The 72089-nt window shown below is 32.3% G+C and overlaps 1 protein-coding gene across 1 annotated transcript; it reads left to right on the top strand.

The window, feature by feature from the left end:
* The first annotated feature begins 19301 nt into the window (after positions 1-19301).
* LOC139898671 (bZIP transcription factor TGA10-like) lies at positions 19302-30765 on the top strand. The gene is made up of 11 exons (XM_071881426.1): positions 19302-19624; positions 19856-19983; positions 20596-20687; positions 20872-20991; positions 21144-21215; positions 21312-21371; positions 21484-21561; positions 21824-21902; positions 22015-22286; positions 25197-25436; positions 30616-30765. The coding sequence occupies exons 1-11, from the start codon at positions 19302-19304 to the stop codon at positions 30763-30765; spliced, it is 1614 nt and encodes a 537-aa protein (XP_071737527.1).
* Positions 30766-72089: the final 41324 nt, after the last annotated feature.

Here is a 72089-nt window from a genome sequence, read left to right on the forward strand (position 1 = left end):
AAACAAAAAGATGGTACTCCATAATATAAAGGAAATGAAGAGGGTAGATTTATAGTGAAATATCCGACAGAGCAATCAAAACAGATTATCGCATTTAATCAAAGAGGATCCTAATTTCTTTAATTATCGAAGAATCAAATCTTATAGATTTCGAAGATTTTCTTTTAAATTCCTTGAATTCCGGAATTCAATCGAGACAACGTCAAAAGTTAAGACGAACATTATTTTCCTGAATTCAACCATGACTAGTCAAAAGTTATGATGAAACTTGTCTTCTTCATTTCACTATTAAGTGATAGCTTCACTCGTACGCTTCGAGTACTTGAATTATTTTATCAATATTACTCAATGTTCATAAAACTCTATTTATCAACTCATAACCATCATAAAAACATTTTTATCGTTAGCCATGACGACCTCGATCAAATTTCGGGACGAAATTTCTTTAACGGGTAGGTACTGTGACGACCCGGAAAATTTCGACTAATTTTAAACCAAACTCTCGATACGATTTCATAATTCTGACATGATAAGCAAAGTCCATTATGTTGCGTTTCAAAATTTTTTTAACTATTTTCGTACATTCATTTGACTTCGACCAGTTTTGACTATTCACGAACAATTAATTATAAATAGATATGTGTATGTGTGTGTGTGTATATATATATATATATATATATATATATATATATATATATATATATATATATATAAATGAAGTCGAACTTAACCAGTTAACGGTTGTAATACTCGATTGACATTTCGTTAGTAATCATATAAAGTTAATAACGAATATACATATATTAACAATTGTAGGTAAATATATTTAAATTATATACATAATTGTATATATGAATATTGTAAAGTAAGTAAATATTATATATAGAAATATGTAATATCTCATTTTATGTAAATAATTATGTATTAATATTAATTTGTTATATTAGTGTTAATAACATTATTATTAATATTAAGTATTGTTAATATTCTCGCAACTCAATACATGTCATTGTCTTCTATAACAGCTAAAACTCATATTAATATGACTCACATCATGGATAAACCTTTAAGTATGATATTTTCTATCCTAGTCAAATACGGGGCAAAGCAAATTGTGATTCTTATCCACATGGACCATATCCCTACCCAAAAGCCGGATCTCCAACCCGAGAGAGATGCAAATTGCTGAATTTGCCAAACACAAAATACAAATAATTTGTTAACTATCAACTTCAACTCTTATTTTCCTGATTACTGTAGTCTGGGATTCCATGTCAATTAACTAGAAGTTAAATGGAAAAAGGAAGTGTCAGGAAGTTGAATACAAAAGTTAATCACAGAATGAGATTTAGTCGTGTGCCATTGGGGTGGGGCTCGATTGATATAAATTTTTAACTTTTCTGCACGATAAAATATACCCATAAATATGATAATATGCAGTTCACAACCCACCATCTCTTATATATATATATATATATATATATATATATATATATATATATATATATATATATATATATATATATATACACACACATATACATATATACATATATATATATATACATATATATATATATACATATATATAGATATACATATATATATATACATATATATATATATATATATATATATATATATATATATATATATATATACATATGGTTTTGCATCTAAATTAGATATATAGATAGAAAGTTAAAGCATTCAAATAAGTCATAAACACCACTTAACATGATCACTACAAACTACCACCATCAAATAAACTACTTCATCACCTTTCTTTCTTCCATTCTTTTATTTTGATTTCCGTCTCCATCGAACAACTCCTGCAACTAAATTTGTTTATGTTTTCGCTGTTTTTCTATTCGAAGACCACCTCACCATTAACCGTCGAGCACTACCACTTAACACACCATCGTGAACCATCAATACAAACCATCACCATCTTTATTCTTTTCTTTCTTTCTAAAACACTCAAACACAAACCAATTTATTAGACTTCTACTACTATTGTTATTTGAAGATCACCACCGGAGCACCATAACTCATCACCACCTTCTTCGGCTTCCACCTCATAACCTCTATCTCCACCACCACGACCCACTTTTTTTTTACTGCTACAACCTTATTACTTTTGTTAACAGTCGGCTACAACCACGAACACCATGACCACCATTTGATTACCTTTCTTCTTCTACAACCACCATGAACACTCTCATAAATCACCTACAAGTTATTTTAGACTATATATCGGTTGCTGTTATATTGCCAAGACAAAAGCTAAAGTAAATTAATTATTAAAGTTAACAGCTAATACCGAAATTCTTTGGAACAAAAGCATGCCAATAAAGTTCCTACTTTTATGCATATATATATATATATATATATATATATATATATATATATATATATATATATATATATATATATTTGTTATCGACAAGTTTTATGCAAGGAGTACCCCACTCACTAATTGATTCATTAGTGGGTTCATTAAAGAAATGGGTTGGTACAGAAAATCATAAGGTCGGGTCCGATAGGAAACAAATTTTGTTAAACTATCGAGCCGGGTTTGATATTCATTTCCGAACCAAACAAAAACCGAACTTTTCAGTTTAGTTGATGTTTCCGTCTTAAACACAATACCAACACCATGGCTTGAATTTTATTCATTCTTCCATTTTTATTCTTGTACAAAACTATCACAGTTATTACGATTGGGCCGTTAATTTCTACATGGACTTATGAGGCAACATGGGCCTGTTCTATTTTTCTGTGGGCCAAACCATTTACCAACTGTTGGAATGTTTCCCATATTTTTTATATATACAAACATGATGATGATCATGAAGGAGAATGATGATATGATGATGAAAGGAAGAGATGAACCAGAATGGACGTTATATATATTTATGGAATGGGATTAATATCAGATAAACTGAATTAGCATAATGGTTAAGGATGTTAGTAGGGTAGCGTGAGGTTGCGGGTTCAAGGCAATTTTTTTTAGAAAAGCGTTGGAAGGGAAACATAATAAAAAAAAATGAGTTAAATAAACTGAATCAGGAAATGAAACAAAAATGTATCACGCAGTCCATTGGTTTGGGTGGGTGTTTGTTGAGTGAGAGATCACGGGTTCGAGTCTTGTCTCGGGCAGTTTAACTCTTTTTAATGCTACAAAGGTATAATTAATATTATTATTATTTCTATTATTATTATTACTATTATTATTATTATTATTATTATCATTATAATTATTTTTATTATGATAGTTGTTACTAGTATTATTATTATCAAAAGTATTATTAGTAATACTAGTATTATCATTATAATTATAATTATTAAGTATTATCCTTAAAATTATCATTTTAAAAATTATTATTATTAACAAAAGTATTTTTATTAAAATTGTCATTTTCATTAACATTATAAGTATTATTATCTTTATTATCATTACTAATATTATAATTATTATTATTATTATTATTATTATTATTATTATTATTATTATTATTATTATTATTATTATTATTATTAATATTATTATTATTATTATTATTACTATTATTTTGTCACTTTTCTTATTATTATTATTATCATTATTAACATATAACGTTTTTATTAGTATTATCATTATTATTAAAAGTATTATCATTTTTATTAATATCATTACTATTATTATTTCTATAATTATTATTTTTAACAAACAAATGTTATCCATACAAAAATACATTACAAGTCAACTAATATTACATACTAATATGTCATTAACTAATATATTACTATTTATATTGATAAAACTTTAATTAAATTATATATTTATAATTATATTTAAAAATACTAATGTTAATATATTATAAAATATAAGTAAACTTAATTGATTAAATGAGATATGTGTTAATATATATACTTGATATAGGTTCGTGAATCCGAGGTCAACCCTACACTTGTTAAATGACGTCATATGTATTTTTACTACAAAATACAGTATGGTGAGTTTCATTTACTCCCTTTCTAATTGCTTTTGCAATATATATTTTTGGGCTGAGAATACATGCGCTGCTTTTATAAATGCTTTACGAAATAGAGACAAGTGATTAAAAATGATATTCTGCGGATTTATGTGCTAGGTAATTTAGTTACATGTTATAAGAGCATGTAAGCGCGAATCTTAAAGATAGATCTATCGGGCTTAACACCCCCATCCTGTAGGCTGCGCTAGACATAAGAGCTAGTGGGCGGATGTTTAGTACTTCGAGGATTATTTATACACTTGCGAGTGTACATATCCATCTTTGCGAAGATGACTTATTATATTATTGTTAAGGTTGGTTACTGAGGCCTCAACATAAGCAGCACGGTTTTATACACTTGCGAGTGTACATATATTTATAAACGGAAATCTTGTGGTCTATATATATATTGAAATGATTGTTATGATAAACCTATGAACTCACCAACCTTTTTGGTTGACACTTTTAAGCATGTTTATTCTCAGGTGTGAAAGAAATCTTCCGCTGTGCATTTGCTCATTTTAAAGATATTACTTGGAGTCATTCATGGCATATTTAGTTCAGTACCTCGCAATGGGACCAGATGTTGATGACTTTGTCCAGGTGGATTAGGATGGGTCTTCACAGAGAAGAACGAACACCAATTTAAAAACCAACAAGCTGCAATTCAGAATCTGGAGAAGTAAATGAGTGGTTTAGCTAGTTTACTTAGTGAAAGAAAACCAGGGAGTTTACCAGGCGATACTAATAAGAACCCCCGAAATGAACACACCAATTTTATCACCACACGAAGTGGTCTAGTATACGAAGCTCCAAAAATGCCCGAAGATTCTAATTTCAGTGTTCCATTGAACAAAAATGACGAACCGGTTAAGGAGCCGGAACAAGTGGTTGCGAAGGAAGAACGGGAGAAACCCATAGTGAAGCCATATCAACCACCGCTCTGATACCCAAGAAAGCAACAACAAGAAAGGCTCGAAGCCGAAAGGTTAAAATTTCTAGATATGTTTAAACAAATTAACATAAATATGCCTTTTATTGATGTGATTTCAGGTATGCCCAAGTATGCTAAGTTCTTAAAAGTCTTACTTACTAACTGCAAGAAGATGGCAAGCGTTTCATCGGTCACTTTAAATGCTAGATGTTCAGCGCTGGTGTCCAACACACTTCCTGAAAAACTTTGGGATCCAGGTTGTTTTACTATTCCATGTCTAATGGGTGACCTCGACTGTATGAGGGCATTGGCCGATTTGGGGGCTAGTATCAATTTAACGCCCTATTCGATTTACCTTAAATTAGCCCCTGGGGAACTCAAGACCACACGAATGGCTATTCAACTAGCTGATCGCTCTATAAAATTCCCTTGAGGAATAATAGAGAATTTGTTAGTTAAGACCGGAAATCTGATTTTTCTGGCAGACTTTGTGGTTTTAGACATGGAAGTTGATGAAAGAATACCAATTATTTTGGGTCGACCATTTTTGAATACTGCTAGATGTGTCATTGATGTTTATGACCAGCAGTTGACCCTTAGAATTGGTGAAGCTAGTGCGACTTTTGCAATTGACAAGTCATTAAAATATCCTGAATCTTCAGATGATACTTGTTATTTTATGCAAAGCATAGATTCGCATTATGAGTTCTTGCAGGAATTTCCCGAATAGGATGAAACAGGTGTATACGATTTGGCGAGTGGAGATGAAGAATTTTCCGTTGAAGAAATGGATGTGATGACCATTTTGATGGCAAATGGGTATGAACCAACTGAGGAGGAGATAGAACAACTGAACAAGGATAGCGAGTACCGGAGTAAACCCTCAATTGAGGAACCTCCAATTTTGGAGCTTAAGCCGCTCCCTGATCATCTTGAGTACGCTTTCCTTCAGGAAGATTCGAAGCTTCCGGTAATTATTTCCTCACTTCTTTCTAAACATGAAAAAGAACGTCTTGTTTCCTTGTTACAGACCCACAAACCGGCCATTGCATGAAAAATCCATGATATAAAAGGAATTAGTCCTTCTTATTGCACGCACAAGATCTTGATGGAAGAAAATTCCAAACCAGTGGTGCAACGTCAAAGGAGACTAAATTCTCATATGCAAGATGTTGTCAAGAAGGAAATCATTAAATTGCTAGATGCAGGTCTAATCTACCCAATCTCAGACAGTCCGTGAATAAGCCCGGTCCATTGTGTTCCTAAAAAGGGTGGTATAACTGTTATCACCAATGATAAAGACGAGCTTATCACAACACGAACTGTCACGGGGTGGCGAGTTTGTATAGATTATCGTAAGCTAAACGATGCCACGAGAAAAGACCATTTTCCGCTACCATTCATTGATCAAATGTTAGAGAGACTAGCAGGAAATAGCTTTTATTGTTTCCTAGATGGTTTTTCGAGGTACTTTCAAATTCCCATCTCCCCTGAGGATCAAGAAAAGACTACCTTCACGTGTCCCTATGGCACCTTTTCATACCGCCGAATGCCCTTTGGTCTATGTAATGCTCCCGCAACATTTCAAAGGTGCATGATGGCCATTTTCCACGATATGATTGAAGAATGCATGGAAGTGTTCATGGATGACTTTTCAGTCTTCGGTGACACGTTCAATTCATGCCTTCTAAATTTGGAGAAAATGCAAATCAGGTGTGAGAAATCAAACTTAGTGCTAAATTGGGAGAAATGCCACTTTATGGTTAAAGAAGGCATTGTCTTGGGGCACAAAATTTCAAATGTTGGTATTCAGGTGGATCCAGCAAAGGTCGACGTCATTGCCAACCTTCCACCTCCTTCAAATGTGAAGGGTGTGAGAAGTTTTTTTGGGCATGCCGGGTTTTACCGGCGATTTATTAAAGATTTTTCAAAAATTGCAACGCCATTGAATAAACTTCTCGAAAAAGATGCACCCTTTGTTTTCACAAGTGAATGCACTAAGGCATTCAATGTTTTAAAACAAAAACTTGTCAACGCACCAATAATCATAGCTCCAAATTGGTCACTACCATTCGAGCTAATGTGCGATGCATCGGATTTTGCAGTTTGTTCAGTTTTGGGCCAACGGGTTGAGAAAAATTTTCAACCCATTTATTATGCAAGTAAGACTTTACAAGGAGCTCAATTGAACTACACAACCACGGAAAAAGAGCTCCTTGCTATCGTCTTTTTTTTGACAAATTCCGATCATATCTTGTCCTATCGAAGACAATTGTCTTCACCAATCATTCGGCATTGAAATACCTTTTCTCTAAGCCTGATGCAAAACCTCGATTGCTAAGATGGGTCTTGCTTTTGCAAGAATTTGATATCGAGATTAAGGACAAGAAAGGTGCCGAAAATCTAGCGGCTGACCATCTTTCTAGACTTAAAAATCCCAATCTTGAAGTACTCCATGAATCGAGTATTAAAGATGATTTTCCCGGTGAATACCTCATGCGAGTAGAGAAGGTGGAAGACCCGTGGTATGTTGACTTCGCCAATTTCATTGTTGGGGGGTACCTAGAAACCGGTTGGTCACATCAGAAAAGAAAGAAATTCTTTAGTGAACTAAAATACTATTTTTGGGAAGACCCTTATCTATTTAGGCGATGTGCGGATGGAGTTATTCGCAAGTGTGTTTCGGGGAAGGAATGCACCGAAATTCTGCTTGATTGTCACCTTGGTCCAACAGGTGGGCACTTTGGTCCCCAAATCACGGGGAGGAAAGTTTATGAGGCCGGTTTCTTTTGGCTTACAATATTCAAAGATGCCTACACTGTTTGTAAGGCTTGTGACGCGTGCCAACGGGCCGGTCAAATCGCTAAACGGGATGAAATGCCTCAACAAAGCATCCAAGTATGCGAGGTGTTCGATGTTTGGGGAATTGACTTTATGGGGCCCTTTTCAAAGTCTCATTCTTACCTCTGCATACTTGTTGCCATAGACTATGTTTCCAAATGGGCGGAGGCAAAACCTCTACCAACAAATGATGGCCGAGTTGTAATAACCTTTTTGATGGAACTTTTCTCAAGGTTTGGCACACCAAAAGCCCTTATCAGTGACCGGGGCACCCACTTTTGCAATAAGCAATTAGAAAAGGTGTTGAAAAGATATGGAGTGATCCATAAAATTTCAACATCCTATCATCCCCAAACAAGTGGGAAAGTGGAGAATACCAATCGGTCGTTAAAACGCATACTTGAAAAGACCGTTGGTGCGAATCCAAAAGAGTGGTCATTTAAGTTAAACGATGCATTGTGGGCCTTTCGCACGGCCTACAAAACACCTATTGGAACTACTCCTTTCCGTATGGTATACGGAAAAACATGCCATCTCCCTTTGGAGATTGAACACAAAGCGCATTGGGCGCTAAGGGCATGTAATTTGGATTACCAAGAGGCGGGTCGGTTACGTTTGACCCAATTAAATGAATTAGACTAGTTGAGGCTTGAAGCCTATGACAACTCTCTAATTTATAAAGAAAAAACCAAACAATGGCACGACAAGAGATTGAAAATCCAAAGGAATTCATGGAAGGAGATCGTGTCCTTGTTTACAATGTCCGTTTCAAGTTATCACCAGGAAAGCTTAAGTCCTGATGGTCGGGACCATTTGTTGTTAGAAAGGTGTACCCTTATGGTACAATTGAAGTGGTGAACTGGAAGGGCGATATTTTTAAAGTGAATGGCCACCGGGTCAAACACTATGTCGATGGTCCCCTGGAAATCGAAGACGAGGTTAGCCTCAACTTCGAGAACAAAGCCTAAATCAAAATGGGGACGAGTTGGGTGAACGACTCGTTAAAGAAAGTTCGCGCGTGTAAATAGTGTGAATTGAGTATTTTATGATCAGTTTGATTGTTTTTAATGTACAAAATGATCTATGATGATGATATGAGCTTTTGTGTGTTGAAAATGGGAATTTTTATGAGTTTTATGCAAATTTTGAGCCACCAGAACAGTGGGACGCCGTCCAAAATCCCTTGGACGCCGTCCAATTTCAAAGAGTTTTCTCAAATAATGGTCAGTACTTTTTAGTGTAATTGGACGCCGTCCAAAATCACTGGACGCCGTCCCACCCTTCTTTACTGGACGCCTTCCAGATTTCTGGACGCCGTCCAGATCTTCTTTACTGGACGCCGTCCAGAATTTTGGACGCCGTCCAGACGCCTGACCCAGAAAAATAAAACGCATTTTAAAGGTTTATCCAACCCATTTTTCAACCACACACACTTTTAACTCAGCTTTTCTCTCCCAAATACGAGCCAACACTCACAAAACCCTAAAATCTACTTCAAATTCGCGATTTCTTCCTTCAAATCCAAGCTTGAATCATGTTTTCTAGGGTATTGCTACTCCCTTTTCACACTTTTCTTTCTTAATTACTTGATTTGTATGTCTATATGTATAATTTGGTGAAAGATAAGTATGGGGTGTTTGATTTGCATGATTCTTGTTTAGATTAACATGCCTTAGTTGTTTAATTACCCATTATGTCTTGATTTTGCAATAATTATATGTTTAATGGGTATGTTCATGATTCTAGGGTTTGTAGTGAATAAATCCGAAATTAGGGTGATTAATTCAAGATATTGAGTTTGTTTGTGTTGTTTATGAAGCTTGTGAAGTGTTTAATTGTTGTTGATGATATAGATGTTAATTTGGCCGGGTCATACATTGAATTTTAATGAATTTCTAGCATACTTTGAATTGTAATGTTCTTATGAAAGATGTATGCTAGTTTCTCACCTGTTTAAGCCTATTAAAGTGGATTGATGGTATGGAATGCTATAATGTAGTTGCGTTATGTGAAGATTATGGTCATTTTAAACTAAATTGTGATACTTGTGCTATGATTGTAATGAATATCATTAGAATGCAAGTTTAAATGTCATGACCTATGAATGCAACATGCTTTAGTCCTAAGTTGATGCCTAATTATGAATTTTGTGATCCACATTTTTGTGAGAGTGTATTTGCTAGTTTATGTTGACTTTGGTTGACTGTGATCAATTATTCTGAACATACACTTTTGCATATATGAATCACAATGCTTATGAACTTTGAATGGAATGACTAATTCCCCTTGCTACTCGGTTATGTTTTTAGCTAACATTAACACAACGGTTTCTATGTTCTTTTGGTTTGGTGTTATTATGTTTTGCAGGGAAAATCTAGCAGAGGTGGACAACCGAAAAGAGGCAGGACCTCAAGAAATGTTCCACCACCACCACCACCGGTTCAACAACGACATTCATCATCATCATCTGGCGAAGAAGAAGAGGATCCAAATAATCCAATAGTATGGTTAGAACATCTTCGGGACAATGATGATTACGGGGAAACTTTTGCTCGAATTACCCGTAGACCAATTAATGCTACATGGTATTTCGACTGGCCTCCTTTGATTGAGGCGGGTATGCACGCCCATGTCACTCGTTTGTTAGCTATACCATATAATAACATAGTGACCTATGCATGGGAACACATTTTCAGTCTACACGATCAAGTGTTTCCCGTGCTATGTAAAGAATTCTACTCAACTTTCTGATTCAATAATGTTCGCGATCCACTATCGGATGCTTTCTTTAGATTCCAACTAGGGGGTGAGGAAAGAAGTTTGAGTAGTTTTGAGATATGCAGAGTTTTGGGTATTTTTAACTTTTGAGATATGCAGAGTTTTGGGTATTTTTAACGAGCTTACTGACGCACAATTAAGGACATATTTGGTAAGCTCAGATTATCATGGAAGAGTAGGTTTCAATGAACAATCCTTTTGGAGAAGGATTAGCAGTCCGAATGCATCTAGCCCGTTCAAATCAAGCAGACACAGGTATATCGAAATAGCAACCCCGGATGATAAGCTTCTCCATCGACTTATCGCATGTACTTTTAATGCGAGAGTCGAAGGACATGAAAGGGTAAAATCTCTGGATCTATGGATAATGGATCAAATAAAGCGGGGTTGTCACACCGATATACCGGGGTTAATTGGGAACTATTTGCTGGGTATCGCTACAAATGCACGAAGAGACAAACCGCTTCTAGGGGGCCACTACATTACGCGGATTGCTAGTCACTTTAATATTGATCTTAATCGCTTGATTGAATGTGTCCATGCAATGAAAGCCTTGAAAAAGGTTTCTTATGTTAACGCTGGGATTTTGATGTACGATGGAAATAGGCATTTGGTACCTTTTGTGGCAGGTGGCGCGAGTGGTAATGGAGCGAATGTTCAACAGGAACAACAAGAAGAAGAGGAAGCAGAAATGGAAGCCCAAACTAATGTTCAGGATCAAGGGCCTTGAAATCCGTCCCAAACTAGTTGGGATAATTTGGTTAATAGTGTGAACAACATGAGGTTGAGTCAGCAAGGAATGGAGCAACACCAGATTGCTCAAGTACATAATCAGGGATGGAACAGTTATGGTATTGATTGGAATAACCATAACACCGAGTTATTTTATTCCAACCGATTAGTACTATGGGACAACACGTCTGACACCCCAATACTACACTGATCCTCAAAATCCACCTCCACCTTACCCAATTTATAATACTAACGCTTCGATGCATGATGCCATGAACCGATTTGAGCAGGAATACCCGCAGGGACGCCCAGGCAGAGATGGCTCAGGAAATTACTTTTGGTCGTACGATAATTGAAGGCATGCGTGCCTATTATCATTTTGTTACATTACTTTGAGACTATTTATTTATTTCTTGTGGTGTGTTTTTAAACAATGTTTGGTTTGTAATATTAACTAATTTGAAAATGGTTGTGGTTGTAGAAACACCATTATTTTTAGTATAATTTGTTTGGTTTGCTATTTTGTGCAGTGTGATTGAACTTCAAAGACTGGCATTAAGTTCAGCAACATTTGATATTATGATGTATGTTTGATGCTAATCGCGGAGTGGACGATGCTCTTATGCTGGCAGTAAGTTCAGCGGCATCCGTCTACATGTTCCACGATTTACAGGTTAAAATTTTTAAGATTTCTACAATCACCCTATCACTTTGCCCTCTAAATTTAATCCTTTTTTCTGATTTCATGCAATGAGGGCCTTGCATGATCTCAAGTGTGGGGTGGGAGATAGAAATTTATCGGGAATTCGTTTTACAAAAATTAAGGCGTTTATGATTAAATTTTTCAATTTTTCAGGTAGCCTAAGAAACGAAAATTGTCCAAAAACCATGTTACATACATTGTGTTCTAAAAACTAGAAAAGAAATGTTGAGTTATGTTTTAAATTATTAATAGTCTTTGAAGTTGCACTATCATTCAATTATTTGGATGAAAATCCTACTAGTTTAGTAAAGCTAACTTGTAGGTCACTTGTACCAAAATGAGTGTAAACTGTGAGAGAGCGGTGATTGCATAGCTTGGTCGGAAACCGGACCTCGTGCCAGATCAAAAAACACCTAAGGGCGGTCTTCATTGTTCAGAACCAGGGCAATGCATGCGCTCGACCACTTTGTATAACCCATAGGAGTAAAGTCTCCCAATCGACACACTTGCTGATTTATTTCAGAAGTTGTAGTCCAGACCAGTTGTAGGGTGACGAAAAATCTTGAAAAGTCATTGCTAACATCGACTGGAAATCTACCAGGCCTCAACATCAAATAGGGAAACTGGTAGTCAGACTTATCTCGATGAGGGAGATCTGTCTTGTCAAATGGGGAGCGCACCATGATACACAAAATATCTGTGATTGATCAGATCCTCAGTGGATAACCTCCGGAAAGGTAAAATATCAGCTTTTAAGACTGATGAACCTCAATCTTCATGATTGATTTAACAGATTAGATGATTACCTCATGATTATCAATGATATCTGGACGTAATGTGTATCCTCCTAAGCACATTATTTTCTTTCCAACATCTCGTGATGTTAGGTACTGTGGGAGGGATTGGCTTGACCAATAGCGGGAAACCCGCACTCATTTTTTTTCAAAATTCAGAAAATCCGAAAAAATCGGAAAACGTGCCTAGTGTAAAAACTAGCACAAAATTTTCAAAAACATAAAACGTTTTCATAAGATCCTGATTTTTCGTAGGATCAAATTTTTCGGATACTTGGCTCTAATCTCCTAAAAATGTGTGCGTTTGTTCTCATTGTGTATATAGCGTGAGTGTGATTCCAATATAGGTGTGGTGAAATTATAGCGTGTGTTTCATATAGTGTGAGTTGCGTTTCAAATAAATGTGTGTATTTCGTGTGCTTTGCATGATTGGTGTGATGTGTGTACGCTATGTTGTGTAAGTGTGTTTGATATTGTTCTACTTTGTAAGAAAGATTTGCTTGAGGACAAGCAAGGTTTAAGTGTGGGGTGTTTTGATATTGCTAAATTACATCATATATATCTCTCGCAAAATCGTGAGAAATACTCTCGAATGAAGGATAGTTAAGGCAGTTTCTACAAGTAATGCACGAAGGTATGCAAATTTGTATCAGAAAGTGATTTGTGAAGAGTTTTAGTGAATTATGACCGTTCTATAAGTTGTGATTTCATCATAGTTGATTCCGATACAAGTTATGGTCAAATTAGCGCTCTAAAATGATAAAACAAGGCTTCAGATATGTTGGACGTCGTCCAAAATGATTGGGACTCCGTCCAAATAAAGGGAGATTATGAAAAAACGAGAGAGTGAAATTCAGCACAACTGGACGCCGTCCAGAAATCTGGACGCCGTCCAGCCCTTTACAACTGGACGACGTCCAGTATTCTGGACGTCGTCCAGTCCTTCTTTACTGGACGCCGTCCAGTTCCTTGGACGCCGTCCAAAAGTAAGTTTCAGCCTACTTTTGACTTTTGGGCCACTTTAACTACTTTAAAACCAGATGATTGAGAGAGATACGATCAGATACGAACCATAGGAGTTAGAAGACGATTTTAGGAGCTATTTTGGAGAACTCCAAGCTCTTTGAAGAGGCTTAAACATCCAAGAATCAAGATTCAACACCTTCTCCATTCAAGATTCATTCTCAATTAGGTTGATTTCTTGTTCTTAACAATGAATTCTACTTATCATTTGATTGTTATTTTGCTTGTTATCATGATTGTTGGCTAAAATCTATAATGTTTGTCTAGATTAATAACCAAAGTATTGGATGTAAACTTATTGATTGAATGTATTATGTGTGATAGATTAAAACTTGAATTAAAGAACCATGCTTATTGATGTTAAATCATTTGTATCTAGTTAATTGATATGTTGTTGATAAAGAGAACTCTTGTTGATGTATCATATTGATTTACAATCAACTTGTCTTAGATTGATTGTTTACTAAACCGGACCAAGGGGGTAAATTAGATCAAAATGATTAGACGATATAGGGATGAATTATGTAGAGCGAACGCAAAAGACAATTGGTATTCAAGTCTTTGTTTTAGCTAATCAACTAGTCACAAACGAAAAAGTCTAGGTGATAGGGAACCCTCCACTTAGTAATTCTAGTTTGAGTACCTGCTAAAGAGAACTCTTGGCAAGTCGATTTGGGTGATTAGCATATATATCATAGTTATTTGGTTACAAATACGAGAACTATAGAGAAAAGTGAACCCTTGATCTTGTAATCGAGTTTGCGTGTTTACTAAAGAGAACTCTAGGTAAATCTATTAGGAAACTTACACACATATTCATTCAATCGGGTCTTAACAATATAATTTACATCTAATACCGAGGGTAAAATATCTAGATGAATATTTCGTCTCTTTGATCTACATCAAACTATCTTATTTGTTTTCTTTGCACTTGTTTTCATTATATGAACTTAAAAGGCCAAAAATATTGTTTTTACTTTTAATCTTCTCTGATTTGGCTAAATCGTTAAATAGCCACAAAAACATAATATCTTGTACCTTTAAGTTTCATTTACTTAGTTAATTATAATATAGTTTCTAATTCTAGTTTGACTAATACAACTGTCTTTGGAACGATACACGGAACTAAACCATTATTTATACTACTACACGATCGGGTACACTGCCCGTTAGTGTGTAACAATCTTTAATCGGTATTTTTCCATACTATTTCATATAACAATTCATATACCACGTTTTGCACATCAATACACTTGAACAGGTGTATACTAAGATAGGGTAAAGGAAATCGCGTAGTGTTATACTATTCGTGGTGCTAAGCTTTGTATTCAAATGCTCATATGAAATGTATATGTTATACAACTGAGTTGTACGAAATCTCGTAGTCTAATACTTTACGTTTGGTTACTTAAACTTGTGGTTTACAAACAGTTAAAACTTGACCTTGTTGTTTACACACAGTTGAATCATGACATTTGCTGTCTACAAACTTTTGATACTAAACCTTTATGGTCAAATACTCATAAACATTTACTGATTTTTAAATAAACCATTTCTGAAACATACTGGTATTGATTACTAAACTTGTAGATTCAATCAACATTATTTGTTGACCCGTTTTGCATGTTTTATCTCAGGTATTTATTGATTCCGCTGTAGAACGTTGCTGTAACATAGAAGTCAAGCCATGCTCTGCGACCAGAGTTAACATCACCGTTAATGGAATTTGACGGGGTGTTAAAGCATGTAATACATAGTGTAGTTGAATTTACTATAACCTTTATGCCTCAGTCCATCGCACTATGTATCGATAGAATTTAGTCAGCCATTTTTTTGACACAGATAATTAACTTCGTATCAAGGTTCACGACGTCTCAATATCAAAGTTAAGATAACATTGTAATTGTTGAAAATCGATTATGTTTAAAACGTAAGCGGAAAACATCACAAAAACATCATATTTCATGGTTACATCCCGTATTCGTAACTAACTACATCGTAACATACACTTAAAGATAACTAATCACTAATCATAACAATAACTATATCTAGCATCATAAAGGAAGACATTATGAAGAAAGATAATGGAGGAAATAACCGTAGATTAAACGAGTTCTGAAATACAAAAATGAAGGCTTCGGTTTACATGCTAACTCCGGGCGGTTATCGCTAATGATAACCTAATTATAATACTAGAGAGAGAAAGCTAGTCAGACAATGAGTAAGGAAAGTGTTAGATGAAGTGATCTATTTATAGCCAAAAATAATCAAGTTGCGCCGTTCCATGAGGCTGTTGCTGGGCCAGTTATAGGCTTGGGTCGTTCGGGACACCAAGATTGGATGTTGATCTGGGTCGTTCCTGGGCCTTTTGTTTCGCTTGGACCGTTCCTTATGGTCGTTCCTAGTTGAAAAGCTTGAATCTTGATTTCAGTTGTTCTCCAAGGTCGTTCCTTAGGTATTCAGCTATTTTTCTGGTCCGTTCCAGGCAATGGTTGAATAGCAGCTTGGTCATCGGGATTGTAATTTTATTTTCACCGTTTTTACTATACATTTTTCATTTTAAGTCCGTGTTCTTCGATTTTTCTTGCAAATTTTTTTATAATCACCTGATCTACATTATAAAGCAATAAATGGTTAAATCTTTGATATAGTTAATTATTTCATTATATATGGGGTTAATATCAGGGGATAAAACGTGACTTTTTAGTTGATATCACGTTTAAGGGTCTAACGTACTTTTACATATATGATCAACCAAACGTTTGATAATGTTTGTTATGTTTGGTATAACATGGTTGTTTTTAAATTGATTATTTTTAAAGTTTTCATAAAATTTATCATATTTTACTATATTAAACACTAATTCTTTTTAGGATATCCAAAATTAATTATTACCATCATGTTATAAAACATTTAATAGTATTTGTTATATTTGGTGTAAGTTGAGTGTTTTAAAATTGCTTATTTTGTGTAAAGTTTATTAATTTAACATATTTGATATTATATACATTATTCATTTATAGATGTCTCGTATCATATCTTGGTAGAAATTGTCTGGCATTGCTTTTTATGTTCGGTGTAATAGTGTTGTAGCTCATGTAGTAGTAGCATGCCTCTCTTAACGAGAGGTCAGGAGTTTAAATCCCGTGAAGTGCAACATTGCACACAAGGTTGCCCATTTATCCTTGAATTACACCCAAGTGTGCCTTTCGCATAACGCATTGCGGGGGCAGTGGGGGAAGGGAGGTTTTACCGCCAATGCCCTCGAATTGGGCCGAATTTTCCTCATGGGCAGCAGTTGGGAGCAAGTTATGCAACTGTGAGAGATAATCGCGTAGGTGGTTAAGTTCCCCCTAGGTGATCCTGTACTGCCGTTAAAAAAAAACTATGCTTGTTTTAAGAAACATAAGATAAATACACCTTTTAAGCTATTATTTTAGTTTTGACTTTTTCACATCTCTTTTTGTATCTGATTGCGTACGTACCACACACAAGAGCAATATGCAACTCTCAAAAAACTTGATTATATTTTGATTGTGACCTAAATTTCTCAAATATGGTCGATAACCGTGAACGCGACCTACATTTATTAGTCATATGACCGAGTTATTGATGCATCACCGCACATCTCACAATGTATACCTAGTCCCCGTGTACAATGTGCGAATGGATCATGACCCGTTATAGTTCATGTCCTAGTCATGACCTTCATTTCTCATTCATTAGTTTACCGCGACTTAAATTTCTCAGTCATGATCACTAAATGAGAGTGGAGGCCAACAATTTCTCAAGCATGAACTGATCATGATTGGAAATTAACATGTGATCAGATTTTTTTTCGCTGATCAATTTTGACTTTGATTAACTATTGTTGACTTAATTAACATAGCTTGAATTTGTTGACTGAATTTGACTTTTGTTGAATGATTTTGACTTTTTGTCGAATTATTTTCTAACTTTCATTATTTTGACTATTGTTTATCAATTTTGATAAATAAAAAAAATGTTCTCGATAATGATTGTGAAAACTTATGTCAATTAGGTCTATAACAATCAACCAAAATCTAAATTAGTCGATAATAGTTACACAAAGACAAATTAGTAAATATAATCAATATTCTGTCGCGACTCACAAATTGTGGTCACGATTTGATTCTCACGATCATGACCGAAAATAAAGGTAACAACTAGTTCATGATTGAGAATTTAAGATTTCGACTAGAGCAAGAACGATTCATACATAGGCACACATCGACCATCACACATTGAGTACGTAACCAAGTAGCAATGTGTGATGTGAGATGACCTAGTCATGACGTGGTCGCGTCCTAAACATGAATGAGAAATGTTGATAGCAAGCACATAATAACTAGTACACGTTCACGACAGAGCCGTCTCAACAATTTAAAGGTCCTAGACGAAATAAAAATGGGCTCACATATACGTGTAAATTTTTTACTACGCATAAAAAAGTAATACTCCAATTTATCTATTTATTTACTTACATTGTATTTAACTATTAAAAACAAATTATTTTAACTTTAATTGGCAATTTTTTATTTAATTTAACTAAATATATTGAGAAAAATCTTTACATATTCAAAATTTTGGGCCTTTTTAAATTTTTGAGCCTTAGGCGGTTGCCTATTTTGCCTATACTCGAAGACACTTCTGGTTCCCGAGATGTAAGTCACAACCAAATCGTGATCTATCTATTCGACCGTCGCACATCGTTCACATGTGAAATGTGCGAACGAATATGACAATAATGCAAAAGTTATTTGTAAATTGTGTTAATATCTTAAAAGTATGTATTTTTTTTCTTATCCCCCGTATTTAGCTGTTAAACTTATATTTTTCAATAATAAACTTATATTTTTCAATTTTAATGAAATTAACTAAGGAATTTATATAATATGATTGGTATAACTTCAATTTGCTTGCTTGTCAACTTCTTCCTAAATACTCCTACGTTTACTTTCACGAGTTGTTAATTAACTAATATTATGAAAATGGTCGTTAACTACTTTTATTATTCTCATATCACCCTTGAAGTTGACCAAATAAAACATGTTTAATATGAAAAAGACTAGTTGAATAAGCAAAATAGAAGACTAAACAGGGGCATTATAGTAAATTCCGATCCACAAGTTTAAGATGGTCGGACAAGCAAGCCATAAAGTGTTCTCTCTCCTCTCTATCTCCATCCAGGTCTTCGGTTGTTTAATTTATGTCGACTGAAATATTTCTAGAGAGAGAGAGAATTATAAGGTTGGTTTGTTCAAGATTGCTATTCAGATTGTATAAGAAAAGATAAGAAAGAGATGTGAAGTGCTAAATATAGCTTAAAAAGTTTGTTTTTAGCATTGAATTCATGCTCTTATTTTCTTACTTTCAACCCACCTTTTCTCTCTCTAAATACTTAACTCTACATGTATATAGATGAAAAAGAGAGATATATATGATTATATATACATATGAATTTTGAGAGAGGTGATCAAAATCATCATCATCAAAACCACCCTTCTTCACCACCACTTCAAGAAGACACCAAAAATTCACCTTTTTTGACAAATAATATCATGGCTACAACCAACAAAGGTTATTCTAATACATCAACAAATACTTTTTTAGACCCACAACAACATCATCAACATCATCATCAACTACAATTCATTCAACATCAAGAGCATCATCAGCAACATGACAACAATCAAATATCGTTTGCTATGATGAATCATTCGATGACGCCTTCGTCATCTATTCGTCCATCCTCCAATCACATCAACAACAATATCATGTAGTTCTTTAAAAACCCTATTTTATTTCATCTTTTAATCATTATTTAATTAACTTAGTCATACATATATCGAGTGATCGAGCTCAAAGTCTAGCAAAAACCAGTCAGCGTTACTGGTTATTATTATCAACGGTTTTTGATGAAAAAAAAAATAATTAGAACAACTAAAGAGTAATTTTTGTTGTTGTTTTGTATATGTTGTAATATTTGATTTGATTTTGTATTATGCAGGAGAAATGACGGAGGTGGGCCATATGATTTGGCTGATTTAGATCAAGCACTTTTTCTTTATGGTGAAGGCCAAACTGCAACGGCTTCTGATCCATCTGCAGTTTCTAATATTCAAGATCAACAAAGACGTGAGAAACTTTTAATTTTATGTGAATATAAATATAAATGTAAATATAAATAATAATTAATCAAACAGTTAAAAATATGAATCATAAATAAAGCATGTTGTTCAGGGAATATGATCTGATAGTACTTGCTTTGACCGGATCCTTTGTTTGAAGAACAAAAAGATCATAAAAACAACTTCTCTTTACATAATTCCTCACTAATATTCTTTTTTCAAACCTTATTCTGTCTTTCTGTTTACAAGGTTTCTTGTGTTTCATGTTTTGGACCACAAACATGCAAAACAACAATCATTCTTATAATTATTATTATTATTTTTTTTTCTTCTTCATGAAATTATATATATTATTTCTCTGCCGTACATGGACATTTTTCAGAATTTTATCATAAATTTTATGTTTAATATTGTTTAAAGTCATTAATTTTAGAAACTAACTTGCAATTTTTTATTTTTTGTTTTCGAACACACCTTGTCAAATTCAAGATTAACTCTTGTTTTTTTAAACCAGTTTAGGATCACTAGGGGAGGCTAAATATGAAGAATTTACATTTGTAATTATAAATTAATTATGTCTATTAGCTAGTGATTATTTATAATTGTTCGATTATTGCAGAGGGTTCGGCATCAACGGGGATGAGACCTCCAACCCTAAACATATTTCCTTCACAACCGATGCACGTAGACCCTTCAACGACTACTACGAAGGTATGTAACTTTTGAATCAAAAATCCTAGTTATTAAAATTTTAATCATTACTAAACAAATAACAACAACAACAACAACAACAACAACAAAACCCAATACCACATAAGTGGTGTATGGGGGAGGTGAGATGTAGACAATCTTTCTCCATCATAATGGATTTAAGTTATATTTGTGTATTTGGTAGGCAACTACTGGATTAGTTTCTCCATCAAGCAGTGGTTCAAGGAGACCATCTGAGTCCTCAATGGACAACCCTCAAAAGGATGCTCCTCCAACTGTCCCTCAATCCTCTAAAGTTATCAAGGTACATATAATAATAATAATAATTAATAATTAATTATAATTAAAATAAAATAAAATATTTCACAACTAGATATTAAATTATTTAACAACTCTTACTGGGATATTGTTTTCACTCTAATATATTATTTGATTTGATTTTCATGGTTGGTGTAGCGTGAGGGAAATAATAAGAAAGGACCGACGACTAGTTCAGATCAAGGTCGCCCCAAAACACCCGACCCAAAGGTTCGCGATCGCATATTTAAGATTTTGCTATGTTACAAAATTAATTCAACATGAAAAATGTATGAAATGAATATGTCTACCATGCTATAAAAACAGACTTTGAGAAGGCTTGCTCAGAATAGAGAAGCAGCAAGAAAAAGCAGGTTGAGAAAAAAGGTAAGGAATTTATTAAAAATAGAATAATTTGCATAAATTTCATAAATTTCATAAATACTTTTTTGATAAAAATTCCATAATTTTCCGTGCATTGCTGTTTGTTTATTTACAGGCTTATGTTCAGCAGCTAGAATCAAGCAGAATTAAGCTTACTCAATTGGAACAAGAGTTGCAAAGAGCTAGATCTCAGGTGATCATTTTCTTGTTTAATTGAAAATGGCATTATATATAATGTAATTGTAATAATAATTACTTTATCTAAACTTATATTAAGTCAAGTTTTGACTTTAAGATGTATTCTCTTTCCAACTTTGACTTTGAATTATTATTTTTGTGTTACAGTATGTAATATTTGATAAACGTTATACCGGTAAAACTAGGACTATAAATATGAGACGGAGGGAGTATTTGTTAATCATTAATTTTTCTTATTTTCTTTGTCCTTTTATTAGGGGGTTTATCTTGGTGGTGGTAGTGGTGTTCTTGGAGGTGATCAAAGTGTCCCTATGGGTATGAACAACATAAGTTCAGGTACGAAAACAAGATTCCTAAAGATGCCATAAACGCATTTGATTAATTAAAAAGATGGTTTTTTGAAATAGTATTGTTGACTGCTTGTTGGTTGATACAAAAAAACATGTAGATGCTGCAGTTTTTGACATGGAGTATACGAGGTGGCTTGAGGATTACCACCGTCAAATGTGTGAGCTTCAAAATGCAGTTCAAGAACACTTGCCAGAAAATGAGCTACGAATATACGTTGATAATTGTATAGCGCGTATCGATGATGTGATGAATCTTAAGAGCATTGTTGCTAAATCTGATGTTTTTCACATCATTTCGGGTACTTGGAAGACTCCTGCTGAAAGATGTTTTATGTGGATTGGAGGATTTCGACCATCTTTGATCATCAAGGTCTACACTTAATCTTATAGTTAATATCCACGTGCATACATGCATATAGAATCAAATAAGAGCCCCTAAATATAATTTACTGAAATGAGATAAAATAATAGGTTTGAAACATATACAGTTTTTGTTGGGAAGTTATCCCACATCGGCCATGTGACAAAACAAATGTGTACTTATAAGTCTAAGGGGAAGTCCTTCTATCACCAATTGGTTTTAGAAAAGGATGGACTCTTGGACTTATATATTGTACATGTTATTGGCTATACGATTTATCAATTTTGTCATGGTATCAGAGCTCAGGTAAGCGGTTTTACAAAGCGAGTCCGAGTCAGGCCCCCATGTGTGTGCCGCCGTCGCTACAAAGAGATCGAGTTAGGCCATTATCATGCCGCCATCTCTACAACCGTTCCACGCCTCGATGTGAGGGGGTGTGTTGGGAAGCTATTCCACATCGGCCATGTGACAAAACAAATGTGTACTTATAAGTCTAAGGGGAAGTCCTATCACCAATTGGTTTTAGAAAAGGATGGACTCTTGGACTTATATGTTGTACATGTTGTTGGCTATATGATTTATCAATTCTGTTAGTTTTTCTTGTTCACTTCACTCGGGGAAGTGGATTATTTTTTACAAGACTATAGTATTAAAGTATTAGATAGCCCAACCTAAATTATATACGGGCTCGGTCCATTCGGATTTATTAGGATTGTTGGATGCATGTTTGTAATTTATAAATAGTTGATGAATAATACATACATGCATACGGGCTCAGCCTAACTAGGTTATCATGTGAAAGTTTTCGAGCCTAACCGGGTTATTATGACTTTTTTCGAGCTTAACCGGGGTTATATATCCTATGATCGTTCAGTTCCGAATCTTTCTCTGACCACTTTCTCTGCTTACCTCAAGATATATTTATATAGAAATTTGAACGTAAGACATCTTAGAAGGATATAATATTGACCCTAACAACTATATCATCTTGGAATGTTTAGATAAAAATATGGTACATGTATAACCTCAAAATGCAATAAGAATAGTCAAAAGCATGAAGTTTTGCAGGGAACCCTTCTAAAAAGGGACATTTTGTTCCCAATGAAGTTCAACCACACTATTTGTCGTGTATGTGTTTGAGATCTTTTAGCTTCTATTTATTTATTTTTTTGTTTACGTTACAAATTGGATAATTTCAAAGATTTAAAAAATGTTTCCAAAAATACACTAATTTATCATTTTTATTTCAAAGTTCATAAATATCGTCAATATTTGATTATTATCTTGATTTGTAGTCATCACCATTTTTTTTTCTCTTTATATGTTTTCACTAAAGATTAGATTTATCATAGGCATTTAGTAGAGCATGTTCTAGATCTGTGGAACATAATTTATTCCACAAGGCGTGAAGGTGGCCCTGCATAATAAAAAGAAAGTACAAAATAATTTATGAAAACTAAGTCTAAAATTGAATAATGTGCAATAGGTATACCACAAGTAGAAATATGTCAATAAATAATAAGAGGAAGAGAAATGATGAGATACTTGAGCAATATAGGAAGCAGTTATTTTGCAAGAGTTGTGCAAGCTGTTGTTTTGTCGTACAAAATACACACTATGTGTGTGTGTATGTGTTTTTATATGTGTGACACAGAGTGAATAATTACATTGATGACGAAAGGGTTTTTTTGCCATTGTTGGATGAGTTTGGTATTATTCCAAACTGTACTAAAAAGCCTTTGTCTCTCACTACAATTTTTGTGGTTTTTATGAGTCTTTATATATAATTTTCCATACAAAATGTTAGGAGAAAATAATTATTCACCATTTTCACTAAGGTTAGTTTGTGGAACTTTAGGTTAAGTTATTTAATTATTATTTTGTGAGATTTATACTAATTACTAAATTAGTAAAAGGATGTTCTGAGTCAATGTTATTTATATGGCATTTAGTTGTATAAAGTTGATGCAACAAATATATATAGGCATGGGTGATCAATTAATAAAATGGGACATGAACAACCATCACTAGGCTAGATTATCTCTAAGATAGACTAGTGACTAGTCGTAATTTTTATAAAGAAGTATTATATGAAAATCTCATTAGCCGTAGTGGTGATCAATATTCGGTTTCAAACCCTTTAATCCGAAAATCAAACCGAATGAAAATCAAAGAAAATCAAACTGAATGAAAATCGAATAAAATCAAATAGAATTAAATTAGGTTTAACTTCCGTTTCTAATTTGAATTTGATTTTCGGTTCGAATTTCAGTTTTACTTTTTAAATTCAATTAAAACAAAAATCGAATTCAACTAATAATGTACTAAATATTAAATTTAGAATCGACTTTTATGATTTTTATGATTAATTGGTTAAAGTATATTTTTCAAATTTTTAATCGAAACCTTATCAAAATCAATTTGGATTTATGGTTAGGTTTCGGTTTTGAATTTGAATTCGATTTTCAGTTGGATTCTCGGGTTTGTCCAAAAATTTCAAATTAAACAAACCGAACCGATAAACACCCCTCACCAGCGACATATCTTGGGAGTTGGCAGATGGTTAGAAACGGTCACGGTATAATCTGGTTAATCCACATACATCATAGTATAATATGTTTTCTTTTTCCTAATAGCTTGTACAAAGAAAACCTTATTTGTTTAAAATGAGAATTAAACCATAGTGATGTATTCTTATATGGTAGAAGACATAACATTGTCCCCATTAGAGTCTATGGCCACGAGGCTTATGTAAACCATTTGATAGGGACATAGTTTTGGTTTGTCTTGTCCCTGTTCATCAAATTCGTGTACTTAATGCAATATTCTAATTATCCACATTGACGTAACTTACGTAGTACTGTTTTTCTCAATTTACACAAATGATACTTATTTGGTTTATGAAATTTTGTTTTGCAGATTGTTCTTGGTCAAATTGAGCCATTAACCGAGCAACAACTTATGGCGATATGTGAGGTGCAACAAGCAACACAAGAAGCCGAAGAAGCACTCACGCAGGGTCTCGATGCATTGAACCAATCTTTATCCGACACTATTGCTTCCGATGCTTTAAGCTCGCCTACAAATATGGCTAATTACATGGGTCAGATGGCTGCAGCCATGAACAAACTGTCAACCCTCGAAAACTTCGTTGTACAGGTACCATTCTTATATTCTTTTCCCGATTAACTTGGTTATTCATTCCCCACTAAACATAGGTCGACCATGCATCTAGGATTCGAACCTGAAACTTCTGGTTGAAAGTCTTTATCACTAGGTCGAACCGGATAATATATATTCTTAAACTTAGTTAAATAACATATCATATAATAGTAACATTATGGTTCAAAGTTAAAATATGTGTGATATTTGTCATAGGCATAGTGGGTCCAAAATGTTGAGAATATATTGCTTGCAATCTTTGGTTAGGGAACCTACTCCAACAGATTATTAACCTGCTCCTTCTTTAGTCCATCAATTATATATGACTTAAAAATGTGCATAGATTGAAATGGAAACTCCAAGTTTACAGTTGGCACATGTATTGATTCATTTGGTCATATTCATATATCTCCCACGTTGACTTAATTAAAATATCCAAATCACTAATCATTCATCGAATAATAATTGTATATCTTAAATTTGCATGTTTATTTATTGAGAACTTCTCATTTTTAATTGATTATATGCCGTTTTCGCAAAATAGGTGTGACAAAAATATTACTCCGTATACTGTAAAAACTGTTGACTGGTTATTGGACAGTACAAACCATAAAACTTTTGACTGGTTATTGAACTGTACAAACCAAAAAGGAATATAGTAATTAACCAATTTTTTCCTCATTTATAACTTATGGGAATTTTTTTTTTTTTTTTTTTTTTTTTTTTTTTTTTTGTACTTATCATTAATAACCATGTTTTTGCTTATTGTTTTAATGAATTCAAAAAAATTGGCAGTTTCTTTATGTGAAAGGGCATTCACATGTATGCTTTAAATATATAAAATATAAATTTAAGATACATTACAAAAAAAAAAAAAAAAAAAAAAAAAAATAACAAAAAAAAAAAAAAAATAGCTTCAGTGACGAGGAAGATTGATTATTAACAAAAACACACATAACACATCATAAGAAATGAAATACTTGAATTTAAGATAAAGAAGAATTTTGCTTGACCTAGTTTTAGAAATGAAATTGGTAAAGATGTCTTTTAGAATACATGGTGGACCCGATAAACATCCCCATCGTTGAGATCCAAAAACTCATAATTTCATGATGTCATTTTCAATATCCTTTGATTTTAACCAACAAATTAATTAGACTTATCCCCACACTAAAACCTAAAAAAATAGTACAACTACTACAATTACATCAAAACTAGCTTCCATATATATGTGTCTGTAGTTTATAAACGATTCACCATGTTCTTTTTTTATATATAGAGTAAAAGTAAATAGCATGAACGGTACATGTGGTTTACATATATTTTCATCGTTGGTCTATGTTTTGTTAGTTGCATTGACAATTTAAAAACATAAAGGTTGTTAATTTATCTATTAGTGTCGTTACTATAGTTAGTAGTGGTGGTGGGTTTTGCTATTCGTTTTTCTTAACGGTATTATAATCAATTAATTATAATTTGGTCACTAAATTGATCGAGTTATTTCACATATGATATTATAATCAATTAATTATTCCATCTTGGAGCTAGCTTGATAATTATTGCTATAATGCTATATGTTACGTATATGCGCTAACGGTGAAAGATGATTGTAAGTATGGTCAGTTTTGGTCAAGGGCTAAAATTTTCATTTTAAGGTATTTTATAATTTAATTTAATATTTAATATACTAGTAATAATAAATAATAAAAAATAACGAGGGACGTACTGCTGATACAAAATGTGAAGTACATATCTAGTTTGTCTACATGTGTAACTGCTTGTAAATCACGAGGACCAACACGCAAATAACTCATAGCATTTGCTAATCTTTGAGCTACATATACGATTTATAACTAGATATACTAGATACGATGTTTGCATATGTAGCAATTGTTCCAAAATTTTCATATATATCCTCTGTCTCGCTTAGTTCAAACTAGTTTTCGAACCCTCGGTTCGCGTCGGGGGTTCGGTTTTCAATGTATTTTATTGCGTTTAGTTTGTAAAATTATTTTGTGGCTAACGATGATGTCGATGAAGCACAATTCGAGTCGAACTAGAAGGTATAACCCACGAAAGATTTAAAAGTTATTTTAAATTAACAATATATGTGCATCTCCGCGTTTCGCTATGGAATTTTTGACTTTTAAAAATTTAACGCAAAAAATCAACATGTATGAAAAGTACTTCAAATATTTAGCGTTTTAAAAAAAAAAAGCGTCCGTTTTGCGAATAGTTAGTGACATCGTGTTCCTAAAATTATTTCGAGTTTAACGATGGTGTCGGAAAAATTTAACTCGTTGCGAGCGAGAAGATATGACCCGTTGAATATTTAGGTGGAGTTTATTTAAAATTTTTTATGAGAATGGTTTTTTGACAGTCCCTATTTGGGGGTCGTTTTGAATTTTTTTAAAAAGTGTAGGGGGCTTTATTGGTGTAATGAAAGTTAGTTAAAATTAAAAAAAAATTGTGAAATGACGAAAATACTCATAGTTACTATTCACCAATTTCGTCTGTTAGATAATATAGTAATTTTTCTTAGAATTTTAATTTAGACGAAATTTTGTCTAAGCAACATAACTTTTTTTTTCGGCGAAAATAATATATATATATATATATATATATATATATATATATATATATATATATATATATATATATATATATATATATATATATATATATATATATATGGCAGGATCAATGGGGAAGTAACCAATCGGGGGGAAGCAAAAAAATTTTTTTTTTTTTTCGTTTTTTGAAAAAACTTTGTTCACGAACATTATAGATTGGATGAAAATAAGAACATTTAGAAAAGACACTTCGTGATGAATGTTATTATTTTGGCATGAAAACGATCAACAAAAATAACATTCAAGATAATATTGTTCGTGAAGAATGTTAACGTTTTTTTTCCCATGTTTTGTGAAGTAAAATTTAGCCCGATTTAGAGTTTAGGGTTTAGAGTTTGGTGTTTTGGGTTTATGGACCCAAAACACCAAACCCTAAACCCTAAACCCTAAACTCTAAACTGTTCGTGTTAAAAACTCAATCTAAACCCTAAACCCTAAATTTCTAAACCCTAATATCTAAACCCTATAAACCCTAATATCTAAACCCTAATGTCTAAAACCTCAACATACGCTCGAAAAACACGATAATTGTTATATTTTACTTTTCGAGCGTTTTTCCGCCAAAATAATAACATTCATCACGAAGTGTCTTTTCTAAATGTTCTTATTTTCATCCAATCTATAATATTCGTGAACAAAGTTTTTTCAAAAAACGAAAGAAAAAAAATTTTGTTTCCCCCCGCTTCCCCCGATTGGTTACTTCCCTCTTGATCCTACCACTATATATATATATATATATATATATATATATATATATATATATATATATATATATATATATAAGGTCGTAAAGATCCGGTGGAGTACACAAACGATTACAATTGGAAGGTCTCGCTCTTATCGTCCTACACATTGGACGTTAACATTGAAAGAGAGCGAGCACATTGAAAATAATTGAAAACGAAATTGAAAGATACAATACATCGTATAAGCCACCAAACCTAAATCTAAACATAACCTAAAACCGGGCTCGTATCTAACGCCGAAATTACTACAACTCAAAAGCCGTGTACTAAAATGAACGCTGGCACTCCAGCAGCACCTAACCCGAGGCCTGCAAATCAAAGTAACCTCTCGTACCCGAAAAACCTCTAAGAACTCCGAAACTAGAGAACCACAAGCCCGTCGAATAAGATCAAACCCCCGTTCGAGCGGAAAAAAGGACCCCGAGAGAACTACTTCAAAATACATCAATTTTCCGAGGTCAACTAAATCAACACACGTCGGCAACGACATCGAGTCTAACCGAATAGACTCGACTACGGGAAAAGTATGAACACTATAGCGAAACAACAACCGAACAGAGCAAAACACGAAATCAAACCAAAAGAGACCAGGCCATCAATGCCGAATTTTCAGAGGACATTTACAAACCCGCAACCACCAGAAGCCAGAAACTAGTAGCCGGCTCCCACCGGCGAGCGCCAGCAGCCACCAGCAGAAACCAACTGCCAAATGGCTCCAGACAACTACGAAAGGCTGCCAACCACATCAACTGTCGTCGGCAGCCTCTCACAACCGTCTAACAGCCACCACATCCACCCACAGCTACCTAAAAGTAGACGCCAGCCGAAAGTAACAAACCACAGCCACTAACAGCCGCCATCCGCCAATGGTGGTTACTGGCGGAGTCCGGCCACCGGAAGTTGCCTGGTTTCAACACACAAAAAAACACCTACCACAAACCCACCAAATCAGTCCAAAACCTCAAAACAAAACCGGAACTTACCATGATGAGAGTAGAATTCCGGTGGAATTCGCCGCCTACCACCACCGTAGGAGAGAAACCGGTAATGAACATCGGAGATGAGAAAAGGCGAGCAACCCATAAGACTCAACCGACGCCGGAAGCACCGTAACCAACCCAAAAACTACCCAACACCCAGATCCCGAGGAGAACCGCACGGAATCGCCGCCTGGAAGTCAGAGAGGAGACCGGAGAAGATGAAAAGGCACAGGACGTCACCGGAGAAAAACGGAGCGTGGTAGTGATTATTCGAAAAATAACAAAAAATCCGAACCACCGGCGAGATGCCGGTGGTCGGAGAGAGGATCCACACCGGAGCTACAAAATGGTGAAGAACGATGAACGAGAAAAAGAGATTCGTCTGAGTAACATAACTGATGACACGTATCAATATTGGTTAACACATTTTAGAAGATGAAAACTTAAACCAACTTTCAATTATTAACGTATGTTTGACTTTACGAAGGCGATCTATATGTTTAATTTCTCTAAATAACATAAATAGTTATCATTATTCTATATCTAGTTAATTATATAATTATATTGTCAACTTTCATTGTCAAAAAAAAAAAAAAAAAAAAAAAAAAAAAAAAAAAAAAAGGATTTTAAAGGTTGAATATATGGCCAAAATGTTCCACCCATCTACCAAATAGACGACAAACTGACATTAGCTAGTCGAATGTCGTAATATAAAATTTAATTCATGCATGTATTCTCACATTTAATACTGCTGAACATTTTTTTATTATTTTTATAAATGATAAATGATAATATAATATTAATATACTTGTTACAGGCAGATAATTTGCGACGTCAAACGATTCATCATGTTCTTCAGCTCCTGACAACTCGTCAAGCAGCAAGAAGTTTGTTAGCGGTTGCGGAGCACTTTCACCGTCTTCGGACTCTCAGCTCTCTTTGGTTGGCTCGCCCTCGACAAGATTAGGACAAAAACAGAACTCATCAATGCTTTCTCTAAGTCGGATTTAATTAGTTTTTCTTACTTTTAAACTGCTTTAATAATTTATGGTGTTTTTCGTTTTGTAACTTTGCATCCTGAATTTAGAGAGATGTATAGATAGATAAAAAGTTTCGTAACTAGATTTAACAGTATCAAGTATATGTTGTAGATCTCTCTCTCCAATATTTCGTGATATATTGCATTATACTTGTTTTCTTATAACTTGTAAAATCTAATCACTTTTGAATTGAATAGATTTTTTTTTTTTAAAAAGCACGATTTTTTTATCTCATCGTAATCATGTCATGTCTCGGCCTTTTAAAGTTGAAAATAACATCTTATATTGTTACAATACGTTATAAACTAAACATTTTTTATAGTTGGACTTGGAGGTGACACGTGCAAGCCCATTTTAGTAGCCCATATTATTTATAGGTAAAAGGTAAATAATTTATGAAGGTTAATAGTTCTTTATTCTGAATCAATTGGGCCTATTCTAAAATAATATTTGGACACCTCTTCTAACCCCACAATGGTTAAAATTTTATTAATATTAATGGAACAATAGGCGTGTAACTAAATCAAGCTATTCGAATTCTAACTCCCAAAATTTTTATCGAATTTGAATTTTTTATAAACGAGGTTAGGGGGTCTTTACTCATTAGTGTTTCAAACCCTTCCCTTATCATCACAAAATATTTGTCATAGTCATGACTTGAACATGAGACCTCTCTCAAAGTACTCAAGATCTCAACCTCTAGACTATCTTGTGATGATTTTTACTAGTTCAAATGGTTTATCCAAATCTGAGTTGGGTCTCATATTACTAGTTCAGTTAAAATGGCCTTTTTATATATTTAAAGAGTTCATGTAGTTTACCATGATTATGTGAGAAATGATATCATTAATGGGTATTACTATGTTCCGGTAAATCCTCATATATTTTGTGTACATGAGAGTAAATCCTCTCAATGACTCGATCCGCATATTTTAAACGTTTTTTTTATAATGTGTTCGATGCTTCTTTCGTTGTTGTTGCTACCACAATTTTCCAATATCCCAACTCCTCCGTGAATTGAAAGAGGATGCAAAGCGCAACATTATCTTCTTTTTGTTGTTCCTTGTAGTTTAAGACCATTTGTAATGGGGAGGGACGTGGTTTAGTGATGTGAGTTGCTTTTGCACTTTTTTTATAACTAGGATGTGTGGGTTTTTGGTGTGAAGTAATGGTGGTGTGGATTGTTAGCGGAATGGTGATGTGACATTTTTTTATTATATTAATTTATTTATATTGTATATGTCATAAAAGTTATAAAAAAAAAAAAACATCACATATTTTGATTTGAATAAAAAGATATTTAATTAATACCATTGATAATTAAAAAAAAAGTACAAGGTATAAATCTAAAAATTTTACATAATTTAAATTCATAAATAAAAGAGATAAAAACATAAATTAATCCTACACATCCGGGATGTTATCAATGTTCAAGTCATCTTTCAACGTGCGACGAACCAATTTTTTAAGATTTTGAAGACGTATCACGTCTTCCGGGTCCTCCATTTGAGAGGATGGTCTCCCCAACAAATCAATACTAGTTAACGCGATTTGCATACTAACATATTAATTGAAATTATCAATCGCACTATTCTTTTTCGTTGCCACATTAGTCATGTGGTCCATAAATTCCTCCACCCTTAACGACCTTGAACTCTTACCACGAGAAGACGTCCTGCGTCCGAAGAAACCGAACTTCTTTGGGTGTTCTTTGGTCGTTTCATTGGACGCGGCATCAGCACGTATGACAACCCTCAATTTTTCAGTTCTGTTATATCTGTTATTTCTGTTCAATTAATAGGACTTTATGTACTCATGAACTTTATTCGACAAAGCTTTGATTAAATAATATATTTGATCGATATTTCCTGTTATATAAAGTTTATGTATTCGTGTATTATCTTTATTATATAAACTATATACTAATACTTAAAAGTGACATGAAATAAACTATACAAATTAATACAAACAAATTGGAACAAACAAAAAATTATAAAAGATTAGGGTTTAATGAATAAATAAGATGTATTTAAATAATATAACCCTAATACTAATAATAATAATAATTATAATAATTAAAAAAAAGAAATAATATATATAAATAATTAAGTGCCGTATAAAAAAAAGAAATAAAATCATATGTTTCATATGCATTTGATCGGCTGTTTTAGAAATTAGGGGATGTAACCTTGATCCTTAAGTTGTTTAGTCCTAGTGAACCTCTAAATACTAGGCTTGATCACCAAGTTTTTTGAGTAGGATTAGAAAACCTACAAGAGCTATATAAACCCCAAGATAATCACGTTACTTCATCACACAATAAACCTGCATTCCATCGACTAATCTCCTGCATTCTCTCAATTTACCTGTCGACTAAAATCTCCTGCCATTCAGCTCTTTTTCAGTCGATTAAAAACCATCACCCAGCCTGCATTCAGTCGCTAATCATCATCATCAAAAACCCTCCTCCTGCATCGATAAAACACCACCACAAAACCTGCTGTGAATCGCCTTTAAACCTGCTCCAGTTGCTGCTTGTTTCTGCTATTTCTGTTCGGTCCAAAACAACCCAAGAAACATCAAGTAAGTGCATCTGTTTTTGCTGCATTATTCGAGACCTTTTACCGCCCAAATCACTTATTGTTGTTACTTGTTTTTCTCCTGTTCTTGCGTGATTAATCAGCCCAGAAGAGATCTGATCTGCTCCTGTTCCTGTCGTGTTTATCCAGACCCAAGAAGACCTGATCTGGGTCGATATTGGCTGCTTGTTTTCTGTTTTCTGTACGTGCCATACCCATCACCAAATCTTGATTTCATTCTTCTTGAGGTAGTTCTAATCCCTAGTTAATTCCTACTTAAATCTAATAGATAATAAATATAAGTATTAAGATAAAAGATTATGATTTTATGTTATGTTTAGATATGAATAATAAAGTATGTTTAAAGTAGATAAAGATTAATGATGTTGTAAAAGGTTAAGGATTTATCAACTAATATAACTAGTTGTTAATAGGTAGTATGATTTTATGTAGGAATATGGTTAAAGATGTTGTGATTAAAAGGTTAAGTAGGTTAATTAAAGTTGATTAGTAATAATAATAATGGTTATGATTTTATGTGAAAGGTGGTTAATTAGTTAGAAAAGATAGTTAGAGATTATAAATTGATATTGGCTGGAAAGACTACTAGTTATTAAGTTAAAAACCTATGATTTTATGTTAAGTTATAAGGATTGTGATTAAAAGAATTAGGTTATGATTGTGGTTTCGTAACATAGTTATGATCATGGTGTACGTGCATGCAGGCATGCATACGTACGTATGTGCATGTATACACTGTATGTATATGTGTATGTGTATATGTATGTGTATATAAGTATGTATATGTACGTGTGAATGTATGTATGAATGTGCATTATGTAAGATACATAAGTTAGTAAACTTAATAATAAAAAATAATGAGTATGTATATATGTATCATCTTACACCTATCTATATGTAACACCTAATGTATATATAAATATATTGTATAGTTATGAACACATACATGAATAATAATGAATAAAGAATATATGTATGTATCACATAGATATAATTATACACGTAACATATTATGATAAGATACATAGTAATTGATTAAAGTAATTAATAATACGATTATTAGTATAACATGTACACATACCTATATAGTAACACTTATAATACTAAGTATATTATTATTACTTATATAAATATAACTTTCTCGAAAACGGTCACTGTTAATATAGTTTACTATATTGATAAACAAACTATATGTCTATTAGACATTACCTAATCGAATATTATATCTCTAGGTTGAGATCTCTGCTTACACACTCCATTCATACTACTTGCGTGGATTTGCTTGCTTGCTATTAAGGTGAACTTCATAGCCCCACTTTTTAACTATCTTTATATATTTATTTTGAACTTTGGGGTGAGACACATGCTTGTTTTCAAACTGTTTTATGCTTAGACACAAGTACACGAAAACTTTATTTTGATTAGTTCAAACTGTGCTATGACATGCTTTGATTCATGCTTAATCCCTGCCATGATATCGTTAGTTGCTGGAATTTTGGCAAGCTTAATTGTTATGGGTAGCGCTATTGAGAGTGACGTCTCTATCCGGATGACCGTTGGTCAATGGATACATAATAATGATTTAACGACACGAACGAATAAAGTGATCACACAGGGTAACTTGTTTAGTTTCGATATCATACACCTCAGCACCACTACCGAACTGATTAAATTTTATAACCAAATATTGTGGTCTAAAACTATATATTAAACCTATGTTGTTCACGCAACCTTTTTGGTTGACTCTTTAAGCATGTTTTGTCTCAGGTGAAGATTGCTAAAGACTTGTGTGCTATTTGGACTTTGCTGCTTTTGGGGTCCGCATATTATCATTTACATTATTGCATTAAAACATTTGAATTTACATTTACATTTTTGAATTACAAATTGTAATGACTTAATACATTCCGCTACGTTAATACATTGGTTTTTAGTTAAAACATCTCATATAGAGTCGTTCTCGCTTTACACTTGTGTTATGATATTGGTTAGTCACAGATTACCCCCGGTTTCATTTAGGGGGTGTGACATATTGGTATCAGAGCCAGGTTGTTATAGAGAATCAGGATTGCATTTTATGTGTGCCTTATGTGTTAGTTAGGGTGCCTTAGTAATCCATAGGACTATAACCTTTCTTGTCTCGATTTTTAAGTACTTTCCTTTACGTTTTAATTCGTGCTTTTGCGTCTTCCTTAGAACTTGCCTAACTTAGTTCTTTCGTGTCTTTTAGGATGTCTCGCTTTAGATCGATCATCATCTCTGACAACGAGTCCGAAGGATCCGTTAACTCACCGGTCTACACACCTACTACACCGCCCACATCACCTGTTTACACGCCCGCTACTCCTCCACACTCCCCTCCTATGGGAGAATCCTGTACTAATGCTAATTATGATAGGGATGACAAGGAGGAAGAACCCAAATCTGAGCCCTCTGTTGACTCACCTCTCTCTCTCTAAAGAGGAAGGAACCCAAGACCCCGACTAATGATATCCCCGGTCCTTCTAAAAGACAAGACACCACCGACTTGGCAATGATCAATAAACGCCAAGAAAGGTTGGAAAAGGAGCAAGAGAGCATCTTTGATTTCATGTCTGATTTTATCAAGTACCAAAGACAAAAGCACCACGTATTTGAAGATTTCATGAAATCTGTTCAAGAACTCCTAGGGGATAAAGAGCAAGCGTCTGTTCATGCCCGATTGGCTAAGGTCGAGAAGAATCAAGATCAATTGGGGAAGATGATGGCTGACATGAAAGCGCTTCAAGATAAGTCAATGAAGGAATTTGAAGATTTCTTCAAAGAGTACCACTAGATAGTTGTCCTTCTAGCATATGATTTCCATTTTCGTGTTAGTGTTTTCATTCATTGTAAAGGCTTTGCCTAAAACTACTATCTTAGTTTCGTTTCGTGGTTATTCTAGTTTTCGTACCGTGTAATAAAAGATGTTAGTTATCTTTGTGATGTTTAATAAAATTTAAGTGTTTTTATTACATCTCGTTGTTTTCTCTTACATATATTCCCTATTACTTGTTGTGTGAAATTTGTGCATTTATTAAACAATTTATAACTTATTAGCACCATAACTCTTCAACTAATACTGTTTTTACGTATTAAAGATCATGGCTCAACCAACTCGAGGTGCTAACGCTTTTCCAAATGTCACTTTGACACCCGCACAATTTCAACAACTGCTTGCTGCCGCCCACGGCAACAATAATCAAGGGAACAACCAAGGGAATCCACCTACATCATGCACCTACAACGGGTTCATGAACTGTAAGCCTCCATCCTTCAATGGGAATGAGGAAGCAGTCGAGTTAACTCGTTGGTTTGAAAAAGTCGAATCAATCTTTCATATCTGTAACTGTGCGGAAGCCGACAAGGTGAAGTATGCCACTCACACACTAGGTAGCCTTGCCTTGACTTGGTGGAACACTTATGCCCAAACTGTGGGGCTAGATGCTGCTAATGCTATTCCATGGGCCGTTGTGAAAATAATGATGACGGATAAGTTTTGTCCAAGGAATCAAATTCAAAGGCTAGAAGTGGAGTTTTGGGAATTGAAGGTCATTGGTACTAACATTAAAGCTTATACCAACAGGTTTATAGAGTTGGTTTCTTTGTGCCCGGATATGGTACCAACTGAACAAAAGAAGATTGAGCGGTACATAGAAGGTCTTCCTGATGAGATTCAAGTAAACGTTATTGCTGCTAGCAAGGAGACCTTAGATGCAGTGATACTTATGGCTCAAAACTTGATGATGGCTAAAAGGAGAAAGGTTGCGGCTAATAAACAAGTCGAGGCTAAGTCTAGTGAGGGTAAGAGAAAGTTTGAACCATCTCAAGGTTCAAGCCAAGGTTCAAATAAGAAAGCTGCTGATGGTTCTAGAAGTGGTTATACTGGGGCAAAACCACAATGTAGTCGCTGTGATAAGCATCATTATGGGAAGTGTATGGCTCAGTGCCCCAAGTGCAAGAAGGTGGGTCATATAGCTAAGTATTGTAGAGCTTCTGGTACTCCTGCTACAAAGTCAAACGCGTTTGTTCCAACTTGCTATGGTTGTGGAGAAGTTGGACATTTCCGCAACCAGTGTCTAAAGAACAAGGGTAATAATGGTAATGCTAAGAGTCGTGCTTTTGTGATAACTGCCAAAGAAGCCCGTGAGGATGATGAAGTGATAACGTGTACGTATCTTGTTAACAACATCTATGCTACTGTTTTATTTGATTTTGGTGCCGATAGAAGTTATGTGTCTACTAAATTTTGTACCTTATTCACCGAAAAACCACAAGCCTTAGAAATTAAACGACTTGTAGAAGTAGCTAATGGTAAGGTTATGAAAGTAGACAATGTGTATAAAAACTGTGATCTGATCCTAGCCGATAAACACTTTAAGATTGACCTGTTGCCAGTCGTGTTAGGAAGCTTTGACGTAGTCGTAGGAATGGATTGGTTACGCTCGTTAAGAGCTGCAATCATGTGCTATGAGAAAACCATAAACATTCCTCTAGAAAATGGTGAGACCCTAATCGTTCAAGGAGAGACGAGTGGTTCTAAACTTAATATCATCTCTTGTATCAAAACCCGCAAATATATAATGAAGGGATATCAAGCTATCTTAGCTCATGTTAAGAAAGTCGAACCGGAAGAAAAACGCATCGAAGATGTACCGGTGGTTAGAGACTTTCCCGAAGTATTTCCTGAGGAACTCCCTGGTCTTCCTCCCCAACGACAGGTTGAGTTTCAAATTGATTTGACTCCTGATGCAGCACCGATTGCAAAGGCACCATATCAACTAGCTCCATCCGAAATGAAAGAATTATCTAGCCAACTACAAGAACTTTTGGAGAAAGGTTTCATTCATCCTAGCTCATCTCATTGGGGTCACCTGTTCTTTTTGTCAAGAAGAAAGATGGCACGTTGAGAATGTGTATTGATTATCGTGAACTCAACAAGCTAACCATCAAGAATCGTTATCCACTCCCGCCCATTGATGACCTATTTGACCAGCTGCAAGGGTCAAGTATTTATTCGAAGATTGATCTTAGGTCGGGTTATCATCAATTGAGAGTCAAGGAAACTGATGTTTCTAAGACTGCTTTCCGAACTCGCTATGGGCATTATGAGTTTCTTGTCATGCCTTTTGGTTTAACCAACGCTCCTGCTGTATTCATGGATCTTATGAACCGTGTATGCAAGCCTTATCTTGATAAATTCGTGATTGTTTTCATCGACGATATTCTGATTTATTCCAAGAATGAGAAAGAGCATGAACAACATTTGCGATTGATTCTAGAACTCTTAAAGAAGGAACAACTTTATGTCAAGTTCTCTAAATGTGAATTTTGGTTGCGAACCGTACAATTTCTCGGACATGTAGTTGATAGTGGAGGAATACATTTCGATCCGGCGAAAATCACTGCTATTAGAAATTGGGAAGTACCTAAGAGTGCGAAACATATTCGCTAATTTTTAGGACTTGCTGGTTGTTACCGAAGATTCATCAAAGATTTTTCTATTCTAGCCAAACCTCTTACCAAGCTAGCTCACAAGGGGAAGAAGTTTGAGTGGTCCGAAGAACAAGAATCTGCTTTTAAGGTTCTAAAGGATAAATTTACCACAGCCCCAATTTTATGATTACCCGATGGCAACGATGATTTTGTAGTCTATTGTGATGCCTCGAACCAAGGTTTCGGATGTGTCTTAATGCAACGTAACAAAGTTATAGCTTATGCATCTAGACAATTGAAGAAACATGAGAAGAATTATACCACGCATAACCTAGAGTTAGGAGCCGTGGTATTTGCATTGAAGATGTGGAGACATTATCTCTACGGGATTAAATTCACGGTGTTTACCGATCATAAAAGTCTTCAACATATCTTTGATCAGAAGCAACTAAACATGAGACAACGGCGTTGGGTCAAGTTATTAAATGTCTACGACTGTGAGCTTAAATATCACCCCGGTAAAGCGAATGTAGTTGCCGATGCACTTAGTAGAAAAGATCGTGCCAAACCGATCCGAGTTCGAGCTTTAAACATACGTATTCGTACGAATCTTACATCTCAAATCCGTGAAGTACAACTTGAGGCATTGAAGGAAGAGAATGTTCAACTCAAGGAACTTAAAGGTCTCGTAAAGCAACTTGAACTTAAGGGAAATGGAATAAGGTATTTCAATAATCGAATCTGGGTCCCAATTTTTGGAAATCTTCGAGAACTGGTCTTGGATGAAGCACATAAGACTAGGTATTCTATTCACCCGGGTTCTAGTAAAATGTATCACGATGTGAAAGAGTTTTATTGGTGGCCTAATCTTAAATCTGATATTGCCGATTATGTGAGCAAGTGCCTTACTTGTTTAAATTTCACAAGTAATATTTTGTACAGAAGAATTTTACTACAGTCTTTATGAAAATATATGTATGAATATTTTCTTCAGATGTAATACAGATTTAATGAGTTAATATCATATTAAGCTCATTTAATTTTTGGCTGGATTAGAACTGAATAATCTCTAAAACATTAAAGATTTCATAATCTTCGCGGAGTATTTCACTAATGTAATCAATACTTCGTTATTCATTTTTATTGATATTTCCTCAGTGAATCATGTTGGTGCTTATGGAACTCTTACTAACTTCGCAAGGTACGAATGATGTTTTCTGGAAAGTTTCAAGTACATCGAAAATGAAAGTGTAAAATCAATCATGTATTTGAATAATACACTTGATTTATTATGAAATGGAATCTATTAAGTCGAAGCAGAGATTATAGTTAACGATTGTTAAGTCATTAACGAAGGATGTATAGCATATTAGTAACATGAACTAACCGAGTAGTACCTACCAGTTATGATTCACATGTAATAGCTTAGTACGAAAAGATTTATTTTGATTTCAAATTTCATATATATATATATATATATATATATAATATACATATAATTTCTTCAGGGAAAATGAGTTAATACTTCATAACTCGTTGATACAATATACGCGTTGTTGATTTGTGATGATGTTGGTGATTATGAAATTGGCGGAACTTGTAGTGCTACAGGTTTTGCCGGTGTTGGTGATACTGACGATACTGTTGATGCTGCTGGTAAAACAAGTCTAGCTTGTAAATCGTGCACCATTTCGATCAGGGTTTCTGCTCTTCCTTCTATCATTTCGGTCCACTCATCTGATTTACGGTTACGACTGGAATAGATTATCTCTAAGACTTTAGAGATTACATAATCACCGCAGAATATTTCTCCAATGAAGTTATGAATCAATAATTCATCAGTTATTGTTGTTAGTACTCCTTGGTATCTATGGTGCGTATGACATTGATGTTCGAGGTACATATTGTGATGTTGAGGCTTGCGGTGCGGATGTTGTTGGTGGTGGTAATGGTACTGTTGGTGTTGTTGTCGGTTATACTGTTGATGCCAGTGATGCTGCTGGTGCTTGTAACCTTTGCACCATATTCTCCAAAGTCACTACCCGAGCGCGAAGCTCGTTAACTTCTTCTACTATACCGGGATGATTGGCGGTTCGGACGAGCGGATGAATAAGATCCAGAATTTGAGAGAGTATATAATCATGACGAGATACTCTGGAGATGAGAGAGAAAATGGTGTCTCGAGCAGGTTCACCGGTAAGTGCTTCAGGTTCTTCGCCAAGAGGGCAATGTGGTGGATGGAAGGGATCGTCTTCTTCTTGTCTCCAATGATTAAGTAAGCTACGAATCCATCCCCAATTCATCCAGAATAGATGATGGCTGATTGGTTGATCTATTCCGGTTACACTGTCTTCGGATTTCAGGTGATTATCCATATCGGAATAGCTGCCGGAGTTTAAGGAATTTGAACTAGATACGGGATCCATCTTGTATAATTAGGGAGATGATTTTTGATATAAATTAGATTATAGAATTTAGTTTGGTATTCTTCAATACATAATTTACATATGTATATATAATACCAAATTCCATAAATCACGGAGAAATTTTCGGAAGATGTCAGGAAAAGTTTACAGTAACAGATACGCTAAGATATGAATTTTTGTCTATACACTATTTATGCAATAAATGCAGGAAAACGTGTCTAGACTTAAGAATGATAAACATGTAATTTCCGACAAGAAATGATAAGTAAAACTTTTAACATGCAGACACGATCGAAGTCCAGACTTACTAATGCAAGACCTGGTTCGCTAGGACCAACGCTCTGATACCAACTGTGATGATCGCTCTAAATCCATATGGACGAACACGTCATTCATCGATTTCATTGCGAGGTATTTGACCTCTATATGATACGTTTTGTAAACATTGCATTCTTTTGAAAAGGCACACCATAAATGAATATTTAAATCAAAGGTTTTCGACATCTGATGATTTGTACATATAGACAATCACCGTAATATAATAGTTTACAATAATACTTCCGTTGACAATGTAATCAAAATAAGATAGATGGTGATGATTTGTGAATGCAATGTTTTCTCGAATAAAGCATGTATGACTCCATGCACATATCTTGTATAACATATAAGCAAACAGCGGAAGACTTATAGGGAACCTGAGAATAAACATGCTAACAAGTGTCAACACAAAGGTTGGTGAGTTCATAGTTTTAATGTTTCGTATAATCTGTATATAAAGGTGGACCACAAGATTTCAGTTGTTTCATCCAGAAACGTTTATCAAAATATTCTACAAAATTGAGAACCCTGGTAACTAAACTTAACGTATATATAATTTATATATTTTGAATAATCATCTTAATAATACACGCAAACCAACGTGTACGTTTCTCAAATAGCATACGTCCGTTAAAAGGCTAGTGCTCTAGCTCGGACGGGGATATCAAGCCCTATGGATCCATATACAACTACTCGTGCCCACCAGTTCTTATAACCGGTAGTTACTAGTTACCAAAGCTAAGGGATTTTCGGTTCAAACTCAGTATAGAATTTAGTATGTACTTGTTTCCATTGTTTAAAATAAATTGCATGTATTCTCAGCCCAAAAATATAGATTGCAAAAGCAATTAAAAAGGGAGCATATGAAACTCACTTTAGCAGCACATAAAGTCGTTCACCGAAATGTGACCGAAACTCGGAATACCAAATAACCTTAGATCTCAACCTAGAGAACATATGTTGGTCAATAAATATCTAACAAGCTAGGTCTGGTCATAGTGTATCACAATTCTAATGCTCGAGATCGACATACAAAAGTTATCAAAAGTCATTTCAAAAAGTCAATCTGACTCAATACAATAGTTGAATGATCATGGCAATCGAAACATTTTAACATTTCACATAGTTTCCCAATTCTTGTAAAATTAAACTATAGTTTTTATAAGGCTTTAAAATATGATAAAACAATCAGTTTTGACAATTGTTCAACAAAACGAGACGTGCCTTCTATAAGAATTCATTTACTCGACTGGTAATATTTAAAATCCAATTTATCAATCTCAAAAACAAGTTGTTTAAATATCAATTGCAGATTTAAAAGCAATTTCAATTAACGTCATTCATAATTCAGTTGACCATATCTTTAAATTCGTTCATCGAAATTACGAGATTTCTAAATGAAAAGTTATTGATTTTTCGCCAGCTTTTCAAAAACATGCATATCATATACTTTTTATCAGTAGCATATGTATCAAATTCGTGTTTCATCATAAACTATCAAATGACAAAATTAAAGCATACAAACATGCATAAACATATATACTCGAGCATTAGACATGGATACAGTATTAATATATAAAAGATAAGATATGAATGCTCACGTATCAATATTGTGATTCAATATTGCAGGAAAGTACGTAGACGCAACAGATATGATAAACACTAGGTTTGACTTGCGAACAATACCCACGAACATTACCCATAACCTTCATAGCTATAACCAATTTAAGAACTCGTTTTGAAAGTGACACGCTCATGACCTCGTCTTAGTATTTTATGTATAATACTAATTAATAATAATACTACTAATAATAATATTAAGATTAATAATAATATTAATCTTAATAATAATAATAATAATAATAATAATAATAATAATAATAATAATATAAATAATAAATATAACAGAGGGAGTAAGAAATAGAATATGTGTGTGTGTACGTCGAGCAAACTGGCCAATTTATAGAATGTTTCTGAAACCTGACTGCCATGCGATCGCATGGCTTCTCGGTGCAATTCCCATGCGATCGCATGGGGTGCCCTGACAGCTCACAAACTTTTGTTGTTTTGCTTGTCGACATAATTAAATATAATATATATAATTTAAATTAATTAATTATATAATATATTATATTCTCTTGTCTAGTTGACTTGAAATTTTTGTTCCGATGTCTTGTACGTTTACGTTTGACTTATGTCCCGCTTTCGGTTTCTCGAACGCATTTTCGTACGCTTAGAAAACTAATACTTTTTGTTTCGCGAATCGTACCTTTGTCAAAATATAGTCTTAAATTATCCATAAACTATACCACTCGAGATATAACTTATACATTTGAGTGTTTAGGTTATTTACTTCTATAAATCAATGGCTCGTTATCTAATAAAGTATATTTAATAATATTGTTTTAAATCAAAACGCTTTGTAACCAAGTTAATATATATTTTCAATATTCATAACCACGTTTTAAATACACGTCGCAAGTTATTCATATTAATTCTTAACAATTAATATTCCAACTTATCATAAATATTCAAATAGATATTTAAACCAATAAGGTTAATGCACAGTATCATATACTTAATACTTTGTTACGTTATCAAGTTATAGTATATATATGTATCTATTTACATATAATTGTTCGCGAATCATTGAGAACAGTCGATGGGTAATTGAACATATGAAAGTAGTTCAAAATTATTGAGATTCAGTTTTACATACTTTGCTTATCGTGTCAGAAACGTTAATCATACAAAGATTAAGTTTAAATTTGGTCAGAAATTTCCGGGTCATCACACATTCACTAAGCGTTTTGCTTACCTCTCGTTGTTTACCTTTTTAGGCTCCGGCGTGGACAAAGGCAAGGGTATTCATTTGAATTAGAGATCTCCCACTTTTGTTATGATAGTGGACGCTTTTGGATTTTGGCCTAAGTGTGGGGTAGTTTAGTTCCAAACACCATGCTCGTTAAATGTTTGGAAGTTAAACTATTTGGGTCAAAATTGCTACATTTATGTATTCAACGGGTCGTTGGAGTCCCAAGGGTCGTTGTGCCCATTTTTGTAGTGACCCGAACTTTTCCATATTTATATATATTAAATTATATTGTTATTTACATGATTAAGTGTTTCCAACATGTTAAGCAATCAAACTTGTTAAGACTTGATTAATTGAAATAGGTTTCATATAGACAATTGACCACCCAAGTTGACCGGTGATTCACGAACGTTAAAACTTGTAAAAACTATATGATGACATATATATTTAACATGATATTATGATAAGTAAGTATCTCATTAGGTATTTTAACAATGAGTTATATACATAAAATTGAGTTTATTGAATTAAGAAACTCGAAACGATATATATATAACGATTATCGTTATAACAACGTCTTACTAAATACATATGAATCATATTAAGATATTGATACACTATGTTTAATCATGATAAATGATAAGTAAACATGTCATTAAGTGTATTAACAATGAACTACATATGTAAAAACAAGACTACTAACTTAATGATTTCGAAACGAGACATATATGTAACGATTATCGTTGTAACAACATTTAACTATATATATTTCATACTAAGATATATTAATATATCATAATATCATGATAATGTAATAATTTAACATCTCTTTAGATATAATAAATAATAGGTTAACAACATTTAACAAGATCGTTAACCTAAAGGTTTCAAAACAACATTTACATGTAACGACTAACGATGATTTAACGACTCAGTTAAAATGTATATACATGTAGTGTTTTAATATGTATTCATACACTTTTGAAAGACTTCAAGACACTTATCAAAATACTTCTACTTAACAAAAATGCTTACAATTACATCCTCGTTCAGTTTCATCAACAATTCTACTCGTATGCACCCGTATTCGTACTCGTACAATACACAGCTTTTAGATGTATGTACTATTGGTATATACACTCCAATTATCAGCTCTTAGCAGCCCATGTGAGTCACCTAACATATGTGGGAACCATAATTTGGCAACTAGCATGAAATATCTCATAAAATTAGAAAAATATTAGTAATCATTCATGACTTATTTACAAGTAAACAAAATTACACATCCTTTATATCTAATCCATATACCAAAGACCAAAAACACCTATAAACACTTTCATTCTTCAATTTTCTTCATCTAATTGATCTCTCGCAAGTTCTATCTTCAAGTTCTAAGTGTTCTTCATAAATTCTATAAGTTCAAGTTTCATAAAATCAAGAATACTTCCAAGTTTGCTAGCTTACTTCCAATCTTGTAAAGTGATCATCCAACCTCAAGAAATCTTTCTTATTTACAGTAATATGTCTTTCTAATACAAGGTAATACTCATATTCAAATATTGATTCAATTTATATAACTATAACAATCTTATTTCGAGTGAAAATCTTACTTGAACTTGTTTTCGTGTCATGATTCTGCTTCAAGAACTTTCAAGCCATCCAAGGATCCTTTGAAGCTAGATCTATTTTTCACATTTCCAGTAGGTTTAACTACTAAAATTAAGGTTGTAATGATGTTCATAACATCATTCGATTCATACATATAAAACTATCTTATTCGAAGATTTAAACTTATAATCACTAGAACATAGTTTAGTTAATTCTAAACTTGTTCACAAATAAAGTTAATCCTTCTAACTTGACTTTTAAAATCAACTAAACACATGTTCTATATCTATATGATATGCTAACTTAATGATTTAAAACCTGGAAACACGAAAAATACCGTAAAACCGGACATACGCCGTCGTAGTAACACCGCGGACTGTTTTGGGTTTGATAATTAAAAACTATGATAAAATTTGATTTAAAATTTGTTTTTCTGGGAAAATTATTTTTCTTATGAACATGAAACTATATCCAAAAATCATGGTTAAACTCAAAGTGGAAGTATGTTTTTCAAAATGGTCATCAAGACATCGTTCTTTCGACTGAAATGACTACCTCTTACAAAAATGACTTGTAACTTATATTTCCGATTATAAACCTATACTTTTTCTGTTTAGATTCATAAAATAGAGTTCAATATGAAACCATATCAATTTGATTCACTCAAAACGGATTTAAAACGAATAAGTTATGGGTAAAACAAAATTGTATATTTTTTGATTGTTATAGCTACGGGAAATATTGTAACAATTCTATACAAATCATATCCTAGCTAATTTATATTGTATTATACATGTATTCTAATATATTATGTAATCTTGGAATACCATAGACACGTATGCAAATGTTTTGACATATCATATCGACCTATGTATATATATTATTTGGAACAACCATAGACACTCTATATGCAGTAATGTTGGAGTTAGCTATACAGGGTTGAGGTTGATTCCAAAAATATATATGCTTTGAGTTGTGATCTAGCCTGAGACGTGTATACACTGGGTCGTGGATTGATTCAAGATAATATATCAATTTATTTCTGTACATCTAACTGTGGACAACTATTGTAGGTTACTAACGAGGACAGCTGACTTAATAAACTTAAAATCATTATAACGTAATAAAAAAATGTTGTTTTGAACATACTTTAATATATATGTACATATTTGTTATAGGTTCGTGAATCAACCAGTGGCCAAGTCTTACTTCCCGACGAAGTAAAAATCTGTGAAAGTGAGTTATAGTCCCACTTTTAAAATCTAATATTTTGGGATGAGAATACATGCAACTTTATAAATGTTTTACGAAATAGACACAAGTAAATAAAATTACATTATATGGGTGAATGATCGAAGCCGAATATGCTCCTTTTTAGCTTGGTAGCCTAAGAATTTGGGAACAGACCCCCAAATTGACACGAATCTTAAAGATAGATCTATCGGGCCCAACAAGTCCCATTCTGGAATTTGGAATGCTTTAGTACTTCGAAATTATCATGTTCGATGGGTGTCCCGAAATGATGGGGATATTCTATATGCATCTTGTTAATGTCGGTTACCAGGTGTTCACCATATGAATGATTTTTATCTCTATGTATGGAATGTATTGAAATATGAAATCTTGTGGTCTATTATTATGATTTGATAATATGTAGGTTAAACCTATAACTCACCAACATTTTTGTTGACGTTTTAAGCATGTTTATTCTCAGGTGATTATTAAGAGCTTCCGATGTTGCATACTAAAATAAGGACAAGATTTGGAGTCCATGCTTGTATGATATTGTGTAAAAACTGCATTCAAGAGACTTATTTTTGATGTAATATATTCTTATTGTAAACCATTATGTAATGGTCGTGTGTAAACAGTATATTTTAGATTATCATTATTTGATAATCTGCGTAATGCTTTTTAAACCTTTATCGATAAAATAAAGGTTATGCTTGTTTTAAAAATGAATGCAGTCTTTGAAAAACGTCTCATATAGAGGTCAAAACCTCGCGACGAAATCAATTAATATGGAACATTTATAATCAATATGAATGGGACATTTCAGTTGGTATCCGAGCGTTGGTCTTAGAGAACCAGAAATTTGCATTAGTGTGTCTTATCGAGTTTGTTAGGATACATTAGTGAGTCTGGACTTCGACCGTATTTAAAAAAAAAACGATTGCTTAACACTTTTGTTGGAAACTATATATTATTAACATGTAAATATTATGTGATATATTAACCTCTTAATGTGTTTGATATTGTGTGATAGATGTCTACCACTAGTATAAATCCCATCGACTCACCTAATAATTGAAAGGACCCGTCCTAATCCATCTGGACGAAGTCCGTATCGATTATAAATGATTCACAATAGTTGATTTCATCGCGAGGTACTTCACCTCTATATGATACATTTTACAAACATTGCATTCATTTTTGAAAAGACAATATTTCATTACATCAAAAGTTGACGGCTTGCATACCATTTCATAATATATCTAACTATAATTGACTTAATATTAATCTTGATGAACTCAACGACTCGAATGCAACGTCTTTTGAAATATGTCATGAATGACTCCAAGTAATATCCCTAAAATGAGCAAATGCACAGCGGAAGATTTCTTTCGTACCTGAGAATAAACATGCTTTAAAGTGTCAACCAAAAGGTTGGTGAGTTCATTAGTTTAACATAAATAATCATTTCCATCATTTTAATAGACCACAAGAATTTCATTTTCAGTTCTCATAAATATACGTCCCATGCATAGAGACAAAAATATCATTCATATGGATTGAACACCTGGTAACCGACATTCACAATATGCATATAAGAATATCCCCATCATTCCGGGATCCTCCTTCGGACATGATATAAATTTTGAAGTACTAAAGCATCCGGTACTTTGGATGGGGCTTGTTGGGCCCGATAGATCTATCTTTAGGATTCGCGTCAATTAGGGTGTCTGTTCCCTAATTCTTAGATTACCAGACTAAAAAGGGGCATATTCGGTTTAATAATTCAACCATAGAATGTAGTTTCGATTACTTGTGTCTATTTCGTAAAACAGTTATAAAAACAGCGCATGTATTCTCATTCCCAAAAATGTATATTGCAAAAGTATTTAAAAAGGGATTAATGAAACTCACCATACTGTATTTTGTAGTAAAAATACATATAACAATATTGAACAATGCAGGGTTGGCCTCGGATTCACGAACCTATATCAATTTTATATTTATTAATATACATAAATGTAATCGAACACCTATATATATATACATTTATTAGTTATACTCTTTTTATATATATTTGTAGTTATTTAGGATTTATTCTAAACTTCATTAGAAACATATTCTTTATTTATGTAAATCATATCTTAACTTATATATTATATGGGATATTATTTTAATTATAGTAAATGTAGTAAATATCTTTTACGAAACTAATATTTATTTGTTAAAAAAAATGGTAGTTTTGACAATAATAAGTTACTGATAATAATAATAATAATAATAATAATAACTTTATTAGTAATGATAATACTAATAATAATAATAATAATAATAATAATGATTTTTTTAAAAATGATACTTTTATCTAATTATAAGATTAATGATACTAATTGTAATAACCCGACTTTTTTCGTTAACTTTTCGTTGAGAACTTAACAACCGTTGCTTAAAACTTACAATTTTGTATGTATTTTTTTAATTATACTGTTATTAATATTGGTTATATTTTATTTTTTTAGAACACTACGGTTAGTGAAAACGAGAAAAATATATTTTAAGACAACAAAACGTATGATTATTAATTTTAATAGTTATTATGTTATATAATAATTGAGTTTTGAAAATCAACTGTATTAATTAGGATATTCTTAAACTAAACGCGAGAAAATTAGTTTAAACATTCATGTTTTCAGTATCTAATTTAAAAATATAATAAATAAGTATTTTATGAAACACATCAACTAAGTATAACGTCAAGATTCTAAAAGGTTTTGAACAATATATAAATGTATTTTTTTAAATACAAAATAAATCAACTAAGTAAATCATATTAAAGTAAAATACATTGGATTTTAGATAACGGATAAGAATTTAATAGAACCCGTGACCATACAGTTAAAAATTGTGACATCTATAATTATAATTGCAAATAGATATAATACCCGTGTTTATCAAATTATTACACCCGTGATATCTTATAACTACCCGTGACTACTACAGTTTAAACCGTGACTTCCCTTTTCTACTTATATTTCTGATCTAGATTCATTTCACCAAACAAACACACATACGTATCTAAAGAACACCCATTACTATTCATCATCATCATCAATCTTTCATCCTCAAGAACACCTTCAATAATCACTTGATCATAAAATCGTTTACATATTCGGACTCCTCTCGAAGAGCTCTACACATCTATACCAATAATTTTTTGATTAGGGTAAGTTTCAAAAACTCTAATTTTTGGGTTTTCATATTTTTGTTACATTTTAGGGTAGATATAGTGTCTAGTGCTCAAGTCCTTGTATGTATGCATGATAGTATTCGTTAATTTGATCGTTTGATGACTTTTTGATGAATCACGAATTTGTTTTGTGTGAGGTCAGAAACTTAAACTTGTTGAATGTATAATATTATGAGATAATCAGAATCCTCTTGAAAAACTAATAAGTTTGGGCTTTGGAATTTCGAATTTTCGTTACCGTATGCTCATGTTATGCTTAATTGAAGTTTTAACTCGTTTTTATGAATAATCACGTTTTTGAATAATATGCTACTGATATGAACATGATATTTTCAATTTATGAAATAATTACAAATGAAATCCTTGTGAAAAATTAATAAGTTTGCTCTTTTGAATCGCATATTTTCGCTATGTATAACTCAAGTTATGATCAATTGAATTATCGTTGTGTTTTATGCATTAATCTGAAAACTGGTATTGATTGGTGATGAATTGGTTTATGTATATTACATGGCTGAAAAGACAAGTGAAAAACACTCAAGATAGACTCGGATATCATGTTAATTGAATTTTTAAAACTCCCGTTATGCTTAATTGATTATTAGACCCGACTTTTGTTGATCAACGTTTTAAACATATGAAAAACGCCATTTAAATTGATTTCTGGATTATGAGCTGAGGATTTTTGAAAATTATATGATTAGTACTTCACTTTTCATGTAGAGTATGCATGCTAATTGTTCCTACATGTTCGGTTATATGAGTTCGAATATGACCTCCTAAAACGAATTGAATCTGTCCAAAAAAATTTGCAGCGAATGACATAACTTGATTTGTAGATGGACTTAGGACTTGTGCTTCTGGTATGTGGTTATTTACATGTTTTTGCACATATGTTATTTGTATGTTAGCTTCTGAAACCGTTGTTTGCTATGCGTTATATGTGTTACAAAACAACATGTCTAAATTCTATCCAAATCAGGCAGTCCGTAGTATTTTGTAAAACTGTACGAATTGGCTATATGAATTGCTTAGATTTATTTACCAGTGATTATTTGAGATGTTTGTGACCATCTCCAATTGGCCGTTCATCGTTTTCATTTTTCTAGAATAAATGGCAGAATTTACAAAACTGGCGCGCGCTGAAAATTTTCTGAAAAACTGTCGGGCGCATTTGAGACTGCTGCGATTTTTCTATTACGACTTAGAGTCTGATCTCTGGATATGTTTTAGGACTTTGAGTTACGGAGATTTTGGCGTGTATTTTAAGTCAAACGGACCTGTACTTATTTTTATAAAAATTCTGGAAGTTGACCACATTATTTAAGCTAAATATTATGTGCAATTGACTTTGTTTGACCAAATGGGTTTAATGGGTCAAAATGGGTAACGATCAGTGTAGAAAATTCCCAAACGTCGATTTAAGTAAGTTTAAAGGTTGTGGTGTTTAAAAAATAAGTTGTGGCATGTTTTGGTCAAAATGGGTGTTTATGATCCATTTGGGTCATACGAGCCTACTTTGACCCATATGCGAAATTTTGAGAACCAAAGGTATGTAACACATCCCGTATATTGATTTAAGTATGTTTGCAAGTTTTAGTGCTTTAAAAATGAGTTTGGGTCAAATTTGGTTTAAAGAAAGTTTTATGACTCATTCGGATCAAACGTGCATAAATTGACCCATATGCATAATTTTAGAAAACGAAAATCACCAACACATCTAAAATGTCATTTTTGAGCTGTGATAAAAATTTGGTTAAGTCAGGTCAGCCGGATTCAAATTTGGATCGTCAACCGAAAATTTTAGTATTTTAACAAAATTGTCAAAATGACTCTCGGACCTACTTTGAGGACTCGCAAGTTGAAATCAGTTAAGTTTAGATAAAAACTATTATTTGGTATTGAAAGTATTTGCGACAAACTTTAAAACGATATATTATTTGTATAATAATTTTGTTGAGTCTAAACAGGTATAAAACAAGCGAGAAAATGGGCAATCGTTGCTGATTTTGAACACTTAACAAAAATTTTATTAGCATTTTATGTTTCGGGAGACTGTTTTCGCGAGGTCATAACTTTAAAACTGTAACTCCGTTTTTGTCAAATAAACTGTCTATAGAAAGGTGGGATGAAATAATTTCCAATGGTCACGACCTAAGGTATTATATCAAATTTGGTAGGACCCGGAATCAGCTGCAAAATACTAAAAAATACATATATGTAAATAATATAAATTTTTCTAAGTAAAAATGAATAACTTAAGTTTGACCTATGTTTGACTACTTGACCAACTTGTGTAATTTTATGCGGTTGTTGACTTACATTTGACTTGCTTTGACTTTTGTTGACTTTTGCTAAATTTTGCTAAATTTATGAGTCGGACTTGAGCAATAGGACTATACGAACCCTATGACCTGACCTAGCTTGTTAGACATTTATTAACCAACATATATTCTTTAGGATGAGGTCTACGGTTACTTGCATTCCGAGTATTGGTTACATCTACGTGAATTGTTTATTGGGCTACAAAGGTGAGTTTCATTTGCTCCCTTTTTAATTGCTTTTGCAATATATATTTTTGGGCTGAGGATACATGCGCTGTTTTATAAATGTTTTACGAAATAGGCACAAGTACTGAAACTAATTCTATGTGGGTTTAAACCAGAAATATACCCTTAGCTTGGTAACATTAAACTACTTGTCTATGTACGGTAGGCGCGAATCCTAAAGATAGATCTATTGGGTCTGACAAACCCCATCCTGACTATGGGATGCTTTAGTACTTTGAGGTTATTTTAAACACACCTGATCGGGTGTACTTCAGAGGGTAAAACATGAATGTTAAGGCTTGTTACCGGGTGCCTACAACTTATAGAATACTTTTATGCACTTGCGAGTGTACATATATTTATAAACGGAAATCTTGTGGTCTATTGAAACTATTGATAACTATTGTTATGATAAACCTATGAACTCACCAACCTTTTGGTTGACACTTTTAGCATGTTTATTCTTAGGTTTTTCAAAAGTGCTTCCGCTGTCTGCTTGCTATTTGCTCAAGGTGCTGCATGGAGTCTTTTATGCCATATTTTCAAAAAGACATTGCATTCAAATATTATTGTTATAATCTGTTATTAAATAAATTGATGATTTAGTCATTTTGTATAAGTTGTCATATATATTTGAGATATGTCTATATTTTGGTAAACTTTCTATGTATAGAAAGTATGTTTTTAAAAAAAAAAAAAATGAATGCAATGTTTTATCAAAACGTATCATATAGAGGTCGAAACCTCGCTGTGGGACCGTAGATAACGTACCGCGTCAATAGCGATTTTGGCGGGTCGTTAGAGATGGTATCAGAGCGTTGGTTCTAGGGAATTAGGTGCATTAATGTGTCTGACCTGGACCGTTAGGATACATTAGTGATCTAGTCTAGAACCGTGTCGTTACACTTATATGTGATTATGTGCATATTCTGATATTAATATAATATTATTATTACTATCGGTGAGAAAGTATTTCTCCCTTTGATTACAAGCCTTCTCATGCTCAAACGAGTTCATTTTCAACACCCCGGTCATTGAAAAACCAGGAAGCGTCATTCAGGACTTTCGAAATTTTCGACATTCCTACATGAGTTATTACTTATATATTTTTATAGATATCATATGTGTTATATTATGTGCTTATATGCTTCGATTCAGAAACTCCTGACATCTCGAATTGTAAATCGGAAGAAGTCTTATCCGATTCACGAAGATTCTCAATAGTTTCAAAGACATTCTTATGTCATTACCCTTTCAATATTATTAAATTAATTAAATATTATATTCTCGTACTATTTTTAGTGCACTCCTTTTTGAAATCATTTTGATTTATAAATTTTGGAAAACGACACTTGTTTTATATCCATAAATATTTTCGAGTAATGTTGGAATGGAAGCATGAGTTAATGTAATATAATGACGCTTGATCAACATGGTTATATTACGGTAAGTCATGTGGAAGTTTTAATGGAACGTGATGGTGGTAATGCTTGATCAACTTTACTTTCACCACGTACCATGTTACATAAATCCTTTATTTTTTTTGCTGACATCTGAATATACTGAGACTCTATATGTGACATCATTCGAGTCACCCGTAATTTCCTTCTCATCTCTGTCATATCACACTTGCACTCCGAGCAGTTTATTCAAAGGTATTCGTATCAAAAGACTATGATCTCGTTTTACATACAAGATGCTCGATCTTTCTACGTCAAGACGAACATTTCTATCCTCACTTGTTTCTTAAACGCCGTTTAATCACACCAACTAAAATTTCGGGACGAAATTTTCTTTAAGGGGTAGGTAATGTAATAACCCGACTTTTTTCGTTAACTTTTCATTGAGAACTTAACAACCGTCGCTTAAAACTTACAATTTTGTATGTATTTTTTTTAAATATACTATTATTAATATTGGTTATATTTTATTTTTTTAGAACACTACGGTTAGTGAAAACGAGAAAAATATATTTTAAGACAACAAAACGTATGATTATTAATTTTAATAGTTATTATGTTATATAATAATTGAGTTTTGAAAATCAACTGTATTAATTAGGATATTCTTAAACTAAACGCGAGAAAATTAGTTTAAACATTCATGTTTTCAGTATCTAATTTAAAAATATAATAAATAAGTATTTTATGAAACACATCAACTAAGTATAACGTCAAGATTCTAAAAGGTTTTGAACAATATATAAATGTATTTTTTTAAATACAAAATAAATCAATTAAGTAAATCATATTAAAGTAAAATACATTGGATTTTAGATAACGGATAAGAATTTAATAGAACCCGTGACCATACAGTTAAAAATTGTGACATCTATAATTATAATTGCAAATAGATATAATACCCGTGTTTATCAAATTATTACACCCGTGATATCTTATAACTACCTGTGACTACTACAGTTTAAACCGTGACTTCCCTTTTCTACTTATATTTCTGATCTAGATTCATTTCACCAAACAAACACACATACGTATCTAAAGAACACCCATTACTATTCATCATCATCATCAATCTTTCATCCTCAAGAACACCTTCAATAATCACTTGATCATAAAATCGTTTACATATTCGGACTCCTCTCGAAGAGCTCTACACATCTATACCAATAATTTCTTGATTAGGGTAAGTTTCAAAAACTCTAATTTTTGGGTTTTCATGTTTTTGTTACATTTTAGGGTAGATATAGTGTCTAGTGCTCAAGTCCTTGTATGTATGCATGATAGTATTCGTTAATTTGATCGTTTGATGACTTTTTGATGAATCACGAATTTGTTTTGTGTGAGGTCAGAAACTTAAACTTGTTGAATGTATAATATTATGAGATAATCAGAATCCTCTTGAAAAACTAATAAGTTTGGGCTTTGGAATTTCGAATTTTCGTTACCGTATGCTCATGTTATGCTTAATTGAAGTTTTAACTCGTTTTTATGAATGATCACGTTTTTGAATAATATGCTACTGATATGAACATGATATTTTCAATTTATGAAATAATTATAAATGAAATCCTTGTGAAAAATTAATAAGTTTGCTCTTTTGAATCGCATATTTTCGCTATGTATAACTCAAGTTATGATCAATTGAATTATCGTTGTGTTTTATGCATTAATCTGAAAACTGGTATTGATTGGTGATGAATTGGTTTATGTATGTTACATGGTTGAAAAGACAAGTGAAAAACACTCAAGATAGACTCGGATATCATGTTAATTGAATTTTTAAAACTCCCGTTATGCTTAATTGATTATTAGACCCGACTTTTGTTGATCAACGTTTTAAACATATGAAAAACGCCATTTAAATTGATTTCTGGATTATGAACTAAGGATTTTTGAAAATTATATGATTAGTACTTCACTTTTCATGTAGAGTATGCATGCTAATTGTTCCTAGATGTTCGGTTATATGCGTTCGAATATGACCTCCTGAAACGAATTGAATCTGTCCAAAAAAATTTGCAGCGAATGACATAACTTAATTTGTAGATGGACTTAGGACTTGTGCTTCTGGTATGTGGTTATTTACATGTTGTTGCACATATGTTATTTGTATGTTAGCTTCTGAAACCGTTGTTTGCTATGAGTTATATGTGTTACAAAACAACATGTCTAAATTCTATCCAAATCAGGAAGTCCGTAGTATTTTGTAAAACTGTACGAATTGGCTATATGAATTGCTTAGATTTATTTACCAGTGATTATTTGAGATGTTTGTGGCCATCTCCAATTGGCCGTTCGTCGTTTTCATTTTTCTAGAATAAATGGCAGAATTTACAAAACTGGCGCGCGCTGAAAATTTTCTGAAAAACTGTCGGGCGCATTTGAGGCTGCTGCGATTTTTCTATTATGACTTAGAGTCTGATCTCTGGATATGTTTTAGGACTTTGAGTTACGGAGATTTTGGCGTGTATTTTAAGTCAAACGGACCTGTACTTATTTTTATAAAAATTCTGGAAGTTGACTACATTATTTAAGCTAAATATTATGTGCAATTGACTTTGTTTGACCAAATGGGTTTAATGGGTCAAAATGGGTAACGATCAGTGTAGAAAATTCCCAAACGTCGATTTAAGTAAGTTTAAAGGTTGTGGTGTTTAAAAAATAAGTTGTGGCATGTTTTGGTCAAAATGGGTGTTTATGATCCATTTGGGTCATACGAGCCTACTTTGACCCATATGCGAAATTTTGAGAACCAAAGGTATGTAACACATCCCGTATATTGATTTAAGTATGTTTGCAAGTTTTAGTGCTTTAAAAATGAGTTTGGGTCAAATTTGGTTTAAAGAAAGTTTTATGACTCATTCGGATCAAACGTGCATAAATTGACCCATATGCATAATTTTGGAAAACGAAAATCACCAACACATCTAAAATGTCATTTTTGAGCTGTGATAAAAATTTGGTTAAGTCAGGTCAGCCGGATTCAAATTTGGATCGTCAACCGAAAATTTTAGTATTTTAACAAAATTGTCAAAATGACTCTCCGACCTACTTTGAGGACTCGCAAGTTGAAATCAGTTAAGTTTAGATAAAAACTATTATTTGGTATTGAAAGTATTTGCGACAAACTTTAAAACGATATATTATTTGTATAATAATTTTGTTGAGTCTAAACAGGTATAAAACAAGCGAGAAAATGGGCAATCGTTGCTGATTTTGAACACTTAACAAAAATTTTATTAGCATTTTATGTTTCGGGAGACTGTTTTCGCGAGGTCATAACTTTAAAACTGTAACTCCGTTTTTGTCAAATAAACTGTCTATAGAAAGGTGGGATGACATAATTTCCGATGGTCACGACCTAAGGTATTATATCAAATTTGGTAGGACCCGGAATCAGCTGCAAAATACTAAAAAATACATATATGTAAATAATATAAATTTTTCTAAGTAAAAATGAATAACTTAAGTTTGACCTATGTTTGACTACTTGACCAACTTGTGTAATTTTATGCGGTTGTTGACTTACATTTGACTTGCTTTGACTTTTGTTGACTTTTGCTAAATTTTGCTAAATTTATGAGTCGGACTTGAGAAATAGGACTATACGAACCCTATGACCTGACCTAGCTTGTTAGACATTTATTAACCAACATATATTCTTTAGGATGAGGTCTACGGTTACTTGCATTCCGAGTATTGGTTACATCTACGTGAATTGTTTATTGGGCTACAAAGGTGAGTTTCATTTGCTCCCTTTTTAATTGCTTTTGCAATATATATTTTTGGGCTGAGGATACATGCGCTGTTTTATAAATGTTTTACGAAATAGGCACAAGTACGGAAACTAATTCTATGTGGGTTTAAACCAGAAATATACCCTTAGCTTGGTAACATTAAACTACTTGTCTATGTACGGTAGGCGCGAATCCTAAAGATAGATCTATTGGGTCTGACAAACCCCATCCTGACTATGGGATGCTTTAGTACTTCGAGGTTATTTTAAACACACCTGATCTGGTGTACTTCAGAGGGTAAAACATGAATGTTAAGGCTTGTTACAGGGTGCCTACAACTTATAGAATACTTTTATGCACTTGCGAGTGTACATATATTTATAAACGGAAATCTTGTGGTCTATTGAAACTATTGATAACTATTGTTATGATAAACCTATGAACTCACCAACCTTTTGGTTGACACTTTTAGCATGTTTATTCTTAGGTTTTTCAAAAGTGCTTCCGCTGTCTGCTTGCTATTTGCTCAAGGTGCTGCATGGAGTCTTTTATGCCATATTTTCAAAAAGACATTGCATTCAAATATTATTGTTATAATCTGTTATTAAATAAATTGATGATTTAGTCATTTTGTATAAGTTGTCATATATATTTGAGATATGTCTATATTTTGGTAAACTTTCTATGTATAGAAAGTATGTTTTTTTTTTTAAAATGAATGCAATGTTTTATCAAAACGTATCATATAGAGGTCGAAACCTCGCTGTGGGACCGTAGATAACGTACCGCGTCAATAGCGATTTTGGCGGGTCGTTAGACTAATAGTTACAAAAGTAGTATTAATACTAATATTAATGAAAATGATAATAACTTGTGTTATTCTCATAATACTAATAATAATAATAATCATATAATACTTAATAATAATACTAACAATAATTATAATACTTATATTTAATGATGATAATAATAAACCGTAGTACGATAGTTATAATATTACTTAACTTGACAATGATAATAATAATATTCATTTTTGTAATTATAATCATAATGATAATAAAATAATAGTTACTACTTGTATTAGTAATAATAATAACAACAACGATAATTTTAATTCTAATACTAATAATAATAATGGTGATATTACTAATAATAATAATAATGCTAATAATAATAAAAATCATAATAGTCATAATATCTAATAATATTAATACTAATACTTAATACTAACATAAAATAATAATAATAATAATAATAATAATAATAATAATAATAATAATAATAATAATAATAATAATAATAATAATAATAATAATAATAATAATGATAATAATAATAATAATAATAATAATAAGAGTTATAACCTTTGAAGAGAAATTCAATAAAAAGAAGGCCACTGCTGGGACTCGAACCCAAGACCTCCCGCTTCCCGCTAACACGCTAATCCATTGGGCTGTTGCCCTTTTATCCGATATAACATAGAATCATTTTATATTTAACCCGTTTATATTCCTGTTTCCCTTCTTCTTTTACAATTCACTGATTTATCACGAAACCCATTTACAAATCAAAGCAATACGTTTTACAAATTGATTAAAAACGTGAAAACATAGTGGGAAACAATCAGTTACACTTTAAATTGATTTTAACAGAACAAAAAAAAAACAAAAAAAAAACAAAAGCAGTAACAGACTTGAAGCACGAAGAACACACATATGCTCAAAACTTGATTTTGATATTCAGACGCGTTTAGATGAAGACTATAAAACGAATTGTGTTTTAATCCTAATTAGAACCTTTATGAATCATTAATTTTAACTGCAACAATCTATAAATCTTTAATTCGATCATTAAACAACCGTTTGACTTTTTTTCTTGAAAACTTTGACTCCAAAATTAGATCTTAATATGATAAATCAGCGATTGAAACTCTACAGAAAGTTTACATAGACTAATCCTAACAAAATCGTATTTTTACTTTTTGAAATAAAAGTGGAATTCGAGTTTTTGATTTAATTGAGCAAGAACAGGGGTATCGCTCAGTTTTATCAAAAGAAACGATTTGATTTATCTGTTTTAACACAATTTGTATTTATAGCGTAATGTATAGAGACTAATGGATGATATATTACAGCTAATGTAACCTGTTTGGTAGTTTAATTGTGTCGACACCTTTACAATCAGAAACAGAGAAAGAAAATAAAAAAAATAAAAACGTACGATTTCCTGTTGAATTTGTTATCTTGTGTTTGATTCTGGAATCATATTGTACCGATTTAAGACAAATAATATATTACCTTTAGCTGAGATAATGACTTGAACAGAATTACACATTTTTTTCTTAAATCTATTTATATATATAAACCGTAATAATATATATAGTATTTGTGTACATGTATTTATATCTATAACTCTGTACCTGAATGTATATATACGTATAACTGTAACCATATATATACATCTGTATTATATATATATGATGACATATCTACTTTTATAAATTTATAATTTATAATTAATATTATCAATTAATAAATATATAGTTAATAATAATAATTCTGATAGTTATATTAACAATACAAATTAATAATAGAGTTACTAATAATACTAATGCTAATATTATTAAAAAAATAAAATGTTTAATAATAATACTAATTATAATAATAATAATATTAATATTAATAATTATATCTCAATTTATATACATCAAATTTCATATTTATCATAATATTATCAATACAGATATTTATTCTAATAATAATGATGAAGGTAATAATATTATTATATCAATTTTATTTTAATTTGTTTTATATATTTATGTATAACTTCATTTTAAATTACACTCAATTATTTTTATATCTTACATAATTAATTCAAATGTTTAGATTATATTTTTAATTTCAAAATATAACATATATTTGCATATATATATATATATATATATATATATATATATATATATATATATATATATATATATATACATACATATTTATTTACATACTATTATTCGTGAATCATCGGGAATAGTCAGAGTCCAATGAATTCATATAAACTGTCTCAAAAAAAATTTAGAGACTCAACTTTACAGACTTTTCTTATCGAGTTGGGTTCAGCTTAAGATCAAGTTTAAATTTGGTTGGAAATTCCCGGGTCATCACAGTACCTACCCGTTAAAGAAATTTCGTCTCGAAATTTGAGTGAGGTCGTCATGGCTAACAATAAATATGTTTTCCTGACGAATATGAGTTGATAAATAGAGTTTTACTATCATTGTATAATATAGATAAAATGATTCGATTAATCGAAGTGTATGAATGAAGTTATCACAAAAGATCGAGATGAAGAAATGGAGATTTTCAATAACTTTTGATGTAGTCACAATTGAATTCTGGAATTCAAGGGATTTAAAGAAAATCATCGAAATTTGAGGGATTTGATTCTTCGGCGAATAAAGAGATTAAGATCTCTATAAATAAATACGGTGATCTGCCTCGATTACTCTGTCTGATGTTTCCATTATAAATTAAACTCCTCCGTTCCATTATTCTCACCATTCCTATACTTTCTTTCTTAGTTCATACATCCAAACGATTGTGAAAATGCTTAGTCCAGTTCTAATCCTTGACATTTTCATAATTATCATTTCTGTCATCCTCCTTTTCAATCTTCTACCAGAAGAATCTTTTTACTTCTACTATTACCTTGGGGTGATATTATTCTTAATTCTATCGTGTTTTTATATTGCTATTCGTATTAATATCCACGGTTTGTAATTTCTGTGTTGTTATTGGGTTTTTATTTCTTCCCTTATACTTCGACGTCCTTGCTTCTGTTTTCTATAATCATTGTCATCCCCAGTTAATACTCCCCCCTATTTGCTGCGATTTATACTCCAATTTCTATTTCGGAGCTTTGTCCCTTCGTTTCTTCTTCTTGCGGTTGGGCATCTCTTGTAATGGTCCAGAATTCGCAGATATAAGTTTCAGAATGAACATTGTTAATGTCCTAAGAAAGAAACGGTAATAGCACAATTTGACTTGTCAAATTACCAAAATTTAAGGAAAGATAGGACTATCAAGAAAAATATGTTCTTGATATGTTTAGAGATTAGACAGAACGTAAGAGTAGTGTAACATGGCACATGATGACGTTATGATCTGTGAATCATCACGTTCCATTAGAAACTCAGTATGAATTAATGTAATATAATCACGTTGATAAAGTGTCATTATATTATACTAACTCATGCATCAGTTCCCAACATTACTTCAATAACATTCATATTATAAGCTCGAAAGTTTACAGAATATAGAAACTAACAGTTTCTATATGATGTAATACTGATAGCACGAAGAGATTAAGGATTTCAGATAAGAATAGTTATAAAAATATCTCCAGAAATATGGAGGATATTTATAATGAAAGATACGATAATATCTCGGAATATCTAAAATCAGAGGATGATAGAAAATATTGTCTGCAAGGGTTTAGAGTAAGGAGCAAGATATTCACTAAAGACTTTAGCAGACATTGAATCATTTGAATTCTTTGAAGTCAAACTTATTCTTTGTGATTTATCCATGGCTTTCTTCATAGTTTCGCATAATCTGCTTTTCGGTACTAAATTTTCTATTGAATGTTTCCAATATAATGATACACAGGAAGCACGAGGAGGTATATAATTTTGAACGAGAATATTTATGAAAATATCCTCAGAAATATCGAAGATATTGATGATGATATTTTGGAATTTCTAAGTTCGATGGTTGATGGAGAAAGATTTTCCGCAAGATTTTAACATGGCTTCGGAGCAAGATATTCTCTAAAGATTTCAACGGATTCAGAATTATCTGGATTCTTTGAATATAGGGTATGGTCCTTGTGTTTGTCCTTGGTCTCCTTCATGGTTAGCTCAATCCGTTTTCCAGTTCCAACGTTTCTGAGCTTTTCCAACATACTATTCTTTATCATCAAACTTTCGATGACTAAGGTCGTTTACAGTTGCCTACAGTTTCTGCTGTTTCATTCAGCTTTTTCAACATTCACAGTATCGATTCATAAACTGGGTGCCTTTTCAAAATTTCAGAATTGAAGATCGTAATTCTAGGAGATAATTGTTATATGTATACATATAACTATTGATGTAGGAATGCTACGAGATTCGAAATACTGATTGCTGATTCTCGGTAATTGGTATGGCAATTATTGTTACAGGGTATAGATGAATACAGGATGGGGTTTCAATGAATATAATGATTTTTTTTCGGAAAGTCCAAATTCATTGAAGTTGCTGGTAATTTTACTGCTAATGTGGTGAAATATAAACGGTTCTCCGGTAACGATGACGACAGGCAAACTTATATAGCGAGGTTATAATAAGGCTAATTCGAATGGAAGTTGAAGTTGATTTGTTGAAGCTGTGATAAAATTGGCTAATTTGAAAAAGAGTTGCAATGTTATTTTCGGTAATAACAATGCCAAAAGAGCTAACACATACACGTTTTAAAATTTTACTCAGGTTTTGAATGTTTTCAGGTGCATAACTATATGCATAAATCTTTCCTTCTGTAGATGAAGTGTGGTTGGTTCATCCTCTCGATTGAGGTGTTTTCAAGTATCATGAAAAGTTTGAACGCAGATCGTAATTGTCAAGATATAATTTGAAGTTTAAGATGAGATCAAGTGGCAAGCTTGAAGAATTGTTTAGTTTCATATGTTATAATCAATATTTTAATTCATTTTAATTGTCCAATGTTGGTAGTCCACAGTTAGCAATGTACAAATAATAATTCATATATAGTTTACTATATAATATTCGAATTAATTAATACGTATCGTGACCCGTGTACATGTCTCAGACTCGATCACAACTCAAAGTATATATATTATTGCAGAATCAACCTCAACCCTGTATAGAGAACTCGATCATTACTGCATATAGAATGTCTATGGTGATTCCAAATAATATATATAGATGCGTCGATATGATATGTCAAAACTTTGTATACTTGTCCCGATATTTAAAGTGCGTAAAATAAATAACAGAAATTAAATGACAATAAATTAAATGTGTAAAGTAAATAACAGAGATTAAATGACGATAAATAAATTGCGATAATTAAATTGCGATAAATAAACTACGATAAATAAAATGTAATCAGTTAGCTAGGAACAGTTAGCTGGAACAGTTAGCGTGGATTCTTAACAAAATTTCTCTTAATTAATTAGTCTGTTTCTAACAAATTTTATTTTGTCAAATGTTTTCTTCATTATGCCACTTGTTGGATTCTGATAGGTCAAAATCCAAGTATGAAATTGAACTTGGATGAAAATAGTTGTTCTTTGGTGAACGGATACGTATATGTGTGAATTTGAGCAGTGTTGTTAATGACTGCTGAATCTGAATTGAAGAATGTACAGTGTAACTTATTAACGTGAGATCTAAATATTCCTCGGGTATTACCTACCGTTAAAATATTTTCACCATTAACAGTTTGTACAAGAGAATTTTTAATCACAATCTTTATGAAAGTATGTATACATATATATTTTCTTCAGATGTAATTATGGATTTAATGAGTCAATATAATATTAAACTCATTTGATTTTCGATTTGAGCTAGAATAAGTAATCTCTAAAACTATTAGGATCCACATATTCTTCGCAGAATATTAATGAAGTTATGGATCAATACTTCATCGTTCATTGCTGTTGGTACTCCTTGTTATCTATGGTGCGTATGATGTTGGTGTTCGTGGGGCAGATTGTGAAATTGAGTCTTGGGATGCGGATGTTGTTGTTGGTGATACCGTTGATGTTGATGATGTTGTTGAAGCTGGTACATTTTGCACCATATTTTTTTTTTCAAGGCTACAACTCAGACGCGAAGCTCGTTGACTTCTTTGATTACTCCGGGATGATTTGCGGTTAGAACAACTAAATAAAGTTTAGAATATGAGATATGATATGTTCGTGGCGAGATATTCGGGAAATGAGAGTGAAAATGGTGTTTCAAATTAGTTCGCCGATAGATGCTTCAGGTTTTTCGTCATGAGGTGAATTTGGTTGGTGAAAAAGATCGCCTTCTTCTCGTCTCCATTGATTGAGTCGACTACGAACTCATCAGTTGAATTGGGGATGGATGATTGATTGATTCATTCTGGTGACGCTGCTTTCAGAGCTGGAGTGGGACTCCATGTCGGAATAGCTGGTGGAATAACTATCGGAATAGCTATCGGAATCTGAGGGACTCGAACTGGTTTAAGGATTCATCCCGTACGATTAGATGAAGGATTTTCGATAAGAAATAGATTATAGGATGTAGATTAGTACCCTGCAATACATAATTTACATATGCATATATAATACTAAAATCCCATAAGTTACGGAAGAATCTACGGAAGCTGTCAGGCAAAGATAACAATAACAAATACGCTAAGATATGAATTAGCAGATACGCTAAGATATGAATTTTGTGTATACACTATTCATGCAGTCAATGCAATAAGATGTGTCTAGACTAAGAATAATAAGCAGGTATTTTCTTAAGGATGATAAACAGATGATTTCCGACTAGAAATGATAAGCAAAACTTTTGACATGCAGACACGGTCGAAGTCCAGACTCATTAATGCATCCTAACAACTACTAGTTAGACACACTAATGCAAGACCCGGTTCACTAAGACCACCGCTCTGATACCAACTGAAAGGACCCGTCCTAATCCATTCGGACGAAGTCCGTATCGATTATAAACGATTCACAATAGTTGATTTCATCGCGAGGTACTTGACCTCTATATGATACATTTTACAAACATTGCATTCGTTTTTGAAAAGACAATATTTCATTACATTGAAAGTTGACAGCTTGCATACCATTTCATAATATATCTAACTATAATTGACTTAATATTAATCTTGATGAACTCAACGACTCGAATGCAACGTCTTTTGAAATATGTCATGAATGACTCCAAGTAATATCCCTAAAATGAGCAAATGCACAGCGGAAGATTTCTTTCGTACCTGAGAATAAACATGCTTTAAAGTATCAACCAAAAGGTTGGTGAGTTCATTAGTTTAACATAAATAATCATTTCCATCATTTTAATAGACCACAAGAATTTCATTTCCAGTTCTCATAAATATACGTCCTATGCATAGAGACAAAAATATCATTCATATGGATTGAACACCTGGTAACCGACATTCACAATATGCATATAAGAATATCCCCATCATTCCGGGATCCTCCTTCGGACATGATATAAATTTTGAAGTACTAAAGTATCCGGTACTTTGGATGGGCTTGTTGGGCCCGATAGATCTATCTTTAGGATTCGCGTCAATTAGGGTGTCTGTTCCCTAATTCTTAGATTACCAGACTAAAAAGGGGCATATTCGGTTTAATAATTCAACCATAGAATGTAGTTTCGATTACTTGTGTCTATTTCGTAAAACAGTTATAAAAACAGCGCATGTATTCTCAGTCCCAAAAATGTATATTGCAAAAGTATTTAAAAAGGGATTAATGAAACTCACCATACAGTATTTTGTAGTAAAAATACATATAACAATATTGAACAATGCAGGGTTGGCCTCGGATTCACGAACCTGTATCAATTTTATATTTATTAATATACATAAATGTAATCGAACACATATATATATATATATATACATTTATTAGTTATACTCTTTTTATATATATTTGTAGTTATTTAGGATTTATTCTAAACTTCATTAGAAACATATTCTTTATTTATGTAAATCATATCTTAACTTATATATTATATGGGATATTATTTTAATTATAGTAAATGTAGTAAATATCTTTTACGAAACTAATATTTATTTGTTAAAAAAATGTTAGTTTTGACAATAATAAGTTACTGATAATAATAATAATAATAATAATAATAATAATAATAATAATAATAATAATAATAATAATAATAATAATAATAATAATAATAATAATAATAATAATATTAATAACTTTATTAGTAATGATAATACTAATAATAATAACAATAATGATTTTTTTAAAAATGATACTTTTATCTAATTATAAGATTAATGATACTAATAGTTACAAAAGTAATATTAATACTAATATTAATGAAAATGATGATAACTTGTGTTATTCTCATAATACTAATAATAATAATAATCATATAATACTTAATAATAATACTAACAATAATTATAATACTTATATTTAATGATGATAATAATAAATTGTAGTACGATAGTTATAATATTACTTAACTTGACAATGATAATAATAATATTCATTTTTGTAATTATAATCATAATGATAATAAAATAATAGTTATTACTTGTATTAGTAATAATAATAACAACAACGATAATTTTAATTCGAATACTAATAATAATAATAATGGTGATATTACTAATAATAATAATAATAATAATAATAATAATGCTAATAATAATAAAAATCATAATAGTCATAATATCTAATAATATTAATACTAATACTTAATACCAAGGTTGCAAAAGACGCGAGACGGGGTCGAGACGGTCGAGACAGGGTCGAGACGGAGGTCTAGACGGATGTTGACTAACGTTGACTTTTAAATAAAAATGTTATATATATATATATATATATATATATATATATATATATATATATATATTGTACATTACATTATTCCAAACATAAGCATTTCACACATGTTTAAATACTTCAACATTTCAAACATAAAAAAAGAAACCCTAAGTAATAGCACAGCGTTTAAATTTTTTTATATATAAATAAAAAAAAATTGAAAAAAATCAGAAAAACCCGTTTTTTCCCGTCTCGGACCGTGTTTGACCGTCTTTTGACCGTTTTTTGGCCGATTTCCGTTTTTTCAAACGTTTTATGTATAAACGGGACGGGGCACCCCAAAATCCGTCTACACCCCCGTCTACACCCCCGTTTTTTCCGTTTTTTACAACACTGCTTAATACTAACATAATATAATAATAATAATAATAATAATAATAATAATAATAATAATAATAATAATAATAATAATAATAATAATAATAATAATAGTAATAATAATAATAATAATAATAATAATAATAATAATAATAATAATAATAATAATAATAATAATAATAATAATAATAATAATAATAATAATAACCTTTGAAGAGAAATTCAATAAAAAGAAGGCCACTGCTGGGACTCGAACCCAAGACCTCCCGCTTCCCGCTAACACGCTAATCCATTGGGCTGTTGCCCCTTTATCCGATATAACATAGAATCGTTTTATATTTAACCCGTTTATATTCCTGTTTCCCTTCTTCCTTTACAATTCACTGATTTTTCACGAAACCCATTTACAAATCAAAGCAATAGGTTTTACAGATTGATTAAAAACGTGAAAACATAATGGGAAACAATCAGTTACACTTTAAATTGATTTTAACAGAACAAAACAAAAATAAAAATAAAAACAAAAGCAGTAACAGACTTGAAGCACGAAGAACACACATATGCTCAAAACTTGATTTTGATATTCAGACGCGTTTAGATGAAGACTATAAAACAAATTGTGTTTTAAATCCTAATTAGAATCTTTATGAATCATTAATTTTAACTGCAACAATCTATAAATCTTTAATTCGATCATTAAACAACCGTTTGACTTTTTTTCTTGAAAACTTTGACTCCGAAATTAGACCTCAATATGATAAATCAGCAATTGAAACTCTACAGAAAGTTTACATAGACTAATCCTAACAAAATCATATTTTTACTTTTTGAAATAAAAGTGGAATTCGAGTTTTTGATTTAATTGAGCAAGAACAGGGGTATCGCTCAGTTTTATCAAAAGAAACGATTTGATTTATCTATTTTAACACAATTTGTATTTACAGCGTAATGTATAGAGACTAATGGATGATATATTACAGCTAATTTAACCTGTTTGGTAGTTTAATTGCGTCGACACCTTTACAATCAGAAACAGAGAAAGAAATAAAAAAAAACGTACGATTTCCTGTTGAATTTGTTATCTTGTGTTTGATTCTGGAATTATATTGTACTGATTTAAGACAAAGAATATATTACCTTTAGCTGAGATAATGACTTGAACAGAATTACGCATTTTTTTCTTAAATCTATTTATATATATAAACCGTAATAATATATATAGTATTTGTGTACATGTATTTATATCTATAACTCTGTACCTGAATGTATATATACGTATAACTGTGACCATATATATACATCTGTATTATATATATATGATGATATATCTACTTTTATAAATTTATAATTTATAATTAATATTATCAATTAATAAATATATAGTTAATAATAATAATTCTGATAGTTATATTAACAATACAAATTAATAATAGAGTTACTAATAATACTAATGCTAATATTATTAAAAAAATAAAATGTTTAATAATAATACTAATTATAATAATAATATTAATAATTATATCTCAATTTATATACATCAAATTTCATATTTATCATAATATTATCAATACAGATATTTATTCTAATAATAATGATGAAGGTAATAATATTATTATATCAATTTTATTTTAATTTGTTTTATATATTTATGTATAACTTCATTTTAAATTACACTCAATTATTTTTATATCTTACATAATTAATTCAAATGTTTAGATTATATTTTTAATTTCAGAATATAACATATATTTATATTTATATATATATATACATACATATTTATTTACATACTATTATTCGTGAATCATCGGGAATAGTCAGAGTCAAATGAATTCATATAAACTGTTTCAAAAAAAAAATTTAGAGACTCAACTTTACAGACTTTGCTTATCGAGTTGGGTTCAGCTTAAGATCAAGTTTAAATTTGGTCGGAAATTCCCGGGTCATCACAATAATAATGAAGAGTCGAATATAATTTGACAAGATTCACAAATTCCGGAAGAGGAGGAATCGGAAGAGGAGGAACCGGAAGAGGAGGAACCGGAAGAGGAGGAACCGAAAGAGGAAGAACCGGAAGAAGAAGAAGTTCCGGAGGAAGAAATATTGATACCTACAGTAAATCGTTTAAATAAAAGAAAATCCTCAACCAACGAACCAATGTTAAAAATGGTCAATGGTGTTTTCGCAGAGTTAGCAAATTATTGGGAAGATTACCAATTTTCCGATGAATCGGATCCCGATGAGGATTCCGATGATGTTGTAGAAATTACCTTGACCCAATTTAATAAAGCAAAAGAAAATAATAAAGGAAAAGCTATAAAAATAGAGAAACCTGATTCCGACCCCGATGAACTTTATATGTATCGGCAACATCCGTATTTCCTAAATTGCAACAATAACCCGGGAACCTCTAAACCACCAGGTTTTTCTAAACCATTATGGAAAACGACAGCTCGTATTAGAGGAGCACCATATATCCCTAGAAAATTAGTAAAACGAACCAAGTCCGAAGAAGAAGAAACCAGTGATTCAGATTAGAGGGTTGTAATCATTTTGTGTATTAAATGTAAAGTAGTGTGCTTATACTTTTATGTTCTATGTAAAATTGCTTGTATTGTTTGTTAATTATCTTTTACGAATCTAATCCTTGTCTATTTTACAATATAAAAACAAAATGGACGTTAAGTGTAGACAACTGAATATTTTAGAAGATCTACCAGAGGATATGATTGAGGAAATCTTGTCTAGAGTCGGTCAGAATTCATCAGCGTTAATTATGGAAAAATTAATTAACTTGTCAAACATTTGAAAGACTTTCCAGAAATGCCTTAGTTTATAAAAGGCTTTCCTTTGATAGGTGGGGTATATCACATTGGGGAGACCATAAGTTACGCCATGTTTTCTTTAAAGCGTTAAATGCGGGGAACCCAAATGCAATTTTACGCTACGGGTTAAGAATCTATTTTGACTCAACATATCCTAACATAGGATTTCATGAATTAAAAAGAGCTTCTAACATGCAACATAAAGAAGCATGTTATGCTTACGGGTTAGTGATGTTCGCTTCTTACCAAAGTGAGAAAAAGAACATCGGATTGCAACTTTTAAATAAAACCTTCCCACAAGTGACAGATTCAGTAGTTGGGGTGAGAAACAAGGTTTTTAGATTATTACGGGGCTGTTGGGCATTACGAAACCCTCGTCCTTTTGACGACAATACAACATGCTGCCTAGCCAATGGTCATAACGGTTACTTTCCACAAGACCAAGGATGGGAAGTAGTCTTAGTAAAACCATAATACATGACTTGTTTCTGGACTTATGAATTACGTGTCTTTATTTCGTTTGCTGAACAACTTGCGTATTAACTAGAATTGCCTTTATAGCTGCCCAATAGCAAAGTTGTTATGTGTTATATTTCACCCTATATGTAATATAGTGGTATTGTAAGTTTGTAAAATATTGTATAAAGGTTTGAACGTGAAAGATTATTGTAATAAGTTTTTCATATAGAAGTGTAGTAGTTTAGTTGTATAGTAGCTAGTAAGTATGAACTTAACGGGTATGTATTACCTGAATTAAAACTATAAAATGCTAATATGAAGAAAAAGCTTTTATAAATAAGTTCATATAATGCTACGAGATACTACTGACTACTCTTAAATTCTATATGATTAACTCAATTCTTTTTGCTATTTTTGAAGGAAATGGCACCGGCGACTCGTCAGAATTTGAACATGAGTGAGGAAGATTTCCTTGTTTTCCTTGCTGCGAACATAGCCGCAGTACAGGCTGCGATGCAAAATAACAATAACTCTGGATCTAGCAGTGGAACTAATTCCACAAG

Source organism: Rutidosis leptorrhynchoides, chromosome 3, assembly GCF_046630445.1.
Source record: "Rutidosis leptorrhynchoides isolate AG116_Rl617_1_P2 chromosome 3, CSIRO_AGI_Rlap_v1, whole genome shotgun sequence".
In the NCBI taxonomy this organism is placed as follows: Eukaryota; Viridiplantae; Streptophyta; class Magnoliopsida; order Asterales; family Asteraceae; genus Rutidosis; species Rutidosis leptorrhynchoides.

What these genes read in the sequence shown, in the direction of transcription:
- LOC139898671 (XM_071881426.1), top strand. Translation starts at nt 19,302, where the DNA reads ATGAATTTTGAGAGAGGTGATCAAAATCATCATCATCAAAACCACCCT. An exon ending in AATCCTCTAAAGTTATCAAG is followed by an intron (nt 20,992 to 21,143) that starts GTACATATAATA and finishes TGGTTGGTGTAG; the next exon opens with CGTGAGGGAAATAATAAGAA. An exon ending in TATGAACAACATAAGTTCAG is followed by an intron (nt 21,903 to 22,014) that starts GTACGAAAACAA and finishes AAAAACATGTAG; the next exon opens with ATGCTGCAGTTTTTGACATG.